Below are 68736 nucleotides of genomic sequence, written 5' to 3'. Positions count from 1 at the left end.
GAAGGCGCAGAAAAAGGAAACCACATGCTGGTCTCTGATCGGCACGCCGCGGCGATGTCTCCGAAAGGCACACCTCAATAAAACTCTTCTTTTTTGGCGGGGAGCCCAAAGCTGGTGCTTGCTGACGTGTCCCACATCTCTCTTTGCTCCAGGATGTTTAAACATTCAGCTGTGAATTGCACCTGCGCTGTGGAGTGCGAGCGAGACCCGCGCATCCATCATCTCCCAGGCCTCATCGCCGAGGCCGGCTCGCTCCGAGACGTAGTTAAGTGAGTGAGACGCGGAACGAAGATGTCAGAGGGTCACAGAGAGAGAGAGAGAGAGAGAGAGAGACGGTGTGTGTGTGTGTGTCTCTTCTGGTCTCTGCTGTGTATGACCCCCCCCCCCGCCAGTAACGGGACATGATGATAGAGACGGTGTGTGTGTGTGTGTGTGTGTCTCTTCTGGTCTCTGCTGTGTATGACCCCCCCACCCCCCCCCACCGCCCCCCCGCCAGTAACGGGACATGATGGATGCGGGTTCCGGAGTCTCTGGTGTGCGGAGAGAAAGATGGTTCCCCACGCGCTCGTACATCACGACGTGACCCAGCTTCTCCAGCGCCGGCCCCCTCCCGCCAGGAAAGACAAGCTGGCCTGCTACGTGTGGCAGAACCTGCCCCCCCCCTCCCCCAACCCCACCCCACAACCCCACCCCCCCACCCCCCCCCGGGGCCCATCGTCCGGGTTACCAAGGGGCTGCCAAACACTTCCACGCCAAACCCCTTTGGTGCCAGTGCCAAACTCTAAAATGAAATGTTTGCGCTCCACTTTTTTGGCGTGGAGGTAGATTCCGATTGGGTAATCGGCGATGTAGGGTTGATCCCAACATCGCAACACCAAAGCGCCGAACGGACCGCGAAAATCGCGCGCTGAACACTTTCTCAGAATAGCAGGCAAATATTTGCCCTTTCTCCCCGCACACACCGCAGGGTCTGACTAAGACGTTCTCCTGCCTGCGCCACAAGCAGCCTCTTCTAAATATCAGACAGACGGTGGGGACAGTGACAGGAAAAAATAACACGCCGCTTCTAGGGAAAAGAAGAGGTATGAAAATGTGGTTCAGTCAAACACAGCTTTGTTTTCCCTCTCTGGAAAAAGAGCGTAATGAGTAATGAGCAGCACTTCGACTGTACACAAATACCTTTAACGTTATCCTCCGGTTATAGTTTGAATTACTGACCGGATCGAATTCTTAATTTTACACTGCCATAGATACATAGGGACTAAATTATGCACACAGTACATTACCATAAAATACAATACTTTATACAAATGTGTAAAAGTGTAAAAAGCTGAACCAATGTTTTTTATTTTATTTTTATTTTTTTAAACAATATGATTACTTTCACAAAGAATCAGCAGTTTTTTTGTTTCTTTTTTAAGATCAGTGTTTTGAAAAAGAATTAAGGCTTAAAAATAGCCTTTCCATGTCCCTTCACACTAATCCTCAAAAAACGGCTCCACCTCTGAACGTCTTCTCTGGACCGTCCACGCATACCTCTATTCCCACCATGTTCCAACAAACACCATTACCGCTCGAGTGTGAAGGAAAGATGCGTCTCATGTTCTATATTTACTTTTTCTTGGAAAAAAATGGAGAGTGTCCTTCTGTGACATTTCTGTTGAGCACAGTGCACTGTTTGTTTGTGCAACAGGCCCACCGGTGGACAACCCTGGCATGGCCGTTCCAAAAAAGCAGCCTTTTCTGGCACCTCCCTCCCCAAAAAAATCCAGCACACCGGCCGTTGTGTCACAGTTTCTGTGTACATGGTTCATCGTTCCCACAACACTCTGAGAAGTTCCAGAACTTTCTTCCAGGCCAGCCACGCCTGACCTCATCCTACCCTTGCGGGATTGCTAAGCAACCCCTGGCACCATCTGCTCGTCTCTTTTTCGCAGCCAGATTAATGGCAGCTACGGACCCATAACTCTCAGGTTTTTTGCCACCCCTCCACAGGAGAGCCAGCTGTTTGCATATCCTGTTGGCACAGAGGACGTTGGGTCAACACAGTCCATGCAAACACGCCGGAGAGTGGAAAGTGTATGACCCAACGGAATGGACAGACACGAGTAATGAGACCAAGGGAAAGTCAGGTTTGGTTTTTTTTTAAATTTAAAATGTTGCTCTGACCTGTGGAAGGATCCAGTCTCTGAAAACGCTTTCGGTCTTTCTGAAATTACCATCTAAATTTGTTTTCTTTGGACACAAAAATAAGTTCCCTGCATTATTACCAGACAGAGAAAAATCTATATACATAACATCTAGCATATGCCAAATTATTATTATTATTACTGTTAATAATAATAATAATAATAATCAGAAATAGCAATGGGTATACTGTACAGGGTGCGTAGGTGGAGTGCTGGAATCGTTCAAATCTGTGAGCATTCATTTGGGGTCGCATCAGAAAATTTTTTGGGAGCTCCTGGGTTACATTACATTACATTACATTACATTACAGGCATTTGGCAGACGCTCTTATCCAGAGCGATGTACAACAAAGTGTATAACCATAACCAGGAACAAGTATGATGAAAACCCTAGAGAGAAGTACCGGTCCAAGTGCAGGGAACAACCGCATAGTTCAACTTGGACCCTGAAGGTTAAACTGATTAACACTAGCACAGCAGGCCTCAGAAATGCAGGGGGGGCAAATCGTAGATGCGTTCCAAATTTCACCGTTGAGCCCGAGGTGGAAACAGCAACTAGCAGCCCCCTCTGAAAACAGAGTCATGAAAATATTTGGTTTTCAGGTCCAATCGTTTCCCCCCCCCCCCAAAATAATGTCATATGATTTGACAGAGCTAACAGGTTGAGCAGTACTGGCACGAATGGAATAATGTATACTCTCTTAAGAAACAGCCATGTTAGTTTCCACAGTGTTGTCTTTTTTTATTTTTCCCTATTCTTTCTCATCAATTTGCGATCATTTTGGTTTCTCTCAGGTCAACTCTGTGCCACTATGCAAGAAGCACTGTAGTCAATGACTAGGCCTACGTAGCACTACAGGTGAGCTAGCACCATCCCGAGGAAAGCATGATCTCTCAATGAAACACTAGTCATTTTTACATTACTGTCACTGTATTATCTCATAATTTAATAGCAGCGGTCTGTACCCGCTTAGGGACGGAGTGTAGCACAGTGGGTAAAGAACTGGGCTTGTAACCAAAAGGTCGCAGGTTCGATTCCCGGGTAGGACACTGCCGTTGTACCCTTGAGCAAGGTACTTAACCGAAATTGCTTCAGTATATATCCAGCTGTATAAATGGATACAATGTAAAAATGCTATGTAAAAGTTGTGTAAGTCGCTCTGGATAAGAGCGTCTGCTAAATGCCTGTAATGTAATGTAATGTAATGTACCCTCGACGTGACTGCTTAAGGATTATTTGGGGACTTATACTGCATAAATGTTTCAGCTGATGCTAATAATTGCGATGCGAATAAGTTTAATGTCCAGGGTCTCCGCAATATTTTCATCTCATGGTCATACTTCATATATCTGTCAGTAATTTGTCAGATTATCTCTGGCCTCTGTAGGAAAACACCAAAATCCTCTCGAAAGCCCACCTCGGAGATCCACTCTCATACACAGAAAAAAAAATGCTATTCCTTTCCACAGCTTAGCTTTCTTTCCTTTTTAGGAACAATGGGAGGATTTTATGTTCAGTTTTAAGAAACAACCAGAAAAACAAGGCTTCTATTGTGCAACCTTTTCAGACAATGGCATTTGATGAACTGGCAGGCATATGTCTGGCTTAGGCAAAGATCCTGAATTTTTAATGTGTTACTTTATCGGATGCATTGCATTTAGTAACTCAATATGACACCTGACATGAAATAGCATAATTTCCATACCCACATGAATTCACTAGTGTGACACAGCCACTTCAGACAGACAATTCCATTGTCCACAAATCAGGGCAAGGGCTACGTACTCAATGCACTTCCACCACACGCCAGAAGGAAATGGAATAACTAATGCGTTGTTCTTCGCATGCATTTTTATCGCACAGCAAAAATATAATATCAATCAGAATAAGAAAACATCCTTCTTCACAAAAAGTATATACAATTACACATCTACCTTCAATTGCTTCATACATTCGACAAAGCACATGTATTATAACTTGCTGACACGTGTTTGGAGAAGTCAGCACATTTTCACATTAAAATCAATACGCTGGTTGCAGACCTGAATGCCTTTTTGGTAAAAACGCATTTTAAAGCTAGCCACGAAGCACTGTACATCAGTGGGGTTGCAAAAGATGGTTTGTGGGGTCTTCCTACTTGGCACAGTCAAGACCTACAGCCCACCAGACAGTGGTAGTCAGAGGCAGCCGCTATATCATTACCCGACTGTGACTGGCAGTCTGTAGCAACTGAACATAGCTGGCCCCATTCCACAAATTAGGATGGGCTCAAGTCTAGCCTTGGTTTTTTGGGGTTCCCATGACATCGGCGTGCCCCCCGCACAGCCCCTTCAGAATGTGCAAGATTTAGAGGTTTACTGATGTTGCAGAACTAAAAACAACAAGTGCAGTTCCATTACTGGTGATATTATTGATGAAAACAAACAGGCGATACTGTAACACCCAAAGATCGCAGTGTTTTTCAAATCTGCACCGACACAATGCGCACCTCGCCATGTTGCTAAATCCGCGGTGTTTGTCATAGAAGGAAATGGTGCGCCATCTGTGTACATGAGGGTTATGTAAGCATGACTCACGCCGCTGCTTCGATCATAAATTTCGCTCTGGAAAAATACGGGTTGCAAATCAGACCATCACTCTCCTATCTACACTACACTGTGCTATGACAGACACATTCTGGTTTTTCACTCTCCTTCAATTTATTAACCCATATTTTTTAAAAATGGGAAGCGCTACGCTGATATTGATACATTAGGGGCTCCTGAATGGGGTTCCCAGCTGAGGAACTCGTGCGTCATTGTGGTGCGTTTTTACAGGTTCTACAGCTCGGCTCCACAATCCGGATTGAGCCAGACAACGCCAGTTATTAGCAGTCCTGGGGTGCGTTCAAGTTCAGCGAACAGAGGCGAATGTTCGTGGCGAACATGTTTTCTTTGAACAGTTCAATTTGAACGGCTTTTTAAGAACATTCCAAATTGTTTGCATTAAACATAAACAGACATGGCGACGAGAGCGTTTGTACTCACAGCCACTTCCGTGATCATCGATGATAAAAAAAAACAATAGCTAGCTAGCGAAAAATAATAACATTGGCTAGCGTTAGCAATAACATTATTGAAAAAACTGATCACACTTAACGGCATCTTCAATTGAAATACCCATCTGGGAACATTTCCCTCAGTCCAGCGTCCATTTTTGTTCGCCGCAAACCACCTTTTCAGACCGTTCGTTTATGTTTGCAAATGTTCGCGGCGAACACAAAGCTAACAGAAAAAAGTTTGAAATAGTTTGCAAACATTCGTCTTGTTCGCTGAACTTGAACGCGCCTCTGTTGAGTGACACATCTGCCATAACGTTAGTCACTGCACAACGGTTCGCAATCGCGACCGACCGGTCGAGCTGCCGTCGAGAGAAGGAGGCAGTCTTCCAGCGGTAACTTCCCGCCAGTGACTGTCGCGGTCTCAGATGGGATCGCGGAGTGAAAAGAAGCAGCTGGTGTTTGGAGGCCTGCTCTCGAGAGTCCTAACTTAGATTTGAACTCGAGATAACATTCCAGCGATATGCCCAGTGTAATGGCTGGCCGTCATGGGCAACATAAAACAGCAGCGACATATTCAAACGTGCACGACCACCTACAAAAAGCGGTCAAGCAGAATATGGAGTCAACGTCCTTTCTTTGGCTAAGAAACAGCTTATATAAGTAGACAACTAAACAAAAATGAATCCTTTCTACAGATCTCTCAGGTGGCCACCTGAAATGTACGTCTTTTTTTTTTTTGCAGAATAATCCTGTTGTAATGAAATCAAGTATGACTCCACAGGTAATGTTCTTGTATTTCCCTTTTGATTGCTCAGATCCTCCAAAGCTTCACTCTCCAGGCCTTGACCACCCACGCTGACATTAATTTCCCACGATAGAGCAATCTTTCCATGCGATAGACGTGGAGAGCTGTTTAAAAAAAGACTCATTGCGCACCCCTGGGTGTGTACTTGTGTGGTACGGTGAGGATTCCGCCCCTATGGTCTCCCGATTCTGGGCATCTAAGACTGACCCACAAATTGACGTCCTCATGGGTTGATCGCCATTTCCCCTCATTCTCTTTTGACAGGCACATGATGTGAAAGAAGACTCAGTATAGCCCAATACAATGCTCCACGGGGCCCTTGGCTCTTTCGCTGTTATAAATCGTAGCTCCATCACAAAAAGGCTCACAGATACGCGGTTTATGTGCCGTCTTCGACAAATCTTCAGCCAGACTGTCAAAACTAATGGAAGACAATTTAATGGCAAATACCAGGCCCTTGTGAAGTGGCTTCGTGGTTATTTGCTGGTGGAAAAAAAGGGGGTCGTCTCTATCCTGTTTTGACAGAAGTGAACAATCTGAATGGAATCTGTGGGACACTTGTCTTCTTTCTGATTTTGGGATTGCAAAAGAGTTATTTAAGATCATAATGCGCAGAGACACAGGACCAGGAACAGCCCTGGAGCAGCCCTGGTCCTGTCTGCGTTCATCAGAACGCCATTGTCTTCCACCAAAAAATGGCGAAATACCAACTTTTACAACAATATTCTGGCTAAAGCCAGTAATTATTCTTTCGCAAATTTCACATTTGCATTTGCCTCGGTAGTGATGGTGGGAAATTACACAAAGATGCTTTTGGGGCAGTTCTAATCTATTTTTTATCTATCTATTGTTCCTTTTTGCATGTTTAAAAATACTTTCTGAAAGATCGATTTTACTGCGTGAGATTTACAGTATAACGGATAATTGTCAAGAATTAGTGGTGGCAAATTCGGTTACAATTGCCACATTCTTCCGCAGAGTCAGCCTAGGAAGAGTCAGCCTGCTTCTAAAGCCACACTGCTGCTCCTCCCTTTACCTTCTGAGAACATCCCAGCTAACACAAGATGTCCTCACAGTGTCACTATAATGCTTTGTCAATCATATAACATCGCCACCACGTGGCAGAAACATTGTGAGAAAAACTTTGTGGTAGCTGGGATATTTAACCTCTTGCAGTTTGATGACAAAAATAAATTCAGTAAAAAAAAAAAAGGCCTGTACTCCATATAAGGAGGCAAGGGACACATGCCTCAAGCAAGGGTTTTCTGTACAAGAATGTAGTTGTGTTGCATATGGATACATTCACTGAGATATTATAGTATAGTATATAATAGTATAGTATATCTCTGGAATTGGTCTGCAGGGCATTTCAAGATATAATTCCACTCGCGGGTTAGCTTTTATGATGCATGTATGATTTTGGCCTGTGAAAATATGGAGTGTTGAAACAGTGTTATTTGCTTTTCACGTCTTGTCGTTTTGAAAACAACAATTAGAAAGGTACTATTTCTTTTCACTTCTTATTTTTGGCGGAATCACTTCAGTCTCGCTGCTTTGAAACTGGAGCACGTTGTGCTGCAATAAATATGTTGGATGAAAAAAAATAAAATTTAGCAGCTTGAGACTCTGTTTTGACTGTTTTGAGGAACAAGGGAATTACGGTCGGACCAAGAAGGAAAAACCAGGAAATGAAGCCAGAAGAGCGCCTGAGCTCCTTGGGAAACCTGCGATGCGCCGCTGAAGCAAAAGAATCAACTTTATTAAAGCCAACGCAAGCGTCACCCGCCGTACTATTGCTAATGAGAAATCCCAGCGGGGGAGCGAAGTGGCTGGGGAACCTTCCGGAAAAGGGGATTTCCGGGACCACCCAAGATATATATTTATTTATTTAACTGGATGGGGTCTATCATAATGCAGTTTATATTGTTCCTTTCTAAGCTAAAACAAAGCTGAAATTATCCACCTGAGTAGGTAGATAATAATCCTCATCCTATTTGGACACGCTGCTTTACACGGGATAAAACAGCAAGGTGAAAACGGCAATTATAATTTTAAAACTTCTGCTTCTCTGGCTTCTTATCGTAACACTTCCTACGTAGCTCTGCGCACTGTAAATATCCAAGGAAATGTGTGTGTGGCACACCCATATTATTACACATGATGGGGTAGCCTCACAACACTGCAAATGACTGAAGCCGACTGTGATTCAATCAGCGTGGCGTTGTAAATTAATCTATGTACCAACTTCACATTGACGTCGCCCGTTCAACCATTTCTGCTTTCCAAAATGCAGTTTTTAAGTTTTGGTTTCTCGTTGTTTCCTTCTTCAGTTTCCTCTCCTCTTAACCAAATCGTTGCTGTTCATGAGCGTCTCCGTGACCGAGCAGTTAATTCAGCTTTTGGTCGCACGAGAATTCATGACCTTTGACCTTCCCCCTCAGATACAGAGCTCTTATGAAGTTAACATTGCGCCTGCACGGGTGTATCGTGAAGCCAACATCACACCCGCGCAGGTTAATCATGATGCTGACGGCACACCTGTGCAGGTGAATGACACATAATGGCAGCACTCTAAACTTCACCAAGTTTCAGGTGTAATAGATGGGTCCGTTTTTTTACAACCAGAGCCACAGTGACTGATTTTCAAAATGAACTAGAAAACCTTCAGCAGACACACACCTGTGTTCCCCTCATTCTGAATGACCCAATTCTTAATCTGTGACATCTGCCACACTGCCATTTTAATCTAACGATGAAATGAACAATCAAATTATAATTTATAGTCTTGTGCTTGTTGGCATATTCACAAAAGAATAAGGGGTATTGTTCCGTAAAAGGCAATATAATTTAACCTTTCCATTTAGGCACTCATTTATAGTACAGTGCAAACACTAATGTGCAAACACACTAACATATGCACACATACACGTACAAATGCATGCAGCTGATACACATACGCACGCATGCACGCACACACTCACACACACTCACATACAAACACACATGCACACACACACATACACACACACACTTTAGTTCCTCATCCACAAATGTTGGTCACAACTGTTTTTAATGTCAGAGATTTCATAGACCTTGTAAAGCAGTCAGCTCAATGAACACACACACACACACACACACACACACACTCTCACACACACACACACACATAATAACCTATTCTTTCCATTTTTTATCCTTCCACTATCTCTTCTCTTCTCTCTTTTCCATATATATCATCCCCTCTGCCCCCACCTTTTCGTTTTTTCTGTCACGATCAGGAGGAAATTCTCCCCGAGGTCTCCCAGCAGATTGACAGGCGCTGAGAGCTCACGTCAGAAAGTCTGAGAGATGTACAGAACGGGGTTGCCGGGAGACAGCCAGACGCTGTAGAAATGTCCGCGGCGGTGCTGCTGCTGCTAGCTCCCATCTGGCCTGCACGAGGCTTCCCTTTGTTATGCACCAGGCAATAAACCAACAAATCAAACATTCGCCCTTTGGTGTCCTGAGGACAGGAGGTAGATGTCACCTGAGGTCCAGGTGGCCTAAAAAGTATACTCTAATAATAGGCAAGCAGCTTTGTTATTCCTCTTATATGATTTCACTGCTTTTCACTGACACGGTTAGTCTTTTCAGGATTCAACATGTTACATTCAGATTTTATGCAGACCCTTTTTTTAGTAAGAAACTGTGTTTAATTATTATTATAATTGTTATTGTCATTATTTTGTCGAGTTCTGAAGAGTGTGGGGGGGGGGCATTCTTTCAAGACCATCTATCTACAACCCCAACCCCTTATAGCACTATGATGAATGAATGAATGAATGAATGAATGAATAAATTAATAAATAAATAAATTCATTAATTTGCGTTGAAACACACTAAAACACGTGATTTATTGTGTGTTATGCCGCTTCACTTGCTGCCAACTCATTTTAGTCATTTTAGACCAACCGAACATGCAATTATATAACTCAAGGAGAAGCGTATTTCCAGTTTTTAAAGAAAGCGTGGTCTGAGTAATCGTAACGTTACCGTAGCGTCCAGCAGTTGCTGAGCCAGCTAACCAACGCTGAATGGAGATTTCAGCTATGATTGTGAATTAGCCTTGAATCTTCAAGTGTCCGCCACCAGCTTTTACTCAAACCGGGACGGCCAACAACAATTACTGTTGAACGCAGGTCACGAATTCTGTTTGCACTCACCTGCACGGCTAGACGAGGATGTAGCTATGGGCAGCTAGTATTTGCTGTATCCTCCTCCAGTCTTAAAGCCAGATTGGTGTGGTTCGGAGTGGGTAAAGCCATGGTTATAGCTAATGACAGCAAATAAAATAATGTAGCAAATAAATAATGTGAATGTTATAATATTTTTATGCATGAGTTTGACAAGATCATACTATAACAGTAAACACAAAATAACCGTAAAGTTCATAAGATAAACGTGTTTGCTTTTTGAATATATACCTGTAATGTAATTTTGCCAATCCAAGCTCACTTATGGACCTAGTAGCCTACTGTGGCACTGACTGTCCCACCTAGTTCTGTGCTACTGACTGGAACACCCTCTCGCAAATTATGCATCACCTATGTGACGTTGATTTGAGGCTGAAGCTATCTAAGTTAACTAGATTCCAAACACAATGAAGATACATTCTGTACTGTTGAGTTTTCCCTATGTTTGGAGTGGTACCAATTCAGAATTTTTGCCAATCCTCCCTCGTGCACAACGTGACTCATTGTCACAATCGCTGTGGAGACTGCACACCTTGTGCAAGCATGTTGGGTCAGACTACCAGCACACCCTTTGTACACCTGAGGGGACAGGTGAGCACAACAACGGGTTCAGGCCCCTCCCTGCACCTATTGATCCTCTACTTAGTATTCACAGAAGCACTACACCCAGAGAGCGATTTGTTAAAACCACCTTTGCCACTTTGGCATGTAAGTAATTTAATTTATCTTAGAGAGGAAAGCGACGTTGCTGCCTTTTAGTCTGGCAGCTCCAAATGCTTGTCTTGGCTTGTGTCCAGGCATCGTGCAGATCCCGGGAGTTTCTGAAGTGTAGAACCTTTTTTAAAATATGAAATATTGGATATTTAAGGTGTCGATTTCTGGCTAAATGCAGTTTTTTGTTATGTCAAATCAAACAGTTTGTGACCAGCTTCATAACAGTAATCATGGAACTGAAGGCTACCAAACCAATGACCAATCACTAGAACTGCACACCATAGGTTACTGTCTTGGTTTAACCTAAGTACTCATACATAGTACCCAATACGTTCAAGACACTTTACGTATATTGTATCTCTAGAACAATACGCGTACTTAGCTGGTATTAAGAAATATTTAATATATACTTAGGCGTTACATTGACTTTTAATGACAATTTTTGGGTAATGTTTTAATAAGGATCTATCTCTTCTCCTGGAAAATGATTGGGTGCTCTCTTCTGTTACATTCTGTTATTGGATTGATGCCATGACAGTCATTACATTTGTGTCTGATTGGGGAAGGGAAGCCTGTGTCTGATTGGGTAAGAGAAGCATGCGTCTGATTGGGTAAGAGAAGCATGTGTCTGATCGGGTAAGAGAAGCATGTGTCTGATTTGGTAAAGGAAACCCATGTCTGATTGGGTAAGAGAAGCATGCGTCTGATTGGGTAAGAGAAGCATGTGTCTGATCGGGTAAGAGAAGCATGTGTCTGATTTGGTAAAGGAAACCCATGTCTGATTGGGTAAGAGAAGCATGCATCTGATTGGGTAAGAGAAGCATGCGTCTGATTGGGTAAGAGAAGCATGTGTCTGATTTGGTGAAGGAAACCCATGTCTGATTGGGTAAGACAAGCATGTCACTCTTTTTCCGAGCAAGGCCTTGTTTCTAATTCCTTTTGGTCATTTCCAAATGACTTTCCAGCCCCATCCCCCCCCCCCCCCCACATACCTGATGAGTTGACAATCCTATATTTCACCATATAATCTGGTTGATGATGAAGGCCCCCCCACCATTGTGCTGCCCAGACCACAAACCGTCTCGAGAAAGAAGTATTCATTATCGCAGATGTCCAGGGCAGTAGACGTGGCTTTTAGCGAGCAAGCTTTTATAATGCAGCACAGCACAGTAATTAGGAAATCACACAGAGAATGGGGTCAGGGCAGTAAAATAAACAGCGGTGGTAACAGCCCACTGCAGAGTAGGGCACAGTACACGTAGAATGTATGCTGTTTTTTTTTTTGTGTGTGTTTTTTTTTTTTGCCTTTCAGACGATTAATTCGGAAAAAAAATAACAGCTTGCGGTAGACTCTATGAAAATCTCAGAAAAACATGGTGTTGCGGTGTCTGGCTGAGGCTTGTGATGTCTAGCCAAGGAGGAGCCCGGCGGTCTTTCTGAGGGCTGTGAATGATTTCTTCACAGGAAGCCGGCTCGGTCACATCAGCCAGGGTGGTTTTGTTGCCTGAATTTCGGCAGACGGATGTTGTGGTTAAGCAGTGAAATTTTTTTTTTTCTTTATTTTTTTTTTTTGGTTCCCAGGCACACAAAAAAAAATGAGGTTCTGGTCCTGTGATGCGTTTACCAAGAAGCGTCCCCTCAGCAAGTCCCATAAGAGGTAACCGCCAAATAAGAGCGCGGGTGAGATAGAAGCACAAGCCAGCCTCGGTGGGGCGTTTGAGAGGTACAACGCTCACAGAACACAACCTCGTACCACGTACTGAGAGGATTCCCACGACTGTACATAAGCCCGCTCGAGGAGCTCTCTATATATAAATACTGGACGTGCCCCTTGTGACTGTGCAAAATGTATCATTAAAAAATTTTAATGATGAATTTTGTGCTTCTGTGTAAAAGCTTCGTCATGGCGTGATTTTTAACGACCATGGAAAGTGGGCAGCGAATAAGTGTTAAAACAGGATAGGCTGTATCCACTCAGACTATTTTCCAGTGTCTCGTTAAAGCCAGTACACTTTGGCAAACTGAACAGGGCAGAGGTTTCAGGATTTAGGACTGGTAGCAAGGGCTTTGCAGTCACACGTCTGAGCAACTGAATAAATAAATGGACTTAAGACGAGCACCACATCACTGTTTTCATGCAAGTTACGAAGCTAGAAAAAGAAATCATGCCACTTTCGGGTGGTGCTGCACTGAGCATCGGAGCCAAGGTGGGTTCCTCGCTCACCAAAGACAGAACGAGAGTTCTCGCTCTCAGTATGAAACTACGAACCAAAATGGCTGAACCGCAAAGTCTAATTCGCCGTTTACGAGCCTCGTCACAAATTGCCCCCCTCCATCGCAAAAAGCTCTACAGAAGGCCAGACGTTCCCCGATTGTACAGTTTCAAAACCCGTACGCCATCGTCGTCTTGCTTTCTGTGGGCGAATAAACCTGACGCAGAAACTTCCACTTCCCCTGTCTGGGCCGCAAGAACATCCCCTAAGCCACTGACTGCGCCACTGACTGCGCCATCGTCTGGCACGTCTATTTCGTCTGTGCTTTCACATCCTGGGGTACGGAGACAATCATCCCAGCAGCGGCCTCTCCACTTTAATTTGATAACGTACGACTGGCTAATTTAAACAGGGTGCTTAAAACAAACTGCTTCTGCAGTCGTCACAGCCTTTGCGCCCTCGTCCGCTTTTTGAAGTGGTTTCTGGCAGCCAGGCGTGGTAACTGCGCCCCGGTACATGACCACGGTCGGCCATTACGTGCCGCATAACTTGTTTTTTTTAATATTCTACTTCTTCTTCCTTGCGCTTTTGCCTGGGTGGCATTCTGGCAGTGCCCCCCTCCCCCCCCCCCCCCCCCAGAATTGGGCAAGAACATGTGGTAACAGACAGAGTTATTGCTCACATTTCAGCACACCGTTGAAGGGCTAAATTGCGCGTGCAGGACATTATCGGTCTGTTCCATCTCCAGTGCCTGCAGTATGTCTCTCTCACTGTGGATGAAAGCAAATAAATGACCAAAACAGGAAACTCACCAGTCTGGACGTGAGAGAAACAGTTGACTTTGTACTGGTAACGCAGATAGCATCTATTCACCTTTCTTTTTTTTTTCCTTTTTGCAACCTTTGAAAATGCAACTCGAAAACTTGCTTTGTTGTGGCAAATGCAGCGCTTGCTAAGGACCGAACGCATAAAGTGTGTGGTTCACAGAAGTATTTATGAAAAATTTTAGCCAAATATTTTGATGTTGGATGAAGAGGGGGGGCTGGGGGGAGTGGGCGGTCAGGATAATTGTGCACCAGAAAATTGTGCAGTAATTGTGCAGTGAAGGGGTGGCCTTGGGTGGTGGGGCCCTATGTGAGCTCTTTCGATGGGGCCCAAAATCCCTGGTGGCACCCCTGTACATGCTACTGTAACCCGCCGAGAACCAGTACATTTTATAATCCGGTATAATGGAGAAAAAAATCTGTTAAATTTAAAAAGGTACATGCACTGTTATACTGAGGAAGGCTCGGGCCTCATATTAAGGCTCCACCATTACTTCCACATTCTAAAAGTTTAAAATGACCTTGGGGCTAGCGAAAATGTTCCTTCCTAATTCCCTGAGGTTTTCTTTTCCTCCTCTCTACAAAATGCTCGCTAATGAAAGCAGCGCCAGAGAGCATGATGGGAAGGAGTCTGGGCTCCGGTGCAGCCAAATAAGAGTACATCCCATAATACCCGTGGAGAGCGAAGAGTTTAAGTGTGTACCTGAGGATGCTCAAATTGATATGGCCAATAACTGTGAGTGGGCTTTTCAGGTAAAGCAGGCAGCGTTCTACTTTAATGTGGATATCTTTCCGTGTTGTGCGGTTTCTTGCCTAATTTGACTTGACCGAGGATTTTTAAGGTTAGTTCCAGAACACATCTCCTTCATTGATGCAGTCAAGTTATTTTTTTCTAGTTGAGTCACTTTTTTTGGCTGCAAAGTCATTAGACATAATTTTAGCTACAACCAAAGGATTCGCCGTTTGAAAATAAATACACCCAAGGAAACAATGCTTGTAATCCGCATGTATCAAGAAACTTTTTTTTTCTGTTTTTTTTTTTTGTCTGGTCCTGATTTGATACACAACTAATTGGCTCTTGTCAAAACCCACACCGTTCAGAATACTGATGCTGTATCCTCAGCTTAATCATGATCATTACTGTGTAGATCTCACCCTCCTGACCTCATTAACTCATAGGGTCTCATCGCCGCCCCTGGCATTTACATTTAAATGGAGGATAATGGCTGTGAATAATCCTTGAACTTAAATGGATGAGAGGTTAAAAATTTAACAGCCCGCTATCATTTCATTCCCCTCGAAACAACGCTGCGCGGTAAATTGGGTTATCCGTAATTGCCCCAGGTAACGTCCTCTTTTCTGAGTGTATTCTCTCACATAACTGTCATCACCGGCATTTCCCGGGGCCCCTGTTAACTTTAGCGTTCTCACATAGCGTGCATTTATATTATAGTTTGAATTTTTTTTTTAAAAACTGGCAGTTGGAAATAACTGAATATACACTGAAAATCGCAGAATGAACATGTGCTGATCCTTGCAGCACTTTCATTTCCCTCATGACCACACACTGTAAAAAGAAAAAAGATTGCGTGCAGGCTTAAATTATTTGTATGCTCGTAAGCATTTTATGTGTAAAAACCACACACACATACACACACACACACACAAACACATACACGCAAAAACGAGCACACACACACACACATACACACACACACACACACAAACACATACACGCAAACGAGCACACACACACACACATCTAATCAAAGACTGCTGCAGTCTGGCCACTTTCATTCTGTAAAGCGCAGGCAGACATAAATAAGATGCTTTTAAAACACTTTCAGGGTCGGACAGCTTCTTGGCATCGCCTCTCACCCAACCGAGCGCCGGGCTTCAGTCGAACACGTGCGCCCAACCTGACGAAACGCGCCGTCTAGACGCAGCGAAGCTCTCATAATAATCTAATACCAAATACAGTCAGACTCGGTTTCAGACGGTCTATCCCCCCTCCCCCCCCCCCCCCCCCCCCCCCCCCCCCCCTCGGGGGGCCAAGAAACTGCTGGTGATAAATCCTAAAGGTGAACAAATTCCTCCCGGCTCTTCGCCCGCGCCGTGTGAGGTTGGCGATCTCGGTTGTGTAAACGTGGGAGCCGCTGATGGAGAACAGCGTCGCCGTGGCCGGGAGGAAACCTGCAGACACAAACACAGACTCGCAGGAATCTGCCTACCTCTCATCGCTGCTGGGGTCTGCGCCGCACATGCTGTGTGCCTTTTGTTTTCATGTTAATACTAAATATCTCTCTTTTTTTTTTTTTTTTTTTTTTTTAAATAGGGTGGCTGAGTGGTTTATGCAATAGACGCACTGCAGCCTAAACATTTGCAGGTTCAGGCGTGGGCTACATTGTTAGTTAGCCATCCGTGACCAGGAGGCCACATTGGTGGGACTCAACAGGGGCAAGCCTCCTTGGTTTTATCACTGCATTAGTTCCTCGTAATGGTGTTCCAGGAACCTGCGGGCCCCCGTCGTCAGTGAAATGTATGCCTAGGGTTGGGTGCCGAAACCTGGTACCGCTATGGCACCGGTTCCCTCATGACCGGTACCTACTGGGCCGAATCGGAATGCAGGTTTTGGTGCCACACGGCTTCACTAGCTAACGTTACACCATGTCACCCGTAAACACGAGCAAAAAATGAATAAATGATCATCAAGACACTAAATTTTTAGGAATCACCGGTCCATAGTTTTATTGCCTGCCACGATCAATCACCGCAGCAATCTACCATATATGCAAGTTCAAGGGCATTGTAGAGACAGCTACTTCTTCAGTGATCTATGGATGGTAAATGGACTGCATTTATATAGCGCTTTTATCCAAAGCGCTTTACAATTGATGCCTCTCATTCACCAGAGCAGTTAGGGGTTAGGTGTCTTGCTCAGGGACACTTCGACACGCCCAGGGCGGGGTTCGAACTGGCAACCCTCCGACTGCCAGACGACTGCTCTCACCTCCTGAGCTGTGTCGCCCCTGATCTGTCTTCTGTTGCATGCTAAGCGGTAATACCAAAGAGGTGGCAGGGTGGGCTTAACATCGCCCTCTAAATCTGACAATAATGATTCTTTGTCAGGGGGCAGCTTCTGGGGCCTCAGGTAGAGGTTCACTGTTGTGCTCCGTTAGGCTTTCCAGAGAGTTAAGCCTGTTCTGGAGGCAAAAAACCCTTCTAAGGAGCTTATTGGCAGGGCTACTGGGATCCAGCCTGCCAAGATACCAGCTTGAGTCCAAATCCCTTCCCAGCTACCATGGCTACTGGCTTTCACTCGGAGCAGGAAACGCTGGCAGCCGGCGCAAAACGAGCCTGGGCTCGTGACCGCGGTGGGAATGCTGGGACCTGGCGAGACCTGAGATACATACGCGCACAGATACGCACTCTCAGGCAGATAACAGGAACGGTGCGTGTGTGTGTGTGCGTGTGTGTGTGTGCATGTGTGTGCGTGCGTGTGTGTGAGCGTGTGCATGAGCGTGTGTGTGTGTGTGCGTGCGTATGCGTGTTTGTGTGTGTGCGTGTGTGTGTGCGTGTTTGTGTGTGTGCGTGTGTGTGTGCGTGCGTGTGTGTGTGCGTATGTGTGTGTGTGTGTGTTCGTGTATGTGCGTGTTTGTGTGTGCGTGTGTGTGTGCGTGCGTGTGTGTGTGCGTATGTGTGTGTGTTCGTGTGTGTGCATGTGTGTGTGCGTGTGCGTGTGTGTGTGTGCGTGTGTGTGCGTGTGTGTGTGTTCGTGTGTGCGTGTGTGTGCGCGTGCATGTGTTCGTGTGTGCGTGTGTGTTTGTGTGTGTGCGTGTGTGTACGTGTGTGTGCGTGTGTGTGTGTGTGTGTGTGTGCGCGTGTGTGTGTGTGTTCGTGTGTGTGCGTGGGTGTGTGTTGGTGCCTCGCCTGTTCACCACACACTTGGAGATGCACCAGACAGCCCTAATGAAAGCCTTGAGGGCACTGCCTCCTCCCTGCCCTCTCACAGGAGGCAGGGAACGGGAGTAAACCGTTGAATGGCTGTGCCTTTCTGATCCTCCAACACATTCATTAAAGTACTACAGGTAAGTGTCTTTCAGGCCCATTCACACCGGGAGGTTGATTTCTAGGTGACCTCTCCCTGATTTATCCAAAAATTTCGAACAAGGTGTGTGTGTGTGTATGTGTGTGTGCGTGTGTGTGTGTGTGTGTGTGTGCAGGTATGGCAGATTTGTTTTTACTCCACGTTAGGTTAAAGGATTATTCTTGTACCACCTGATAAATAAGTGAGATTGCTCTGATATCGATTGCAGTTCACATGTAAACATGCTGGCCACATCATTACATTTTTTTTTTTTTTTTTCTTTGTGATGGATGCAGTTGGCTCATTTATGGCAGATATTAGCATATTAAGTATGTATTAGCTTGTTCAGAATAAGGGTTTGTGTGGCTGGGCTTGCGTGATACTGCTTGGGGAAATGACAGCTCGCATTCTCACACTGAGTGAAAACGCAGTGCAGTTGATTAATCTGGGCTGACATGAGAGAAGTTATGGATGTCGGAAAATTAAAGAGCATAAATCACCAATTTAAAGGCCTACCAATTTAAAGTTAAAACCTCAAGCTGTACTCTTCAGGTTTTAGCATATGGAATTCAATTTCGGCAAGGACACTTTGCATGTAAATTTTATACTTACACATTGGAAGGCTGCCTAGATTCACTGTGCTGTGGTGCTCATGAATATTGAACATAGAATCATTTTAGTGTATACCGAAATGTGAAAGGACAGGCTGCAGGCATAGAATAGTTTTTACAGTCAAAAAATGGCCGAAATATGTAGACGCTTTAATATCTCTCTGTACATGCCTAAATCAAATCACACAAGACGGCTGGAGGGCAGTGAAGTCGCTTGTTTGAAGTAGAGGAGAGATCAGCTGGGTAGAGGAGAACACTAGCTGAAGTGGGGGTGGGTTGGGGGAAGAGGGCCATGGACCTGTGGAGATGGACCTGGAGACCTGGAAGTGTGCTTCCTAAAAGCTGACCAGGAAACGGATAAACACGTTTTATTTCCTACCTGCTGAGTCATTGGGCCTTCCTACACTCATCGTGATCAAACAGATCTCCTTGTCACAATTTTTACTTTTTTTTTGGCCTGTAGAGTAAACATACTCCATATAAGTTTTTCATAATTTCTTCCACGTTTTTAAGGTTTAATTATAACAGTGAAATACGCCACACAAAAATGCAAAATAGAAGTAATGCCAAGGAATGTTATGAATGGCAAAACAAGACCTTTCCAGTGGGGCTGTAACTCTCTCTCGAAATCAAACAGATTCTGTCACACAAAACAGCATTTTTTTTTTTTTTTATTAAATTTGAATATGTGACAAAAGTCCTGTTAACACAGGTGGGCCAATGCTTAGCTTATTAATTAGACAACCTGGAAGCATTAGCCTGGATGAGGGACTTGAGATACCAACGACTGTACTACTTCACCAGATGTTAAGACTTGATTATTTTACAAAAACGCCTTAGTCTACATGTCACATGACATTTTTTAAAATTTATTTTTATTTATTTCACCAGGCAAGTCATTAAGAACAAATTCTTATTTACAATGGCAGCCTGAATGGGTGGTTTGCATAATGCATTAGTTAATTAAGTGTCCTTGTAAATATGGTAATAATTACAGCCCTGTTTTCCATGCAAAACGGACAATTATTCAAAATCAGCTTAATGCAACAGGTGTGGTTTCAAGGTTAGGAATAATGAACAGCAATTTAGCATTTAACCTTTGGGCCAAAGGCTGGGATTATGATCACAAACAGCTGGAAAAATAGCTATGGGAACAACATGGAATCTACCCATTCATTATCAAAAGGATATGTGAAACAATAACAACTTCATCATTAACATAAGTAATATTACCAAACAACTGAGCAGCATTCTCTTACCGTGAGTCACTCAGTTAGCATACTACATGGATAGCATTCTACATGGATATAGAGGGCTCCATTTCCTAAAGGGGGGGGGGGGGGGGTGGGGGGGTGGCTGAATCTGTGGGGCCACAGGGGCTGTTTAAATTAAGGCCATTAATCCGGCTACCTTCTGATAATATAGAACCATTGTTTAGACTGCTGTTAAAATTTACTGTCCAGCTTTGGAATATCACAGCATTTGGGCGCACTTAACAGGTTGAAGATGATGAATTGCATCTCAGTCTGATGTTATGTGTTTTCCCAGTGGGGGGATGGGGGCTATCCAGTGATTTAGTACTATGATTTGTTTTTCAGAGCGCTTGCACAGACGAATTCACGTCTAATGTTCTGTGACGTTCCAATAAACAAGGCAGCCATGGAATGGGTAGAAAGACAAAAATGTGAGACAGATGTACAACATGGGAGGGAAGACTTGATTATGAGCAGAAAGAGACTGAAGACAATTTTCACTTATGTTTATTTGCCTCGTACTTCCATAGATCACTGTCACTGAATATGTGTTATGATATAAAGTCCTAAGGTGACGATCCGCTGTTTGCTTCCATTTACTGTACCCTTCAGTAAAACGGATTTTAAATGTCAGAGTTAAAATATTACAGTCCCACAATGCACGTTATACATTTCTATTAAACAATATATAACGTATCAAGCATATATTGTTTATGTATAACGGAAGAGTGAAATAACATGGATGCTGTGTTATTTCATCGTCTCCTGATGAGATACATTCCTGCTGTCTGACTTCTTCCTTTTGATAGAAGCCTTTTTTTTTTTTTTGTTCAGGTCGTTGGGGGATCATTTTCCTGGCATGTCTGTACGTATAGTGGCTGACCTGTTTCCTTGGTATCTGCCTGCTCAGTTTTAAAATATTCAGAAGAGTTATTCATAAAATGTTCCTTTCACATTCATTTCGAAACAACAAAGAGTGGAAGCATTTTTCTTCTGATTGTTTCCAGGTACGCGGGAAGGAATGAAGGAAGAAACGAAGAAAAGGAAAGAAAGAGAGGGATAGATAGCAATAGCCATGCCATAAATGTCAATTAAAGCTTTCTTTCAGGCAAGAGTGTGGCTGGATGAGAGGATACTAAACCACTGTTGGTCACAGTGCAGCATGAGCACGGATTGGCACTCACTTGGAGGTATAATGGGTACGGAACTGGTCTTGTGACCTAAAGGTCACAGGTTCGATTCCCGGGTGAGACACTGTCGTTGTGCCCTTGAGCAAGGTGCTTAACCTCTATTGGAGGTCTTGATCTGGGTCTCACTCTTTCATTCCACATCATGTTTGTCAGAGTGTTATCTACCATTATGATAAATATGCAGCGACTTAAATTTCCCTGTCGGGTAAGCACAAACAAACCAATGGATTTCTCTGCAAAAATCAGGGGGCTGTACCAATTTAAATTGGTTATTTAAAAAGGACAAGAATTTTCTGTTGGATTTAAAATGTGTAACTGAAGAAATGTGTTACCAGTGGTTGCGGAATGTGATTTGAAACCAAATGAATGTCGGTGCCTTTGGGGTGTCCTCGATATGTTCCCTTTTGCAATTGTCTCCATCCCCCAGGTGTACGGCAATTATATGAATTTGTTATACTGTCTGAAGCCTCTCCAGAGGCTCTTTTTATTTGGCTTTGACAAAATAATAGGAAGAAACAGCTTTTCTGTTGCTCTTGAGCTGGTAGGCTCTGGCTGAATTAAGATACCATGCAGGCACTAAATAAAAGGCTTCATAAAATTTCATGAACATAATTTCTCAGAGCATGCCCCAGGTAGCCCCCATTAATAAGCATTCATAAATACACACATCACCAAAAAAAGTAGATGTGCACTCCTTCATTGGCTGAACAAGTTACTATTGTCTCAATCTGCAATGTTTAGTTTTGTTTAGGGAAATGATGTGATTTATGAGTATCATTGAATTAAAATTCTTAAATCTCCACGGTCAAACAAATATATCTTGACTGCAATTCTACCCATGTGAAAAAATAGCATACTTGACATAAAATTGCATGTAATACTGGAAATTTATATACTTATATATTAGTTTATATGCATATATAAATTAAGTGTATATACTTACATATATATGAAGTTCATATACTTCCAGTATATACTTCAAGTTTTCTTAAGTATAAAATAGCATACTTCAGATATACTTCAGCATAGTATTTTTGGCTGGACCGCAACAGCGGGGCCAGCCCTACAAACGCAAATGTTTGTGAGTGACTGAATGAGTCATGAAGTCACACCATTGGTCGGCCGAGTTATGAAGTTACACCATTGGTCGACCGGAGAGGTCCAGCCATATACTAGGTTTTGACCAGGTCTTGTTTCACATTCGTAGACTAGTATGATTAAAAGAGATAGAAGGTAGTTGAAGCACAAAAATAACATTTCAAAATCAAATGCAAGTTTTAAAAAAAACATAATGTAAACATCAGAATTTCTGCTGCAAAAACTATTCCAAAATCCAGAAATATCTTTTTCAAATGAAAAGATTTTACTTCAGCTGAACAATATTTATTTTGCACCGGGAATTCATCTTCAGAACGGTTTATGGAAACATTCGTAAGACCTGACTCCCTGCCCAAGAGAGAAGTACGCAGATTTCTTATTCCACTGTAAGCCCAAGGTACACAGACTCAAATAATTGTAGCTGATATTGGACTTTGTGCTCCAGACAGTTTTTTTTTTTTCCATATTGCGTTCATATCAGGAAAATAAAATTATTCTTGCAATAGGAAGGTTATGAAAAATGTCTGTGGATACTTGAAGAGATGTCAGAATGATCATACAATAGTTCCAAAGGGAAAAATATTTCTAACAGACATCAAAGCATAAAATAGCTTGCAGACTCTCTCATCTAAAAAAAATTAGATATGACTATTTTTATTATTATAACATAGGACAATAATCTTTTGAGGACTCATCATTTCATATGTTATTCATGTTATATTGAATATTATAGTCTCTGAAGTTCAGTGGACAATTTCCATATTATTGTGACAGTTTTTCGACATGTTCATCCCATAGTCTCTGCTCCAATAATAGCTTATACTAGGGCTATTATGCAAAAAAAAAAGGCTCTTGGGGGCTTGCCCTGCTAAAGAACTGGGTTTCGGTGTAATGGCATATTTGAATTTATTCCATTTGCTATTTTGACAAAAAAAATTTAAAAAATGTGTATATATTTTTGCATCAAATGGAATGAATACTGCTAGTTTTTTCACACAGAAAGCAATTTTCACCAAGTTGACATGTTTGTACACAATGATTTTTTTTCCCCTTTATTTTGCATTTGCATTTACGTTTAGTCATTTAGCAGAAGCTGTCAGCCACATCGGCCCACACAACTTGCATTCATACAGTTTGTTTTAAACACGTTTACACAGAGAGGTGTTTACTCGAGCAGTTCAGGTCAGGCAAGCAGCTCAAGGGTGAAGCACCAGCGCCCCACCTGCAAATCAAACCTTGGCGTCGGACGCCCAGCACCTCAACCATTAGGCTGCACCGTAACGAACGCTGACTGTGCCAGTGCCGACAGGCTGGCGGCTCAACAGGTGCGGAACTGGCTGTACCGGTGTCCCGGCCGGGGGGGGGGGGGGGGGGGTTGGGGGGTGGTTCATTTGGCAAGCGCCTGTCTCCTCTTGCCACGGTTTCCCTCATCGGGTAGCTAATGCGGGCAGGCTGCGGGCATCTGAGTGTGAAATGCGCTCCTCTGGCGCAGCGAACGCACAGAGCTCGTGCGAATCAAAGCAGCACCTGGACGCATGCACCGAAGGAGAGGCACGTTCCCGAAATTACAGGGAACGTTGTCTTGAAAAGTAACGAAGAGTTCTGCAAATGAAATTGGGACATTCCGAATTGTGATGTTCCAAAGGAAATGTAATGTAAGGGCCTGCATACGGTTCATGTAGAATGTACATTTATTTTTTATATTGGAAAATGGATGACAGATGGTCAACGGCATTATATTTGATTGCATAAGGAATAAAAAGTGAATGCTATTCCAAGGGAACAATAAGGTGTAGAACGTATGTTTATTTTTGGAATTGCAAATGCAGGACGGCTAATGAACTGCATTTTATTTGATTGCACAAGGAATCAAGGAACTACTTTTGATTTCTGTGAAGGGTGAGAAGTGACTGAATGTCACTGTGACAAGAACAAACAAAAAAAATACTGTCCCTTGGCTGCTTGCTTCAAAGCTGTATAATCTCAACAAGCTGTGTGTTAAAGTATTTTGAATGTCTTCGCATGGTAATACCGGAGTCTAGACAGAGACAGGCAAAGGTACACTGTCATAAATAACACCAGAGACTGCACTCTGCTTCAGCCAAGTGTTAAACCACTTAAAGTCTATGGGAGCACACGAGTTATGAATAAAACATATGACAGGAGTGAAAAGCACTAACAAGGAAGACGTGCTCCACAATAAACTATTTTGGAAATGCAGAACATCAACATTGTGTACTGCGGCACAGTAAAATTCCAGTGAGCAAAAGCTGGAATCTAGAGGGGTGCAAGTCTAGGTTGAGAAACGTTTTGAATGGATTAGGTTAACACCAACATAGTTCAGGTTTTACCCGGATGTAGCCTGGCTATGTCCTAATCAGCTAGAAAATGTTCACTTCTCAACCAAATGTAGCCGGGTTTCCACCTGAAAGCCTAGACAGTGTTTCATAGACATTTTCATCACGAAAATGTTCACCGGGATGCAAAAAAAACATATTTTTCCTTTCATTCAATAGACATGACGACCCTTGTGCTCCTTAGAGAGCAACCTGAACCACAAGCAGTAGACATTTTAATCTGTTTTTTGTAGGTGTGTTTTTACAGGAAACTTGGAAACATTTTCGAACGGTATATGCTATGTGAAAAACAGACACGTTAGAGTACATGTATATCTTTTCAAAACTTTAGCAGTTATTCTAGTGGTCCGCAGCAGCAGATTTCCACATGCTGTAGACCTGTAGAAGACTGAGCGATGGTAAATTAATCTGATCCTTCTGATACTGCTGCCAAAACAGGGTCAAGGCCAATGAATCACTGTCAAATACACTACTGTGGGTAGAGAACTGCAAAAAATATTTCAGAAGTCTGATTCACAGAAATGATTGTATTCACCATTTCCCCGAAAATAAACAAACAGCTGTTATCAGTGCAGCATAGCAGCAGAGGGCATTTGGGGTCGCAGGGTGGCAGCAGGATGGTCAGAACCAAAACAACACGAGGCAGTGATGATAAAGCTCAAATGTTTAAAAAAAAAAAAAACACACAAAAGTCATTTCAGTACAGCAGACATTCTGATGGTAATTCCTCCCGCTCTGTTCCTCTGCCGGCTGTTACAGAAGGGGCCGGAGAGATCAGAGGACTGGACCACCAAATCCCTCCTCCATTCAGTGGGGGAAATGGATCGTGAATGTACTTCAGTCCGGTCTATACTACATCCCCCCCCCCCCCCCCCCCCCCCCAACCCCAACCCCCAGTCGTTTCAGGTCAGCTAGAGACCATTGTGTCTGCAGCTGGGGCAAATTTTGCCCCAACGCCGCACTCAAACACAACAGTCAAAAATGTGCTCTCTTTGAATGTATTTGTTTTCCTATGGTTTTTTTTTTTTTTTTTTCTCCTCTCCAGACTTTTCTAATCGGTGCATATCGTCATTAACCTGCAATGAGGGAAAACTAGAAAAGGGTACTGCCAGCCACCGTGAAGACATTTCCCCCTGCCCCCCCACCCCCCCACCCCTCTCTTTTTTTTTTGTTTTGTTTGCCTGTGACTGATTTCCCTCACCGGCCTCCTGTTTCACCACTTAAAGCTAACAGATGGTAACGATTTTTTTTTTTTTTTTTTTTTTTTTTTTAATGCAGCTGGTTTGATCCGGTGACCTTGGTGGTTCTGACTGGAATCGGTCTAGTCTAAACCAGACGTTTATCCCGGTGATTAAGCGCTCGAGAGCAGCATATGGGCTCACCATCATTACTCCCAGCACTGAGAACAGGAGCATGCGAGCACAGCCTTTTTATGGTGCTCAGACCTTCCCAAAAAATGTTAAGTAGCTCTAAAGGGGCAGAAGTTTTAGTTTAATGTTGGCCTCCAAGTCTTTAAAAAGGGCGGGGGGGGGGGGGAAGGGGGGCAATTCCTGTCCTGAAGGGCTGGTGTGCAAGCAGGGTTTTTGTTTCCATCAATTACCTACAGCCAAATGAGCTAATTGGCTGTACACTCCACACACCGGTTCGCACGGAGATTCGATCGCAGTAAAACGTTTCACATCGAGACACAAAACTTGAGGGACAATATACATGTAAAAGCACTACAAGATCTAGGGGAGACGGTTTCTTGTCTTTCTTCCAAGGTCCTATAATGTGAGAAATATGTCCTCAGAATGTTGAGTCCTCAGACTCAGACTTATGAAAACTTTTAATATGAAAGCTGACTTTCTGGAAATTTCTGCAAAACATTTTTCAAAAATTCTCTGAAAGTCCAAATGTTACAAATAAATCAGGAAGATAATTACGCAGCAGTTCTTCTCAATATGCATATGCAACTAGCATATGCATGAGCTGCAATATCAAGATAATGATACAAGTGTCATACAAGTGCTGTATGGAGATACAAGTGTAACATGAAGAGCTACAGGAATATATTCAAAAGATTCAAGTGATAAGTGATAAGAGCCATCCGAGATTGGGAGTGCCCTGCAGAGTAGTGATAGTTAGTCCAGACACAGTCTGAAGAGACGCATCTTCAGACCACTTTATGCAACTAAGCGTAAAGAAGATGGGAAAAAAAACATGATTCAGCAAAGAGTGGCATAACAGAGAGGAAAATAAGGCTCATATTAGGCATATAATTCTGGATTTAATTCAGAACTAAGGGTTTATGCAACATTAACGATACCTGATGTAGTGTTGAGCAAGTCTTCCAAGAGTTGCAAATTCAGGGCAATTTAATGAGGTCCCTTGGACCAAAATACCTGAACCTACTGATACCTCTTCATTAAAGTGATCTCTCCAACCCACCAGATCCTTGACAACATGTAACTATAGATATTATTTTAGTCTTGAGGCCCCTGTCAAATCTGTAGAGGCAGAGATTGCCACCACTACCTAAAACACAGGCCAGCTGGCCTTAATTTAAAATAAAGAAAAGATAAAGATCAATGAAATGTTCTCACCTGTAGGTTTGTGATTTTCTAGGTTTGTAGCCTGTCCACTGGGGGGAGGATCAACAGGCCTTAAAGGACTAGTGGAACGATGTTTTTGTTGAGGTGCACTACCATGCAAGAGGCATTCTGTGGATTTTCCCTAAATTTCCCCTGGCTTAGTCCAATTTCCTCTGCTGATTCATCCAGCCATGGTAGAGGCAACAGGCATTGTTACGCGAGGCAATGTCACATTATGCTAGACTAAGGGCACTATCACTATCACTATCCATCTGCCCAGGTCACACTTCCTCAGGTATCCATTACATCAGGGCTGCCCAACCCTGCTTCTGGAGATCTACCTGCAGCTCCTGGAGGTTTTCATTTCAAGCCTAATTTGGCAGAACCCGATTCTACCGATCAGCAGCTCAACAGGATCTCTTTGCTGTTGAACGAGTTGTGCATTGGGTTTGGATTGGCCAGCTTTGCACTGCATGGATCTGTGCAATAGCCTAGCAACGAGATCACGGGAAGTCCAGGCGTGTCACACGCTGTGTATGTGTAAGAGAAATGGGGTTTTGTGTGCCTTAAGCAAAATGCAACACGGTGCTGTTCCATATTATCTATTTCCCAGAAGGCAATGAAGTCTCGAATCCATTAGTACGACATTCCACTTAATTTAAGTGATAATTAGTTTTATAATCTCATTATCATTTAAAGTGTAGGGTAGACAGGAGAGGCCGACAGGGGAAACGATGTTATAAGTGATGGGGAGAAGCGTTAGCTTCAAGCTTTTGAACAGAAACAGGTGACAGCTGTTGACTTTGCGCCATTACATCATACGTTTTCAGACAAATTTTTTTTGGCAGTTTTACAAGAGACGCTGGGGACACTTCATGCGGTTGACGTGTAACTGCATTTGCTCTTGGAAGGCAAAATGGAGGTTCTGAGGCATGGGTACAAGTCATGTAACGATGTCCTCCATCCTTTAGAAAACACACACTTCCCACTGCTTACAAAAGCTATCTGTCCGATCTGGGTAAACGCAGCAGCTGCACAGCAGCATATAGCGGGCCTTTATGAGTCACCACAATCACCAGACCGAATCTCTCCGTGAAACCACAATCTAATCGCGCGCATTCTCCGAAAACAACCAGAACGCTGGCAGCTTCACCCTTGCGCACGACTACCTCAGTGAACGTTAAGAATGCAGCTATGCACTCACGCGTTATGTATTCAGGACCTAACGGCATTGCTGTTATAATCCAAATTTTTTTTTTTTAACCAAATGAAAACAAGGCCAAGATAGCTGTGTGGCGCATCAAGCAGGACAGAAAAGCGCAGGTGTTGTGTTACTTCAGGTTGATTGCTCATGACCCCCAAGGGATTTGCTGCTGAAATCGGTGAATCCCGTTTTGCTTTTCTATGCGACCATCGCAGAGAAGCTGCGTGCAATTCTGAGGTGGGCCGGGGGGGTGGTCTGAGGCTAGTCTGTCTGTCTGGTGCTACCCTGTACCGGATTCCAACTCACATTCCAAACAAAGTAAGATCATAACACCCCAGCAGCTTAATAGGAGTTGCACAAGGGAAAACACTCACAAAGGAAAAAGTGGAGCGTCAGCAGTATGGAGTAGTTTAAACCTTATTTAAACCAGAAAACTATCCATTGGTGATGAGAGCATGCAAGGTGCTATTTTATGGACAGTGTAAGCAGCTGCATGTTCTTTTTTTATTATTATTTTCCAACATCTCCAACAGGGGAAAATATTCAATATAAGCCCGTATATCTTAGAGGAAGTTTAATGGAGTGGTTCTCAGCTGCTCGGCCAACGATGACAAAAATAACAGAGGAAACCACAACTTAACTCTGCAGGAACTGTCATGAAACGAAAATGAGAGAATAGCAAAGGTTGACTCTCTCCAGACTCATTCACAGGGTCAAGATTACACTGCAAAATGAAGTCTGCCTTAACAAGTGTTTCAGGCTACATTTACACCGCAGGTCTTGATGCCCAGTTCCGATTTTTTGCCAATATTCTTTTTTTTTTTTACCGCCTTTTTACATCTACTTTTACAAGTGACCCATATTATCCAATATCTGTGTTTACACAGTTTATACTTGAAACAACCCACATGTGTACACACGGGTTTGGCTACCGATACAAATGTAAACAGCCGTGACGCGACAGCGATATGACCATCTGAGAAGATAAGACAGAAATAATATTGCTTTTTGAAGCATCTTAGGTCTCACATTGGGCCCCACCATCCCAGAAAATCCTGTGTCCCATATTTTTTGAGGGCCCCTGTAAGCCAGGGCCCTTGGAATAGTCCTAACTGCCCCACTCACCGCCCACCCCCCCTCCCCCACCAACCCCTACCCCTACCCCCTTTCGGCGTCCCTACATGTGTGCATCAACAGCCATGATTCTCCCAAAGACTAGGCCCACACACACACACACACACACACATCCAGCAGCCGGCTCGGAGGGAAACTTTGAGCCACCTCTGGAGGCAGGTTACGTAACGACAGCAGACCCTGTACCCCGAGTACCGTGTCACGCCGTGTGCTGCCATGGCAGCCAAAAAAAAAAAGAAAAAAAAAACTGTTTCACTTGCAGCCCATAACCATACCAGCTTTGAAGTAATGACTTGGCCATTTGTGCTGGACATGAAGAGAGGAGGGAAAACTAAAATCACCCCAAACTGTCAAGGATCCACTGGCAGACACATAAGTTTTGAGGAGAGCAGAGTTACCACAATCCCGTATGCACCAGAGCCATTTGTATACACAGTGGACTTAAAGTCACTGGACTTCAACCAGCACAGTACTGTACCTGCTGACTGTGTTACCCAGGACTGAACCCTGTGTGCCTTAGCATTTACATACAGCACGTGGACACATCGGGAAATTGTACATTTACTAAACATAAAGCACATTCTTTCCAAAGTAAGGTCATTTGTCACATTTTATAAATAAATTTACAAGTACGATGTACAAATCAATAAGGAATACAGCATTTCAAATTAAAGGGAGATACAGAAATATGTTATTAGTGAACTGAAGAACAGATTTCATTGGAACATTTTTTTCTGTTTCTGTTCACCTCTTCTGCAAGGTTTCAGGCTTTCAGCCTGCTCAGATTTGGTTTTTTTTAAGAATGATGGTTTTTCCTGTTGAATAGCATTATTGACTAAATCTATATTCTTATACAATTTTTGCCTGCCTGTGCAATAATGTGCATTATTGATGTAGCTAATGTTACATGTAAAGTAATTCATGATTTTAAACACATTTTGCTTGCATGAAGTAGAAAGACTTCCCAGCTGAAATATAGTGATGAAATAATAAATCCTGGATAAGGGATAAGGACAGAAGCATGCTGCTTGCCACAGCTCGTTAGCATTTCTGTGGTTATTTGTGTGGATGATAACAGCAGTAATTGCTTGTTCTCAAGTCCCTTCCATCATATGATGTTTTTGTGTCACAGGGCACTGCAGTGAAAATAACCTCTAAATTCTTCCAGTTCACAAAAAAAAAAAAACAAGAAAAAAAAAACAAGATTGTTTAAGATGATTAAGTCTTTTTTATGGTTGTTGCAGCAAATACATTATGTGATTTCTTGTGTCTTCCAGGAATGAACTACTGAGAAACTGTTGTAGTTTTCCTTGGAGTTAAACGTACCTCATTCTGTTTGCAGAGTTGGTCCTCCAGGAAAGTAGGGGATGACACCGATTTTCATTGGCTAGGGTCCTGGATTGAAAGAAACAACAGGGTGACTGCCAAGCAAAAATACTTTGGTTATGGGATAAACTAATCCAGATTACTAGCCTCTCCTCATTATTGTTTCACCATATGTCTCTATCATCCTTTGCTTTTGTATGGTTCTGAAGACTGCAAAGACAAGCTAGTTTATGTCCATGATGGCTCACTCCCATCTGAAAAGAGAGTACAGATTGATGAGAAAGTTGTATATACACACACACACACACCCCAACCCTCTGGGTGTTTTATTGACAAATCTATACATCTATTTGATGAGTGCACTGAACAAGTGCTATTCCAGAATGTGGGATTTAGTGGACTTGGAGTAATGACTCATTCTGACAGATTTCTGCTACTGTTTTCTCTGATATTACTACTGCTTGTGCATGTGCACATGACTGCACCAAGAAGTAACCAAGAAGAAGAAAAAAGAAACGGTCCATTTCTGCTGTTGCTCAAAACAATAAACATGGTTATTACAACCGAGGCCAACACATTACATTTCAAAGCTTGGATGTAATTGCTTGCAATATAAAGGAAGGGGAAAAATGTGTTCTTCAGACAGCGGAACAATTCTGAGTAATTGGTACACACGGATTCTCACGTCCAGATGTCAGCAACGAACTCCTATTTTTATACATTTTTTCCCCCTGAATTTGGAATTCCCAGTTATATCTGTGAGACCTGCCTCAGCTCAACAGCATCCATTGCCAAGGCACAGCAGCTGTGGCCTTATCAAGGTACTGGAATCTGAACTGCTATAAATGGATGGTCTACAAGTCATGCAATTCGAGAGCACCCCGGATTTAAGCCAAATGGATATGCAGAGTAAAAAGTTCAGTATTAATTTAAATGAGAGTTTATGTGAGTCAAAGAGGGGTTAAATGGACCATATGACATCAGAGTTTATTTAAACATCTGAGCCAATTTAATTAAAAGGGGATTTTATGCAGCTGTATCTCAAAAACAAAATGAAAACACTGGGAATTATATAAATTAAAGCATAATTTTTAAAAAAAGTACATGAAAATGTTTTAATTCATAGAACTACACGCTACCCAACTTTCGTAGTTTTAAATGCCTGAGCCAATTTTGGACTGATCACTGATGTGCAAAGAGAAATGCATGGGAAAGTTTCATAAATTATTTAGGTCATTTAAACTCATTTTATATCAACTTATGTTAAATTATGCTAAAAGCATTGAATTATTCATTACCCTAATTCATTTTGGTCACATTTTCCAGGCTGGATGAATCCAGATTTTGGCCTGACATTTTTAATATGTATAAAACATATGAGCTCCAGCACAGATCCTAATTTCTTTATTCAAACCAGGCAAACATAATTAGTATATGAATCGGAAACAATACAATAAAAAATTTAATAAGATTCAAGATTATATTTCAGGTTACAGTGACAAAAAAAGTGTATTGGCCATCCTTGATCACTCACTACGGTTTATTACAGTAAGACATCAGGTACACTTTGAGACAATGGATATCAGCGAATACATGTGTTCCCTGCGTAAACTCAGATGAAGCAGTGTGAAGCTATGTGACAGAATGGCATTGCGTCATGTGACTTATGACTGGGTGAATGAGAAGAAGCTTAATAACTCCTGTGACTTTCCCCACACCAGGGAACCTTGGTGAGGGAGGAGAAAGTACAAAGTTTCAGACACCCAAACACTGTTCTGTTCCAACCTCACGGCAGTGAATGACCTCATCACTGTGTATGCAAATACAGCACCATGGCAACGAGGCAGAGCCAGGAACTGTTCCGTTCCATTGGGGCAACCGTTGTCCGATTTCCACAAAAATCTTCGCGGCGATACTAAAATTAAATTGACCATGTCACGCAATTGAATCTCACTTGAATTGAATTAACTGCGACTTGTTTGAGGGACAATGCTGCACTCACCATCAAATATTTTAGACGTGAGACAGACTTTCCGATAAGAACCTGAGACCGTACGTAAATGCATGTGCACAAATGCAATGGATAACTCATTCTCTTCTTTGAATGTAGGCTATTCTTAGGTTGTTAAACTTTCCTGAACATGCATTTTAAGTTATTTTGGTGTTTATTTTAATGGTAACGGAAAATTACTGACGAAACCAACAGTGACCACAGGATAACATGCTAATGGAAAAAGTGCTTTCCAAAGAGGCTACTTTTCTTAATTAGATTACAGACTGACAGGTGAATCAGTGGGGTTCTAATTATAGAAACTGGGAACACCTGGTCCCTCACGCCAAGCCATCTGTGGAAAATGAAGAGTTCAAAAACAACCAAAGCCGTCTGTGTTAAAGTACATTTAAGGAGAAAATTATGGAAGAACGTAAACGTATGTTTGCAATGACCTGAACAGATCAAAAGATTGGCCGCAACATTAAATGAAAATATAAATCTAAATATATAGCTAGTTAATACAGTAACTCTAGCCATTCATATGTGCTGCTATTATATAACCACACAACAGCTTGCATATTGCTGCTAGTTAGTTCAATAACTGGTTACCCATCACTTGTAGAATATAGATAGATGGCTAAAGCTAAAAATTAGGCAGGACATGTGATGACAGTTTACCTTACATCGACGGTAAACTCCGAACACCGCTATAACAGGAAGGCAATGGGACTCAGTGAATCTCAAGATATGGCCCTTTAACCTCGTTTTAAATCACGGCTGAAAGGTGAATTTAGGGTCACAGAGAGGCGACGCAAACGCATTCTAAACATTCTGCGTATTACAGCCTACCTTTATGTGTTTATGAAGTACCTTTGTCATTGACATACATAAAAGTTTTGTGAGAGGAGTGGTGTGTCACTTATAAACCACAGCATGAAAGAATGTTACCTTGGATGACAGGATGTTTGGTCCATAAAGTGAGGCTGTCCCTGCACACTCTCCGTTTCTCAGAAACCTTTTCCTCGATTTCCAAGCAGCAATGTTGACAGGCTTATTTATTTATTTTTTTTACTGCACCAACCAGAGATGAAACTGAATATTTGCACCACCAAATTATCCATTCCTCCACATTCAGTATGCACTGCATGTTTTTTTAATGTCAAACCCATACTTCCCAACGCATCAATCAATCAAACGATTTACGTGACACGTTTTACAAAAAATGTTTGTGACAATATATATGCATCACAGTATACTCTGGCCTAAACTCCTACAAACCAAGCCAGAGGTGATGGTGACAAGGAAAAGCTCGCTGGGTGGCATGTAATAAGAACTATTGGGCGGAAGCAGATTCAGTGTCCATTTAGGTTGAAATCCTCACTTTAGATTTTTTTGCTCAGGGAACCGAAAAATTTCAGGCCAAAAGCAACTTCACATTTTTCTCGGGTTGCTTCCATCTTCCAAGATGAAAGCAACCCAACTATCCTTTCTGGTAAAGACACTATCTTCTGCACACTCCCACAGGCAGCCATTTTAAATGATTACCTGGAAAAAGGTTGTTTCCTGAAGGCTATTTTAGGTTAACAGCTATGAAAACAACCCAAGGGCCATTACGGAATCCGTCATCACACAACACTATGTTTACAGGATGACGCACACAACTGTTAAGCCTTTCAGAATCAGAAGTGTTTTTTGAAAACATTATTAAACAGCATTTTGAAGAGCTAGAACTGGAATTGGGGCATATGTAATTGTACCATAAGATAAAAAAATAATACATGTATTACTATTATATTAAATCACATTCATAATGTAGATCACCAGAAATGGAAATTTACCACAAGAAAAAAACAAAAAACTTCAGTTTCATAAATCACAGGCAGTGTAAGACTCAACCGCACGGCACAGGAAAATGCACAACTTCCTGCGTCAGGTCATGACATTTCTAATTAGTATTGAGTCACGCAGGACTCAGCTGGACAGGATGGCCGACTTTCACTGAAGACGCTGCCCATTGCCTTTCATGGTGGTTCATTTAACCTAGAACCTAATACAGTTCTAGTCGGTGTTCCGGTGAATGGTTTTTGCTGACTCGGGTGTTGCGCCAATTCAGAAGGTCCTACAGCATCTAAATCAATGATCTCAAATTTAAATCCAGTGTGCCATTTTTTCTTAAGTGCCTTCACACACTTAAGCGCTTAATACAAGTCACTGATTAGCCAAGAGTCTCCACACCTCACCCAAGCTCTACACAGGCTGCTGACTATAAGGAAAAAACCTGTAGACACGGCAGCCCTCCAGGACTGGAGTTAAACCTGCAGACACTGCGGCCCTCCAGGACTGGAGTTAAACCAGCAGACACTGCAGCCCTCCAGGACTGGAGTTAAACCTGCAGACACTGCGGCCCTCCAGGACTGGAGTTAAACCTGCAGACACTACGGCCCTCCAGGACTGGCGTTAAACCTGCAGACACTGCAGCCCTCCAGGACTGGAGTTAAACCTGCAGACACTGCGGCCCTCTAGGACTGGAGTTAAACCTGCAGACGCTGCGGCCCTCCAGGACTGGAGTTAAACCAGCAACCCTTCAGGACTGGAGTTAAACCTGCAGGCACTGCGGCCCTCCAGGACTGGAGACTGAGATCCCTGATCCGAATCAAAGTCTGTTGCTTGCATTTGAAAGACTGTAATAAATACATTTTTCATTTTCATTTAATAAATTTAAAAAACCATACAAAACAATAATTTATAATAAACTTTATTAGGTAGTTACCGACATTATCTACAGCACTGGATACAAAGAAAATGATACTGTGCAGGCCTGAAAGGAAGGAAGAGCAGCACTCCGCATCCATGCATAACAGAAATGAACGCCAGATGACTACAATCGCACAAATCTAAAAACAAATTTGTTAAGAGAAAGTCTACGAAGAAAAAAAAAAAAACACCACATCTCGGCAAGTCTCAGCCTCTCTGTGTTAAGTCAAAAAGGGCTGCACATCATTTTCCTTGCATTGTCACCATTACCCAGCATCGTCTCCCAACGAGAAATTACAATGGATGATTCATGAACAAGGCACCACACAGCAGCATCACCACATATACAGTTTAAAATTTTAGCGCCATGAACCCAGTTTCCAACTCCCTCTCAGCCTCCGTTAAAATAATCTTCATAGATCATGTACAAACACAAACCCGCCCCGCCCCCGCCCCCCCACACACACACACACACACACACATTTTTGGACAATCTGATCAGATCAATGTACAGACATTTTTTTTCAAATTTAAAATAAAAAGGAGTTTAAAGAAAATAAGCTGTAAGACTTCCTGATGGGTAAAACGGTACAGAGCCCATCACAGTGACGTGATCATTTAAAGAATACACTTTAAAACATGAAACTTTTCTCCCCATAAAAACTCAGTTTTAACCAGTACTCTGTGAAACAGGCACTTGAGATATTGCAGTAAGAAACCTGATGTGTTGGTGCGGTGTGCGCATAGAGCACCCCACGCTTTGAAAGTAAAAACACGAGCGTCGACGCTTTTTGAAGTGAAGAGGGGGACCAGCTCCTCAACAGCATTGAAGCCACAGCAATCTGCGTGTGAATGTGTGCATAGGTTAGAGTGTGTGTGTGTGTGTGTATGTGGGTTTGGTGTGTGTGTATGTATGTATGTGGGTGTGGGTTTGGGGGGTGTGTGTGTGTATGTATGTGGGTGTGGGTTTGGTGTGTGTGTGTGTGTATGTATGTGGGTGTGGGTTTGGGGTGTGTGTGTGAGTATGTGGGTGTGGGTTTGGTGTGTGTGTGTGTATGTATGTATGTGGGTTTGGGGTGTGTGTGTGTGTGTATGTATGTGGGTGTGGGTTTGGGGGGGTGTGTGTGTGTATGTATGTGGGTGTGGGTTTGGGGTGTGTGTGTGTATGTATGTGGGTGTGGGTTTGGGGTGTGTGTGTGTATGTATGTGGGTGTGGGTTTGGGGTGTGTGTGTGAGTATGTGGGTGTGGGTTTGGTGTGTGTGTGTGTGTGTGTGTGTGTGTATGTATGTGGGTGTGGGTTTGGGGTGCGTGTGTGTGTGGGTCTCCTGGCTGCACATGGCTCCCATGCAAAAACCTTGGAGCAGCGCTTTAAAAAAAAAAAAAAAAAAGAATTAAATACAGGAAGTCTCTCTGTTCTCTGCCAGAGTGACTGCAAGGAACAGAGGGTCGTTTTTTTTTTTTTTCAACAGCCTATTTACCGATGCCTTGTTCTTCTTTCTTTCCAATTCATAAAGACGCACAGCCTGGGATTTACTAGTTTATGGAGTTCATACTGAATCATAACGGCATGACAGTGTAGGTGTTTCTGCACCCAGGACACACAACAGCATTCATAAAACGGAATATTTCAATGGTCATGTACCAACGTGAACATTAAAATATCGAATCATCAGGTCTGGAATCATCATCCGTCATAGAATGACAGCACCAAAGTCGTCAATGGCAGTCATCACAAAGGGGGGTCGTAGAGATCGATATAAACCAGATCTGATGACGGTGATGTGAGGAAGGCCGGGATAGCTGGGTGATGAGGGCACCCCGTCCCGCCGCGGTCTACGCGCGCACGCTCCTCCCATCGTCATTGGTACAGCAGGTAGTTCTTGAGGGAGGCGGGCAGGGGGAGTCCGTGAATCTCGCTCAGTCGCTCCCTTCCCAGCGCCATTCTGACTGAGCGCCGGCACAGGTCCATCAGGGGGAGGGGTTCAGCTGCGTGGGGGGGGGGGGGGCACACAACAGACAGCGCTTAAGATCAGAGATCAACAAGGAGCACAACATCAGCTGAGCAAGCACTTGCCAAGTCGCGAGTCAACTGACAAAAGGAGAAAGTTCTCAAGCTTGGGACTCGTCGTAATGCTGGTCTCTCTTTCATAATAACCACAATTGCAACCTCTCCTCAGTTGCTAACGAGTTGTTAATTGGGGGCTTAATTTCAAATGCCAACCAGGACTCACTCTCTTAAAGCCACGCTGTCAGAAATGGCCATGCATGTCAAGAGTAGCTACATATTCCCACATCAGAAGGTGCAGAAATGAATGTTTTTAAGGGCTGAGAGTCTGTGGTCAGTGTGGTTATTTCTGAAATAAAGCCCTGAAAAGGGGCAAACTCTCGGTGCTGTACAGGTATGGGGCACGCCGCCCCCCTCAAGCCATTACTCAGCGGGATGGCATACCGTACTTGCCGTCCCACTATCCACATCTGAGGGGCAGTCACATCAACCAAATCTTTCACTTTGTGTCCTGTTGCATATCAGCAAAGGATTCCGTAGTACAGCATTTAACATTTTTATCTGACTGAATTATAGTCTGCAGTGAAGCAAGCAGTAGGCTAAGTGCTGAAAAATATGGACACCTGGGTCACTGAAATCTACAGACAATGAAGTTCAAACAAAGTACACGGTAATAAGCCAAATTCTGAATTGCCAAAATGCGTTTAAAATCATCAAGAATGGCAGAATGTGAGCAGATGTTTGAACACAGGAATCAGCGAGGCACAGTTATAAGGTTCATTTCAACTCAAAAACACAGCCAAGTTTTTTCTTTCAGTGACAGAGAGAGTCATCCATGCATTTGACTCCCCTAGACTACTGTTATGCTCTGTGTGCAGTTATAAATCATCACGTTTTATTGAGGTTAAGTTGTCAAGTTTCAGCAGCTAGGTTTTCAACAATCTGAAAAGATGTATACCAGTACATGGGTTTGTCCAACCAGTACCCCATGGACTCTATAGGCTTCCATTAGTACTTATAACTGATTGCAATGATCACTCTTAGTAAAGTAGTACTTGGATTTGCCCTCAACTAAAACCCTGTAGTAAAATTGTAGTAGCCAATATGCCAGAGAAACAGCTCAGATCAGCTGAGAAAAAGAAATGTTTTAATGTTTCATCAACAACGATAAAAAAGGAGACCAAAACCTTCACTGTAGTTTTCTAAACCATCTAAGCCCATACTCAATAGCCAAAATGCAGAAACACTTGGATGTTTATAATCTTTTAAAAACAATTTAAAGATTCCTTTTCATTTTACTTAAAAACAAAATCATTTAAAATTAAAAAAAAATTCATATCACTTCACTATCTTTCACTTCACTCACTGCCTTTTTAATTGCACCTTTGTGGAAAAGCTCTGTATGCATAAACAAATATTATTTCTGCAACCACTCACTGCTTTCTGCAAGTTTTATTAATCGAGAAATTGGCCGTAGCAAATAACAAATACAAAAAAAACAATGAGTTCCCAAGACAACGACTGACTGTCGGCTGGAAAAAGAGAACGCTCCATTCATTCATGTCCTGATGCAAACCTTTAGTGTCTGGATGGAATCTTCCTAAGCAGGTGTTTTTTTTTTGGAGGGGGGGGGGGGGGGGGGGGGGGGGAATGTCACTTCAATAAACGCAATAAGAATCTGAGCGGTAAGACTCCCTCTCAGAAACCCAGGGATGAATATGCAAGTTGACAGGGAGGGGGAAGAGCACTTCCATAACATCTTTTAAAGTCAGGTTCAGAAAAAAACTGCTTTCGCCCCTTCGTTTACAAAGTATAAATTTTCCATTATAAACGTCTGCTTTTTTGTTTATTTGAAGATGGACATCTTGTGAAGCAAACTGTCAACAGTAAAATGTGAAAACGGGGATAAACTGAATGCAGCCTGCTGTCTCCTGTCTACCCAGTTCTAAGAAGAGGTAGGCTAATGGATGAGATAATGGATGAGGTAATGGATGAGGTAAAGCATGGTCATGCAAACCTTCTACACCAGCACAACCTTATACACAAGAACGGTGTGAAATTCCCCAGAATTTCCTTACATCCTGGGTGTGTGTTTCACAACTGTCAAAATTACCAACCCACCGTCCTCCATCATCCCACACCTGTTCCTCACTGAGAAAAAGAGTCTGCATTTCCCTGATCTGGATGAGAACGACTAGCAGAACATCAGTTATCCAAAAGTTTGTCATATGACTGAACATCCATTCTCCCCGTACAGAAACAGACCAACAGGTCCCTGAAGAGTCTGATATAAGCAATCCGGTTTTCCCTTTGCAATACAATAAGTAAAGCAACTTTTATACACACCACTGCTGAATATCTACACTAGGCAGTGCCACTGTACACAGTAGTATAAATGGAGGGACTCTGTGTTTCCAGCACAGGTTTTAACCTATAGAGGAAGCACATGAAACCAAGTGGTATCCTATACATACACAGCACAGAATTACACCTTTTCCCCTCTCATTTGCCAGTATGAAAAAAACAGGCTACACACAAGAAATACGTTGTTTTTTTTTAAGTTTCAAAATGTCACTTATTTATACAGAACACATCAGTCATGCGAAGAGTTTAAGACAACGGCAAGTAAATTAAGACTCTGGTCTTCCATCTTGCTATTCTAAAGTGCGCTGTCAATGAATTCCGAGAGGTGGCGGGTGATTTATCAAGACGGAACGCTTGTCCTTGTGTAAGCGAATAGCAGCCCGCGTTGCCACGGCAGCAGAGTGTCCCGTGTACCCATAAGTCCCCAGGGCACACGCTCTGGCCGTCCAACAGGTACAGGAAATGCAAATGTGATTGATAGTGGAGGGACCGGATGGTGAAGGTGAGGAGTGAGATGATCGAAGCGGAGGCGTCGGAAATGTACGCTTGCTGCTTCAGACTTCCATCCGAACCTGCAAATAATTATTTTGCAGATCTAAACCTGAATTATTAGTCGAGTGTCATATTTGTATAAACTGCTTTCCATCCTTTTAATTTTTGATAAATTATTATATATTTTTTGTCTGTGGTGAAGTTACAGTAATACAAAAATATATTGCATAACCAAAGTATTTTAAGATTCTAGACTTTGCGGAGGAGTGACTTGCTTTTCCTAAAGCCAAATACTCCCTGCAGCGGGAATTAAAAACAGCATGCAAATGGCCTCCCAGGTGAAGTGCAAAGGTACACAATGACATCAGAGGCCCTTATCAGCGCTAGTGCATTACACTCTCGCTCGCACAGGACCTCTGTACCGGTAGCTCGGAGGACGAAAGAGCAGCACAGTGTGTGTGTGTGCGTGTGTGTGTGTGTGTGTCTGTCTGTGTGTGTGTGTGTGTGTGTGTGTCTGTGTGTGTCTGTCTGTGTGTGTGTGCGTGCGTGCGTGCGTGCGTGCGTGCGTGCGTGCGTGTCTGTGTGTGTGTGTGCGTGTGTGTGTGTGTGTGTGTGTGTGTGTGTCTGTGTGTCTGTGTGTGTGTGTGTGTGTGTGTCGTGTGTGTGTGTGTGTGTGTGTGTGTGTGTGTGTCTGTGTGTGTGTGTGTGTGTGTGTGTGTGTGTGTGACTGTGTGTGTGTGTCTGTGTGTGTGTCTGTGTGTGTGTCTGTGTGTGTGTCTGTGTGTGTGTGTGTGTCTGTGTGTGTCACAGCCAGCCAAAGTCACTCATTTAAAATCCTGCAGCTGACTGCAGCCCATTCAGCACCGCGAGTGAAGATCTACAGCCCAAATGTGCTGCGCTACCTCTGAGGTGTGGACAGAAAGCTTTCGCTTTAATAGAAACGGCATGAGGGGGAGCAGTGCTGTACTGGACCACGAGTCTATGAATTCTGCACTGCACTGCAGAGAAAACATTTTTAAAGACCGCTTTTAATTAGCATATTCATTCTGTCATGAATTTTACAAAAGGTTTTTTTGAAATTTATTTAGTAATTAATTTTACGCACATTTTTACGTTCCTCTCATTGTGTGCTGCCTTTTAATTTCATTTCTGGGGTTTTTTTTTTTACGTTTCGCTTTATTTAGGTCGTATCGTTTTCAATAATTTTACACGACGCACAAAAAAGTCGCACGAAGGGCGTTATATAAACAGAGTGATTATTTATTTACCACACGCAGGGCCGCGGCGTGCCTGCAGCCCCGGTCCGCGCCCGCACATCCAGTCACACGCCTGGCGCATGACCGCACGCGGTCCCCCACGACACATGACACCGCCGTGGGGGGGGTTCTCTCAGCGTGTGCGGCGCTGGCAGGGCACCTACACGCAAAGGTTTTAGGGCAGGGGCGCACAACTCCGGATCCCGGAGGGCCGATCCGCGCGCTGGTTTTTGTTCCAGCCGATCACCGTTTCTCACAGCTCTACAAACTCTATGCTGCTTCACTCCTGTGCTTGAGCACAGTGAAATCTCTAGGATAAAACTGGCAGACTGTGACTCTAGCTGGCGCTTATACACACAGATCAAGATGTCAGATCAAGATATGATTGGGCCAATTCAATAAACGTTGGGAAATGCTGGCACAAAATCCTGAAATTGCTGTGCACCCTTGCTTTAGGGCCTTTGAATGAATCAACGCACGACAGTAACGATACTTTAAAAAAAAAAAAGATACTTACGGTCAAGTCCGTTAATGTAGCGGATCCTGATCTCACAGTGTCCCCACACCGCGCTGACTACGGGGTACAGTTTCTTGCCCTTAAGTCCCCTGAAGGCGACCCCCAAATACTGTCCGTCCACAATGAAACTCAGGGTGCCCTCGTCCATGTCCAAAACCACCAGGAAAGAGTCGGGCACGATGAAGGTCTCGTCGGGCTCTAGGAAGGCGGGGTAGGTTTTGCCGGGCTGGTTCTTGCCGTCGTGGTAGAGCTTGTTCCTGCCCAGGTCCCAGCCCCAGGACTCGTGGTTGTTGCCCACCAGCGCCGTGTAGCCCACGGAGTGGAGCGGGGCGTCGCCCGTGGCCACGCCCACCACGGCGTGGGTGCCCCGCTGGCGCATGGCCCAGCTGATCTCCCACACGTGCAGCCCGCGGGTGTAGCCCACGCGGCCCCGGATGGCGTCCGTGCTCTGCGCCACGGGGTGCCGGTGGAAGACCAGCTTGTTGTCCTCCTTGACGAAGATGTTGAGCGAGCGGTCGTCGTTGTTCCACGAGTGCTGCACCTGGACCTCGGGGGCGGCGGGGGGCATGTCCAGCAGCATGTCCAGCCGGGCCGGCTTGGTGCAGTCCAGGGCCTGCAGCTCCAGCTTCAGCGGCCGAAACGCAGGGTCCCGCATGTCCACAGTCTTGATTCCTCCGGGAACCTTCTGCCCCATGCTCCGGGTGGATTTCAGCGCAACCTTTCCCCCCGCCTCAAAAAAAAAAAAAAAGGAAAAAAAAAATCCTACGCTGTGGACCCTCCCCCCACAGCAGCCTCTCTCTGGCCAATCAGGTGACTGCCCCCGTCCTCACGGCGCCGCTGTTGCTAGGCGACTAGGTCAACACGTGTTGGTCAAGCCCACCTGCGGAGAACAGAGGGAAGAGAGAAAAGCAAAGGGAAGCTCCAGTTAATCATTAACAATGAGAAAAAAGAAAAAAAAAACGCTTCGCTGACCTTTCCCCCAAAGTCTGGCTACAGAGAGCGGCAACCGGTTTTCTGCATGATTAAAAACATGCAATTCCCCACACGCTTGTTCCTCCTGCATTCTTGACCACTGTCATTACGTTCAGAGGCAAGTCACGTGACTTCCACCTTGGCAAGAGACGACGCTAAATGCTTCATAAATATGTTGATGGAACACCTGGGATGGCTCTCTTTACTGGTTCAAACTGCACGGTAGGAGGAATAAACGCGCATATACAAGGAGGCCGGTCAGCAACAGGCAGAAGAAACACCGTTAAAAGCAGCACCCAAGAAACATTTTACTGGCCACAGAGGACAGAAAGGGATGATTGCATTTTAACACAAAAGCATTTTGGTGTAACTGCCCACCATGACTATGCTGCCGTCCTCCAAATTCTCTCACATTTTGAGGACACTACTGTAATTTCATTAATATGGACCACTGTCATACTTTTGAGAAGAACTCAAGTATCCCCACCAACCAAGAGGCAACTTGACCTAGAAACTTCAGGGAGGTGGTGTTAACATTTCAGGAATATGCTGCTGCCCTCCAAATTCTCTCACACATTTTTGAGGTGATGATGTCACTTCCGGCAAAGCAAAGACAAGACTTCAAGATGTTTAAACTGAAGATCCTGGATTTCTGTGCTGGTCACAAACGCGGTTTCCGCAAGTCATGGGACATGCTCTACAGTGGCGTAAGTGCCTGGGCCAATGGCAGTGGAAGGATCTTGACTTAGCATAGGTTAGGTCAGAGTAATGCTTACTGTGTGAACTGGACTTAATGTGTTCATAACTATGAATAACTGTTACAAAATGAGTACTGTACCTTATCAGACCTGTGTTCAGTAGTTGTTCTAATGACCTTCGGTATGCACTTATTGTACGTTGCTTTGGATAAAAGCATATGCCAAATAAATAATGTGACGGATCTACACGTTTTTGTGGTGGCATTTTATGAAGGAACATACACGCACAAAAAAATGAAACAAAAATCCAAGTATGTATATAACATACCTACAAAAACAAAATGACAGGAAGTAAGCAGTTACTACTTATCTACTGTAGGCATCACTGTCCCTGGGAAATGACCTCAATCTACATCTAGTCCGGTAATGACAGCTTGCTGGTCAAGTCGGACCATAGTTAAGTTTTATTTATATACATTTACTTAGACAGTCTGTCCCAAACAGGCCAAATATACATTATAGCCGCAGCGTTACGGAAACATCCCACAGTAGGCTATCTTCTGAGAAAACCTGCCGTAAACCGAAACCTTCACAAGTTCGGAGATTTGCATAGGAGTGCATTTGATTAAAAATGACTTCCTCCAATAATTCCCTCAAGTAAATGTTTTTTATGCTTTGTCCCTCATCTTCTATCATACTAAACTTTTCCTGCCGGTGCACACACAGTCAGAAAACGTGACTTGGTTGAAAAATCCAGGTTCAGAAAGTAAAAGCTCTATTTTTCTATTTTGCTCCAAACACCAGGATTTGCTAATCAGCAACAATTCTTCAGCCAGTAGACAGTCACAGAACTAATCAATGAAATCAGCTCAGGCTGATTTCATGGGTGAAAGAAACATACGGCAGGACTTCTACTTTCAGACCTCTGGACTTTCCACCTCTGCAAAGTGTGAACAGCATTGCATGAGATTACCTGCACACACAATTACTTCATTCTCAATTTACTTCAGGTAATCTCACAATGCAGCAACCTGGGGCTGGAGGGGTCACCTACATAAAGTGCAATGACTATCATAATAAAGTCAACCACCTTCCTGCATGGCTGCCAAATACCACTAACGAATACTACTGCTTAATCACTACTGTAATTTCATTAATGGACCACAGTCATACATTGAGAAGAACTCCAGTATCTCTACCAACTAAGAGCCAACTTCATCTAGAGACTCAGTGGCGGTGGTGTTAACATATCAGTTGCAACATTTTAACTCCTGAGGCTGGGGACCTGTCCTCTTTTACAAAAAAAAAAAAAGCATACAGTCAGTCAGTGTTATGCCCCCCGTAAATTTAAATTAAACAAATAATTCTACAAGTCACGCTGCTTATTCCAAGAAGGCACTGAGCAAGGGGGGGGGGAAAAACTGCAGGCTAAGGCATGTAAAATGTAAACAAACATATTTCACAATCAGCATATGCCTCAGATATGTTTTTAAACAACAGTCGCCGAACACACTCTCACCAGGGCAAAGTTCAGCACGCATGAGCAGCGAAAGCGTAAAGCTCATAAAACTGCCGGCAATTTATTTCTGTGGCGGATTCCCCGCTGTACTAATCAACTGACCCTTTACAGTTAATTGCATAATGGAGTGGAACCAACACCCGGGGAATTCAAAATTACCTTGGGAGAGGATATACTTATGTGGTTAACTCAGATAATGTGCACAGACAGTGTGCTGAATAAACTCGGGCTGAATAAACTGTGATTGATAGTGGATATTGCACTCAATATTTCAGATGCAGGCCTACAAACAGCGAATCTGCATTGGCGTCTGCCATTCTAACCATCCTGATGATTTTGTCATTTCTGATAACTCTGCTTTCGACTTCTCATAATGAGTTTGCTAGATCACTTGCTATTAAGTTACTTGGGTTTAGGCTCCAGCAAATTATTTTGGAGAAATAGCACAGGTTGAAACAGGTAGTCAATAACTATACCAATTCCTCTTTAGGAACACCTGTGGCAGATCTGAGGCAGGATTTTCATAGAGAGGACTACAGTGTGGGTTCAGGGCCTGCACACTGGCTGCTCGGTGAGACTCCGCAAATAGCAACCTGCGCTCGCACTGCAACCTGCGCTTGCACTACAACCTGCGCTCGTACCGCACCCTGCGTTTGCACTACAGCCTGCGCTTGTACCGCACCCTGCGCTTGCACTACAGCCTGCGCTTGTACCGCACCCTGCGCTTGCACTACAACCTGCGCTCGTACTGCACCCTGCGCTTGCACTACAACCTGCGCTCGTACCGCACCCTGCGCTTGCACTACAACCTGCGCTCGTACTGCACCCTGCGCTTGCACTACAACCTGCGCTTGCACTACAACCTGTGCTCGTACTGCAACCTGCGCTTGTATATGTAATGGAGTCCTTTATGTCTTCAGGATGGGTAGCTTTTTTGTGTCACAGTCACAAGAATTACGGATGTTTGTCTTTGCCCTCTCACTGTTTGCCCAACTGGGTTGAGGTTATTACGGAGGTGGCTTAGCCTAGTGTTTGTCAATTACCACACACCCGGTTATTGTGAGACAGGTGGATTGTGGGATGCAGCACTGTGCTTGATAAATGGCTAACCAGCACAAACCCACTTATTACGCTCTGGTTATTGGTGGAATACTGATCTAATCAATGAACATGCTCCACATTGCAACATTTGGAGTGGAACATTAACGGAACCTACTCAGTAAAAAAATAAATAAAAGCTTCATGAATATAAATGTCACAGTCAATAAGTACTCATACGAATTCCACTATTCCTCCAGCTAGTAATTAATACAGGTAGCCAACTCTTAAATAATATCTACCTTCTTTAAAACAAGACCAAGTTAAAACCTAGTATATGGCTGGACCGAACCGGCCGACGTCACAGACATTTATCAGTCAGTCAGTCAGTCACAGACATTTGCATTTGTAGGGCTGGCCCCGCTGTTGCAGTCCAGCCAAAAAGTAGTCTGCTTTCCTGATCCCAGACCTTAGAATAACAGGGTTCTGTCTGCAGATTGTATAGTTCTGACAATGTCAAGCTTTGGAACATTTAAGTCCAATATCAAATACAGTATACTATGATATAGCCTAATATAGGGGAATTGTATTACCTAGTTTTAACATTAGTTTTAACATCTGAGAGAAGCAATTTCAGGTGTTTAAACTGTTGTGCAGGAAAAAAAAAACACAAAACCAAGAGCGTTCCTGGGTTAACAACAGATTTTTTTGACAAAAAATGTCAGGTAGTGCCAAGGCACTTGTTCACACAGCAGTGAGCTCTATAGCACAGAGCGCTGACTGAACAGGAGTCTCATAAATATAGGCCATCAGGGCCACGTTAGCATCTGATGGAGAACATGCATAATTCAGGAGGGTGTTCTCGCTGCTCAACAGCAAAGACAGGTCGTTCAGGTGCCTGCGATCTACCTGGGTCGACTCTGCGGCTTCCTGCAGTACAACAAGCAGTCGGGGCAGAGCTGCTGTGAGAGTGTAACCGGGGAAACAAGAGGCTGACTGAATTTACACATTATGGAGATCATGCAAATCTAGTCTGAGCCCTTCGAACGTGACTGCGAATACCACAGCAGTGGAACAGGCCAACCAAGATGACTGGGAAGTGAGGAGGAGTTGGGTAAAAATGTTCAGAACTTAACGTTATGTTAAACTACGATTCATACCAGCACACCTTTGTCAAGAGTGAGCAGGAGCCCTTCAAATGTGACTGCGAATACCACAGCAATGGAACAGGCCCACTGAAATGATTGGGAAGTGAGGAGGAGGGGGTAAAAAATGTTCAGAACTTAACGTTATGTTAAACTACGATTCATACCAGCACACCTTTGTCAAGAGTCAGCAGTTACTACTGTAAATTAGCTTCAGTAGCTTTTCACAAAGAATCATGATAACACATTTTATATGTAACTTTTTTTTTTTTTTTTTTAAATATCACTTAACTTTTGCAAATAATGAAAACCTGTAGAAATTTTGCAGGAAGTTGACATTTACAGAGAACTGAAAAGTTACCGTCTACTTTGCAAAAAAGCAATTAAAAGCAGCTCCACTCACTCACGAGTCTAGAACTCATCACTTGCCTGTCCCTCATTCTTTCAAAACTCCTCGATACCTCACAGGGAAGGCACAAACAAAGCCTCTAAACTCGGAGCTGAACTTGTACATTAAGTCTAACCCTCTGCATATCAAGTTGCTTTGCGTTGTACGGTGTGGAATGTGCATGAACAGCTGTTTATCACTGCGCTAAGACGTATTCACGCAGGAATGCGAGAGGGAGCTTTCCGACAGGGCATTCCGAGAACTGGAAGAATTAAATGGCTTAAATGGCCAGGACTGCATTATATACATTTATGCCTCACATGAAGCTTGAGGAAGTAAGAATAAGGATTCTGAATTGGTGTCCATTTATCTATTAATCACCGACATCACAGCCTGACATTCTGGTGGAACATTACTAGAGAATTCTCCACTGAACTGCAAGATAAAGAACCGTATATTCAAATGCAGTATTTTTCATGGAGATTAGCATTTTAGTTGTGGGGGATATCCTCTTGCTCCTCTTTCATAAATTTTATGCATGCAATGACTAAGTTCCTCCAGCTTCACAATTCCATTTCAGGTAATAACCAACCGCCATACCATTTAAACACAAACAACCTCCAAGCAACAGTAGGAAATAAGAAAGAAAAAGGAAGAAAAAAAAATAGAATGTTCAGCCATTTCCTTTTATGAGCTCGTCTAGCCAGAAGATAACAGGAAAGCCAATATTAAAACGTCTGGCTTTAAAAATACAAAACTATGCATCAGAGTCTCTCCGACGGAAACCACAACTGGCAAAGCTCGGCCAGCAGACGCATTGGCAGGAAGACGGCCGCTGGGACAGAACGCTTCGCGCTCGGCGCGCTGTTTTCGCAGACAACAACGCGACACTGTTGCCAGGGATACCGAGACCATGACGCGTGGCTCCTCAGCCAATACCTCCCAACAGGTTGCGTTGGACGAACCAGCGCTTTACAGTACCTTGGATCACTAACACACTTCACACTGAGACCAACCTATCAGAACGACCGTATTATTACCACTTACACATACGCAACAGGAGAACTACAACGACACCCAAAATCAGACTCGGGTTCAGCCGATTTTTGCAACCACTGCCCTGGCAACATACGCAACTCAACATACATAATTCACAAAATTATACACTGCACTCCCCCTCTCTCACTGCGAAAAGTATGTTTTGAGCGGAAAGCCCTTGGCAGAAAAGGAAAACGTTGGTTTCGGTCACCCCTATCTGCAACACCCGCCCCCCTGCCCCCCACCAGCCCCCACCCCACCATAAATCTATATGCAGCAAAGGTACACTGCTTCAGCCATACGAAATCCGTGACAAGAATCTTAGATTTCCTCGCTTCAAAAATCTTAAGCACTCGGTTAATTCTTTTTATTTTTTTTATTTTTTAAAAGCTGCAATATCTAAAAGCAGAAGAGAGTCCAACGTCATAAATGTATGAAGGTGCGATCTGTACGGCGTCCCCCCCGATTTGCACGTACGGCCCGGTCAAACGGAGAACTCGTACGGCGGTACCGCGGTACGGCCCAGGCATAATGGGCCTCTTTTCAGGGCCGCCCTAATTGAATTGTAGCCCGGCCCGTTAACAGAGGAACCGTTTCTGGCCCCCTTTCTCTAATGCGGCTAAAGAGCCGTCTAAATGGGTCATGTCTCCCCGCTGATGGCCAAACACAGGGGAAGGAACAGCAAGCAGTGGGAGGCCAGTTTGTGAATGTAAACAATATCCTTTTTTTTCTCTTTTTTTTTTTTTTTTTTTCTTTCAATGGCTGTCCGGCCTCGAGGGAAAACGAGACATGTTAATTTGCACACTCCCTGTGCTGGATTAACCATTTCCCCTCTCGTAATTTGCACACTCCCTGTGCTGGATTAACCATTTCCCCTCTCCTACAGCACATGGTAATTTGCACACTCCCTGTGCTGGATTAACCATTTCCCCTCTCGTAATTTGCACACTCCCTGTGCTGGATTAACCATTTCCCCTCTCGTAATTTGCACACTCCCTGTGCTGGATTAACCATTTCCCCTCTCCTACAGCACATGGTAATTTGCACACTCCCTGTGCTGGATTAACCATTTCCCCTCTCGTAATTTGCACACTCCCTGTGCTGGATTAACCATTTCCCCTCTCGTAATTTGCACACTCCCTGTGCTGGATTAACCATTTCCCCTCTCGTAATTTGCACAATCTCTGTGCTGGATTAACCATTTCCCCTCTCCTACAGCACATGTTAATTTGCACACTCCCTGTGCTGGATTAACCATTTCCCCTCTCCTACAGCACATGGTAATTTGCACACTCTCTGTGCTAGATTAACCATTTCCCCTCTCCTACAGCACTAAAGCACTGCTCACTAGTGAAAACATAATTTTTCATTTGGCATTTATACACGAGACGCCTCGTTTCGAAAGGAACTCTACGCGCGTAAGGAGAGATCGACGGCGGCGGTGAGGTCAGCCTGTGGGAGTGTGCGGCCGTCTGCGGCTGCTGAACACTTGCAGATTAATAACGGCAGGACTGAGAGGGCACTCCTGGGAGGCGGGAAGGAAACCCACGCTGGCACTGCCCGTACCCGTGCCCGAGTCTGTGCACAACCAGCACCGTGCCACCACCCACCCGTCTCTCAGTGCCACACTGTTCACCCATCAATGCAAATCAGCGAAATGTGCCATCAACTGGCATCCAATTGCTAGAGTTACTGTACACATTTTATTTATTTATCTTTTTTTTAGATGCGATACTGGCATCCCTCTATCTTTCCCTTCCATCAGAAAGCGAGCTGCTTGTCTCGGGGGCACTTTGTATCTTTAACAGGATTTCATTCAGGCGGCTGCGGCCCGCGATGCTGCAGCTGGTGGACAGAGAGAGAGTGAGTGGCGGGGCCACCGTTCGAGGAGCCAATTGAAATGCAGGACGGGTTCTGCGGGCGTGTGGAACCCGGGGGGTGGGGGGGGGGTGGGGGGTGGGGGGGAAACACTGGTTCCTTTTGTGCGGAGCGGCAAGTCCGCACTTAGTCCCCGTGCAGAAGAGTGCCCTGCACGGAGGGCTCTGCAGATTTACCGAGCGCACGCTCTCCCGCTCCGCACTGCAGTCAGCCACTCCCAATACAGTGCAGCGTGCTCATCAAATACTACTGCTGGGTCAGGAGAAGGGCTGAGGAGCCAGAGAGACAGAGAGAGAAACAGAGAGAGAGAAAGGGAGAGAGAGAGAGAGAGAGAGGGAGGGAGGGAGAGACAGAGAGAGAGAGAGAGAGCGAGGGAGAGAGAGAGGGGGGGGAGAGAGACAGAGGGAGAGAGAGAGAGGGAGCGAGGAAGAGAGAGGGAGAGAGAGACAGACAGAGAGAGGGAGACAGAGAATTTCCAAATTTCCGCACGTATGCTTTAGCAACATTTACAAACATATTTCATGCCAATAAAGCATTTCGAGTTTGAATGAGACAGAGAACTTCACTGTACATCACACAATCTGCATTGCCACTCACAACAGTCAAAATCAACACTGCAAGAGTGTTTTTTTTTAAAAACATTACTAATACAAGCATTTGAATTCCACATCTGAACTTAGTAGAATTAGAATTAGTCTACATTTTGGCTTCAACGCACGTCCATGTTCCACAGTGACTGCGAGAGAGAGCACCCTCGCTGGCCGTGAGCTCGATATGAAAAGATGGCAGATTATTTTTCATCTCACCCCCCCCCCCGGTATGCAGAAGAGACCCAATAAAACGACAGGACAACAAATCAGCTGCCCGACAGCCTGGTCTAAGCTGGACAGGTTTCCGCCCCCCCCCCCCCCCCCTCCCTCGTGAGCCTGGAACATCTGTGGAGCAGCTGCAGGCCCAGAGTGGTGTTAAGCGGGTAAAAATGGCCACAAATCACCGTTTAAAATCGCAAAAAAAAAAAACCTGTCAGAAAAGACACCGTCCTCGTACTCCGGAGACGAGAGCGCACCACCGCAGACACTAAAAAAACGAACGCGCGGGAATGTTCCGCACCCCCCTTTCCCCCTTAATCCCGCCATCGCGATTTAATAGACTTCTCCACAGGCCCCGCGAAGCAGAGGGCCTGTGTACCGGTTCCAACCAACACATTCTGATCCGGGCTTGAATTTCCACACATAAAATACTCATTATTAGCTTAAGGGAAAAGCAGTAAAAGGGAGCACACACTCCAGAGCGGAGGACCAGGGCTTGAAGAGCTTGTGTTTTAAAGGCCGGCAGGCTGGAGGTGGGTTTGGTCAGGGGCAGCTGCAGCCCTGTCCCACCCCAGCTTCATGTCCATGCCCTGACGCAGCCTGGAGCTCCAGATGCATCACCCTGACCCTCTAAACTCCACCACTATACTGGACACAATGCAGTTTTGGACTTCTACTACTGAAGCTAGTCCATTAACTCGACTGTAACCTGCTCAACCCCCATTTCATTTGCTGTGATAGATCCCTTATTAGATTTCTGTTCCCATCCATTCTACAGCTAATTTACACCAGGCCGGCCAGCGGAGGATGGGCATCCCCCTCTATAGCCCTTTATTGGTTGGACAGCAATAGCGGGGCCAGCCCTACAAACGCGAATGTCTGTGACTGACTGACTGACTGAGTGATGAAGTCACACCATTGGTCGGCTGGATCACGTGTGTTAAGTCCAGCCATATACTAGGTTTTGACCTGGTCTTGTTTTACCTCATGTCCTTGCTATTTGGGGGTTCAGGCCTGGCTTTTGCCCTTTTCCGCCACTCTGTAAAGCGACCACTGTGGCAGTTTTCTGTAAAAAAGCGCTCTAGAAATAAAACAGATTATATTTGATTGGATTAACCCTGGGTTGCAGGGGTGGGACTGAGTGGTAAACGAGACAGACTCCATCGCTCCGTCTGCTACGAAAATAATCTGCTGCCCTGCTGAATAGACAGCTTAAACTAGCCCGCGGTTCTCAGGTGGACTGCCATGGAGAGACAGGTACCACTGTGGCTGGGATATGCCACTGTTTTTTTTATCTTCCTTTTAAAATGTATGACAGCAATATGTACACAAACCAAACGCAGACCTGCAACTCAAACTATTAAGTCATTAAGACAGATTTAAACTTCCATCTTATCTTCAAAAGCTCAAGGTATAAGGTATATTTAGGTATATTAGGTATATTTACATAAAAGAAAACCTCTCTGTAAACTTTCCAACCAGTTGTCTATGATGAAAGCATGACTGAAATGGCCTACAATACACAAGACAGTACGAGCTATACGAAAACTAACATAAAATTTTGAAATTTAGCTTTCTGGTGAAAACAATCTTTATGTGGCCCATCATATCAAACACCATCAAAATGAGTTCCATGAAGCCGGTGGTTTTAAAAAAAAAGAAAGAAAAGAAGAAGCCAGCTGGCACCAGTGAACACGGAGGATCATTTCAGAAGAAATGAAAGCGCGGCGCACACACACACACACACACACACACACACACGAGACGTCTGAAGCTTTTACGTCACGCAAGAAACAGCCGTCTTAAGTCTTTCCCCACATCTTCAGGAATGTCTGCTATTTTCTGGTGGCTTCAGGTGCAGTGGTTTCACTTAACCAGTTAACTGCAGACAGTACACACGCGCATCCATAATCTCAGGCGGGTGCCGAACTCATAAACAGCCTGATTTTTTAAACAGGACCAGGTTAAAACCTAGTATATGGCTGGACCTAACACACGTGATCCGGCCGACCAATGGTGTAACTTCATAACGCGGTCGACCAATGGTGTAACTTCATCACTCACTCAGTCAGTCAGTGAGAGACATTCGCGTTTGTCGGGCTGGTCCCTGCTGTTGCGGTCCAGCCGAAAAGCAGAGTCCTCACGCCATATTCTTACTAACGCCAGAAAGTGACGTTTAAGGCCTTACAGCTCTTCATCACACTACCATCGCTCTGATGAAGAGCCATTGGGCTCGAAACAACACATACAAATGTTGCCAAAATAACTTTCATGTATACTGTACACAACACTAGTGCTTTATTGCTGTACACAACACTAGTGCCACTGCACTGAAGAAGCGAGAACAGAAGAGTAACCCTGAACTTGAAAAACAGGTACTTTGCCCGCAGGAAGGGCAAACCTTTGTTTTAAATGTCAGTGCGAGGACTTTATTTTTTTTGGGAGAACTCATCCACGCACAGACGCACAGATCTACCCCCTTTTGTGTCAGCAGGCAGGCAGACAGCCAGCCTGGCCCATATAGCCGGAGAACAGCAGTGCAGCCTGCACCCCCCCCCCCCCCAACCCCCCAACCCCCCAACCAGGATGTTACACTACATTACAGACCACTCGCAACAGAGATTTTTGAAGAAATAAAACATAGAGGACAGCGTTCGCCGGGTCACGCAAAAGGAATGCCTGTCGATTTCTGTCTGAAAGGAGCTTAAAAAAAATTTTTTTTTTTTTAAGTCCTGTACAATATCCTTGGCTGGGTCACGCAGGCTATTTCTTGGCAGCGGAACATATAAAATGTACTTGGATGTAACTTTAAACCAACCAGGTGCATTCGAAAGGGTGAGGGCAGGGAGGGGAGGGTGGGGGGTGGTGGTGGTGGGGAGGGGGGGATGTGGGAAAGCTTCTCAATGAGATATCAGACGTGCTTTGGGTTCATGTTTGCACACAGGACGACGGGGCAGGTTGCCCCCCGTCACCCCCCGGGCCAGGTTTCGAATGAAAACACTGAGCCATCTGCTAAAGGCAAAGCGCAAACGCTGGGCTGGGCTGGGCTGGGATGCTAATCTGCGCGTGGGCACCGGCCACACAGATATCACAGGCCGGGCTCAACCATTCCCTGAAAGAAAACACTGATCTGCGAAGGAAAAAAATAAAAATAAATACATTTAAACAAACAGCATGTGCAGCTGCAGCGGGGGGGGGGGGGGGAGAAAGCAGTGAAGGGGTAGAGACGCACTCACGCGCACACACACACCGACGCACAGGGTTTTCTAACACCTTAATCTCTTTCCCCTAGATAAAAGAAGGCCGGTGTGAAATTCCTTTGACACCTCCAGAAGGTATCAGATAATGAACATGCAGGCTGTGAAGGAGGCATGAAATGAGGTGTGTGGGGGGAGGGGGGGGGGGGAAATTTCATCAACTCATCCTGTCTTCACAGCTGGGAGGGACAAATACAAACTGAAGGATAATTAAAAACCTATGGAAAGGGCCATATAAAAAAAGTCATGCTTTCATACATACAATACCAGCTGTTTCACAATTCCACTGATGCACAGATCCACAGACTCTTAACCCTTTAAAGTGTGAGATCACAAACATGTGATTAGAATGTTCTCAACTGAACGTTCTAATGATGATGTAACAATCACTGTTGGTAACTGAAAGCAAGGGAGTTCTAGAACAATGGCTTAGCATTGTGTAGGTCATAACTGTAAAAAAAAAACCTGCTTTTCAAAGGGTTAATGCTGCTTGGGTGACTTCACAACCAACTCAGTTAACCTGCCCAGGTGCACAAATACAGCATGGGAATCAAGGGCGGGGCACTCTGCAGCGACAACCCAAAATAGAACACAAGTCAACAAGGAGTGGCAGTTTGAAGCGTATGACATACAAGCACATGCCAAAGATGAGGAAACCTCCTCTTACAAGACGCACATGAAAGAGAGAATACAGGCCTATTCAGTTTCTCCATCACAGATTGTGCCCTGTAGTCGAGCACTGTGCACACAGACTTTGCTGGAGCTGGCACACGTACCAATGCTGACGCAGACATGCGATAGCTGACGTCACATAAGAGTCTCCAATCGCGTCATCTATACAAATATACCTGCGTAGTCATAGCTACAATAGCTGCCCTAAAAGAAGCAAACTCAAGAGGTCCATGTAAATTCTAGAACCTGCATTTTGCTGATGAAACCAATGTGCACTTGTAACAACAAGTATTCTACATGAGAACAGTGGCCTATTAATAACCTTGGAAGAACGTACATGTCTAAGGCTTGCCAGTCAAGGCATTGTTAACGTAAAAAAAAACAATAATAAAAATAACTATTTTGTGAAAGCAAAAATGACATTTACGATGTATGAAAACTGGAAGGAAACACGATCACGCACATTACTCAGCTGTGAGACTCGGCAGAACTGCTGAGGGAGCAGACTGAATAATGGCTTTCCTGGCACAGGCTGGTTCCCACGCACTGCACCGCTGCAGGTGCAACGCTGCAATGCATCCCCCCCACCCATCCCTGCACTGGCGCAGAGGGTGAAGAATGAACCAGTCGGTGGCGTTCATCCGTTTCCATTGTTGGTACGTGAACTCCTGCCCACGTGGTTTTTGTTCCAACTCAGCCACGGAAAAACGGTTCCTTTTCGACAAGTGCTTCGGGCGCTAAGATACTCCACGCCTTTCCAACCACGTTTTCAGTCTGGAGGGTGGTACGGTAGCAAAAAAAAAAAAAAGCCATTGTCAGCAACATTATCCCGATACCAAATATCACTGTGAACCTGTTCCAGCCATGAATGCAATTCACAGGACCACCCTATAAGCGATCAGCCAATAGATTCAAAAACATGAGCAAGATGATTCAAGCCATGCTGCCCAGTTTCCAAACGGGTCGAATGAATCACGGCATTATTTACCAATACTGTGTGAGCGAGCCCAGCTAAACACTCACTGTTCCTTAGCAAAACAATTTAAAAAACAGGCAAAAAAATCTACCAGGCGAGGGCCACAGCCGAGTTCACAAACTGCACGTCAATTGTTTCCGAATTGGAGTCACCAGATTTTATGAACAAATGGGGGGGGGGGGGCAATAGAATCACAAACTAAACAAACCAGTATAGACTCCTCACAGCAAGAGGTCACAGAGTTTTCCCGGAACAAGGAAAGCACAAGGAAAGCACTAAGAAGTGAGGCCTGGTTCACAGCCTACTTCATAAAAACAAATAAAAACCAGCAAGAGGGGAAACGCACGATGCAAACAACTTGCTCAGGGCCGATATCCAGTTTAGGTAAACAATAAACATGAATATCGACAGGGAGAATATCTTGGAAGTTCCTTTTAGTAAACCCAAAAAAAAAAAAAAAAACCTGGCAGTCCACATTAACCTACTTTTCTGCTGAATTTCATTGGGTAGCACCATTCCATCTTTGATCTTTCAGCTTCAAGGTGATCCATGACATCTACATATCATCATCCTCTTGCTTGGAACTCACCACCCCACGAATAAAGCAGGAAACGGATTCATCCATAAATTTACTCCATTAAAATGCTGCAACACACCCCATTGCAGCCCCTCAGCCTGTTGTATATGAAACAAAGTCAAACACTCCCGATACCCTCTAAAACAGTTAACAGCAGTTGTAGATGCATGCCTCCAAACCGTTCAAACGCATGATAAAGTTTACAGATTACGTTCTGGCTTTACAGGGTTTGGGTTTGTGTAAGGGCTGAAGAGGCGCAAGCTTGCCAGCCAGGTACTACTTCGAAGCAAATATTTGGACATGGAGATATTTCCAAACACCAGTGGCACTCCCTCACCAGCATCCACAACTCCTGGACCCAAAAGCCCTAGGAGCCCCCAGGCCCATGTCCTTGCACCCACTTCAGGAAGAAAAAAAAAACAAACCAAAATAACCCCCCCCCCTGTGGTTAAACCATCGACTCATCTGTAGTTAGAGGCCCAGATGCAGCGCAAAACAAAAAAAAAAAAAAAAACCCAGACAGTGGTCACAGCCCAATCAAACCACTGACACTGAGGGGGAGGTGATTAAACACCGTCCCAACCTCTCACCTCAATCTAGGCTATCGTCCTCCGCTCAACTAGCTAGTCAATTCCCATCACAAGCAAGTGTCAAACGAGAAATCACGCCACGGAAACTGGAAAAAAAAAAAAAAAAAAAAAAGCAACAAGCTTGAAAGCAGAAAGCAGGCTGAAAACAAAGTGAACAATAAAGATTTGTGTGAGAGAAGTTTAATGTTAAGTCACGGCAAAGTCATTCAACCCTGGTCTTGGAGGATCACAGCTCAGCAGGTTCTTCAGCAGTTCCCTCTGTATTGGGAAACACCCTGAGAAATGAGGAGGGAGGCCAGACTGGTTCAATAAAAAAACATTCTTCCGTTGAATCAGGTGATTAACTGGGGTCAGGGTGAAAGCCTGTAGACCCTGAAGACCTCTGGAATAAGGTGGAGTACACCTGAATTTTATAATTGAATGTTTTTTTTAAAAAGCATCTAATCAAGCACCATTTTGTATTTCTGCCTGGTCTCTGTCAGTGTAGCAACTCGGCAATCTTGGGTTATTCTATGAAGAGAAACTCTGGGAAAGTGGTATACACACAACGTTATTAATAGGCCTACTTATTAATATCATGAAATAATTTATAAAAACCATTAGGTTTGTCCGTACTTGGTGTACTTGCACATGGATTCAATTTCAGTAAATTTGACCAGCTTAATTTCAAATTCAGATCAATAGAGCACTAATTTTAGGCCAAATTTAATGAAAATTGTCACAAATTGTTGTCAGTGAAAGCAATAAACCACAGGGAGTGCCCCCACCCCCCCTTTAAACAATTCACACAGAAGACAAGTAGCATCAACATGATCTAGTGAACTGCTCGAGGAACACCGCGTTGCCATGGAAACCCTTTCCAAACTGATCTCGGCACGGCGGATTCTTTCGGGGAAGACCGCAGCGTCCGTCGCGCTGACACTGAGGCTTAGGGTGTCCACATTCAGCGTCACTCGAGACCCAACGTCTAGCGTTGTTGTTTTCCGAGAAATCAACATTAGGCCACATTTCATCACCTTCATAGCTCTGGGTAGAAGTGGAGGTGAGGGGGGGGGGGGGGGGGAGGGGGGCTTGTTTTCAAAAACCAATACCACCACAGGAAACAAGCTCGCAGGGAAAACGGCATTAACGTAAGCGTGAACCCTCCAGCGGAAATCGTTTCTAGGAAATCGCTTGCAGACCCAAGTCTGACAGCTGCTGCATGTCAGACTTGGGTCTGCAAGCTCCACTGGTAGCAGTGGGTGGTTTTCGAAAAACCAATTCTGCCACAGAAAACAAGCTCGCAGGGCTAGCGGCGCTAACATTAGCATGAACCTTCTGACTGAAATCGTTTCTAGACCTAATGGGCAAACGGTGTTAATATTAGCATGAACCTTTCGACTGAAATCGTTTCTAGACCTAATGGGCAAACGGTGTTAATATTAGCATGAACCTTTCGACTGAAATCGTTTCTAGACCTAATGGGCAAACGGTGTTAATATTAACATGAAATAGTTTCTAGACCTAACGGGCAAATGGTGTTAACATTAGCATGAACCTTTCGACTGAAACCGTTTCTAGACCTAACGGGCAAACGGCGTTAACGTTAGCCTGAACCTTCCCGGCTAAAATGGTTTCTAGACCCTAGCAGGCTGTCGCGAGTCAGACTCGGGCCTGCGAGCTCCAGGAGCGCGCCGAGGGAAGGGAGGGGCAGCGGAGCTCCCTCCACCACACCCCCCCGCCACCCAGGGGCGAACGAGGAGGCGAGTCCCCTTCCACCACGGCATAATTCATCCGCCTCAGGGGCGTCTACAATCCCCATCCAAATCAGAGGGCGTTTCGTAAAGCAAAAAATAAAAAATAAAAAATAAATAAATAAAACTCTGCAATGCTTGAACAAAAAAAGGTTGATTAATTTAAATAAAAACAGACAGGACAGGTTCTGAAGTTCTGGCCCCTTGAATTAAGCATGCCTCTGCCTTAGTTCTGCTGACTGGGCACCCAACGTCAGGGACTGCATTGGGATCTGCATCGTCTGTGCAACCGAACAGATGGTCAAAGCTGTTCTACCAGGGAACTAATCCATCACGGGGAGCACGAGCAAGCTTGGAAAATACCCCCACAAGAAAAAGAACCCACCCCCCCCCCACCCCCACCCCCACAATCCCTTCAAATTAAGTGAACTTTAATCAGTGCAGCCCTTCGTTTTGTACTAAACTTTTCTGAAACCAAGCAACATTTTTGAATTTATCTCTTCCAACATATCAAAAATTTCAGTAATCACCAAACCCACAAACCCCCCCCCCCCCCCCCCCCCATGAAACACGTGCAAGACTTAATAGATTCCAGTTTCTGCAATCAGCAAACACCGACAAGCAGGCAATGTTTTCCCAGCTGTGGAAGGGGCTTCCAGACAAAAGGCGGTCTTACCCTTCAGGCGTCGCACGCAAGCACGCGCGTCCGAGTAGCAGACAGACAGACAGGCAGACAGAACACCCTTCCTCTCACGGCACAATCACGGGAAGAACAACCGGAGGAAGAGAGAAAACCGGAGGAAGAGAGGTGAGCTGGCCTGTCTGCCCAGACCAGACGCCACAAAAAGGAGACAAAAGCAGTTCTGAGCCAGGAGACGGGAGGCTCATCCAGACAACCCATTCTGTCTACGCTGACTCCCCCCCCACCCCCCCACTTTTGTATGATAAACACTGCAAGTTACAACATTGGGTAATCAGGCAAGGTGAACAGGTGATTGCAGCTTGAATTTCAGAACGCTGCATACTCCCCTGCCCACACCCAAAAACAAGATGCTTCACTCCTTTGGATTCAACCTACGGACATGTTCAAAACAACTGCTTTTAAGCTCATGGTGGGGGTGAAGGGGGGGGGCAGGGGGGTACCGCTCCCAAATAAAGACTAAAGGCAGTGAAATGCTACAGGATGAAGCATCCAGGCAGAACTATACTGATAGGAAATAGAATGTAGTCCCAAGATACCACGCAGTAATCTATCCATCCATCCATCCATTTTCTTAAACCGCTAATTCCTGGTCAGGTAAATGGGGGGGGGGGCTATCCCAGCATGCAGAGGGTGAAAGACAGGGATATACATGGGAAAAGATCGCAAATCCATCACACCATTCACTCAATCACTCACACATTCACACCAACGGCCAATTTAGAGTTTGGAAATTAGCCTGACCTTCTAATGTCTTTGGACTGCGAGGAACCAAGAGTAGCCTACCCCACACGAACACGAAAACCAAATTCAAACTCAGTAACTTCGTGCTGCGAGGCGACAGTGCCATTCACTGCACCACTGTGCTGCCCCACACAGTAATCCACAGCTCTCTGCAAAACAGGGACTGCAATGGAGCAGGGAAACAGGAAACAACGCACTATGAAGTAAGCAACATTTTTAAGTATTGAAATAGTCACAGGCGTGCAATTCTGGTTTTGTTTTTATCTTTGTTTGCTTTTAAAATTTGTCAAACACAGATCTAAAGCACAAGGATAAAACCATTACACGACATGATTTACAATAATCCGTTCAGTTAGTCACCAAAGATTCTTGATGAAGTTCCCTTACCCATGCCCAACAGAGAGTTTCCCAATGGAGGGGGAATTCACACAGAATCCACAGCAAAAACATTTCTGCCATTCTACAGAGGACAGAAACTGTGTCCTGGACCAAGCAGGTGAGCGTTGACAAAGCTGTAGCCCAAGAAAATATATATTTTTCCCCCGGAAACTTAAGACAACTTAATTTCCTGTTTATGCAAATCCTTGAAAGGTACAGGAGAGAACAAACACAAACGGCAGGCAAGACTCACAAAGAGCAAACAAAACAGATGGTTCACAAATCCACATGAAACGCTATGGAAAACCTCTTCTCAGAAGCCAGCCGTTGTGTGATCTTCACTGAATTCTTTAAAGTTGTTGAGACACTCGGTGTTCTGCTGGGTAGGAGCTCAACATCCACCAGGTTATTTGGAATTTTTAACACAATGTATTGAATCCTGCTCCTCCACACTCCAGAGAGAACAGCCCCCTTTACACATTGTTTGGGGCAAGAGAGGTTTGAACTGCAACCCCCCCCCCCCCCCCCCCCCCCCCCCCCCCCCCCCCCCCCCCCAACCCTCCACCCAAAAAATAAATAATAAAAAAGCTTAACAGAATCTACACACGATAGGCTAACTCCAAGCCTTTGATTTTCTGACAGCAAACCGTTAAAATGTAGCATGCACTCTATATCCCAGCGTACTATGCTCCCCTAGCTTAGCCTCACCCTTAAAACGTTACGGTGCCGTGTCAGCTAACGCGAGGCGCCACTGCATTAGGACGGCCCGTCCGCACTCGGGTGCTGGCCAGGTACGTTACCACGGTGATGACGTGGCACTTCCATGGCATACTCGGTCAAGGGTCTACTGTAACGGCCTCTCTGTTCACACAAACGCAAACTCAAGATTCTGCGGTAGCTTAGCAGGGGCAAACAGAGGTCTGAACAAACAAACTGAACGGTGAAGGCGCGCCAATCGTCACTTGCCTAGCGCGACTGAGCATCCTTGCTTGTCCAACGTGTTTCCCCACAGAAGTACACTGGGTCCTCCTGCACCTTCATGCCAAAATGTTGTTTCAAACCCGATTAAGTGGAGGACTGGCTCAATTTGTTCCCATCAGGCTGATTAATATAATTTAGTGGATGCAGACTAAAGCGATTCAGGTCATGTCATACCGTGTTCTCTCCGAACCCGATCCACTATGGAACACTTTAATTGTGATTGTGAGCACTTGGGTCAACGAATAAGATGCAATCTGAACTGCACACTCATTAATGAACTTTGCGGGTTGCGAGACCAGCACAAGTTAATACAACAATTTTGGTATTTTTGGCAAAATTTCAAACATAAAATGTTTCAGTGCGAAGAGGTCCTAACCATAAGGGTAGCATAGTGACAACTCCAACTGCAGGAACTCCATACTACAGCTGGATCTGCAGTCAAATTCACCCCGTGATCTAGTGCGCAATACACACCCTCAGTCAAAGCACACTGGAAATCTCCCACTGTGTGAAGTTCTTTAAAAGGTTAAAACAAAAGCAATATGCACTCAAAAAACACGATAATGGCCATAAGGGCGCAGCAGAACAAGCGGATACGCAGGAGCAGTAGAATTACCTGCTTATCAAAGCTTACAATAAATACACAACATCGATCACATTTCATGTTCTGTCCATTACACAGCCGTTATTGGATCAAAAGCAGGAGTAATCGTGTAATACTCAAACCTCGGGGGGAAAAAAACTGGTCCTCAAAAGGAAAATAAACTGCTCTGTGTTATTTGTACATTCTGGGCTGGGTATTTTTCGATATCCAGCAAGGAATTTGTAATCATTTTCAACATCAATATTTGATGGCTCCGCGAAAAATGGCAGTTCCCAAATAGGTCCTTCGTCCGATAATTTTCAACATGCAGTCACAAATTTATTTTAAAAACCATACCGAACAGGGCCAACACGCAGTTCGTTTCTGGATTTGACTATAATTTCCCTTACATCCGGGAGCAGATGATGCTGCATGCGAAGTAGGAACTTTCCTAATGCAGATTTTTCCAAGTCAAGCATGAACAGTGGTCACCGCGCCTTGCTAGGACTGGTGCAAAAGACAGTCAATTCTGTGTGCAGCAACCTGAACCGAGGCTTATCAAGCTACCAAAACCATCATCCCCGGCACTACACTTAATTACCCAAAATTACAATGAACACAAAGTGAGAAATTTTAAATGTTACATGTAATATGATCTTGAAAATGTTAGAAAAGTGAAGACTAGGAACAATATAAATGAAGTCAACGGGTCAATATACGCTATTCGTCCAAGCAACCTGCATGTTTTTCTCAAAATACCACCAAGCAGGCTAACAAATTCGACACTGGCTTAATGAGCTTATTAGGAAATGTACACTTGTGTGTGTGCATCATCCACAGAACCGACGCAAAACCATGAGCTCATTCAGTTCTGCAGTCTAGACTTTTGAGTGTCACAGTTCCTCATTTCCAGGTATTATAGGAGTCATATCCCAGTTACCCCCACAAAACACCACAAGTCAGCTGTGTAAGTCAGGGAACGTGAGGGGGGGGGGGGGGTCTCAAAAACTTCCCCTTTGCTTTCCCGTGCCAACAGCAGCTGCCCTCCATCCAGCCAAAGCACCAGACTCACACATTCCAGTCTTCAGTTTAACTAGGGGCTGAGTACCAAGGCTTGATTTACCTCCATGGAAAAAAAAAAAAAAGAAAAGAAAAAAAAAGACTACGTACAGCACAGAAGGCCAGCTGATATTAAGCAGCCATGAGACATCACAGAAACGTCCCCAATTATAAACACTTGCAGTAGACCCGAGCACACCGTTATGGTTTACAGACTCCGGTGTTCGTTAAAGGTCGAATTTTACGAGCCAAAAAGGTTGGTACTTACCACGGGTTGTAAAACAGCCGATTGTTGATGAAAACATCAAACGCAATTAGTCACAGCAAACCTAAACCAAGGCCCTTGATCTATAGATTGACCAGAGTTAATGGGTTACTTTACAACACAAGTGCACAAGACACCTTCATATAAGGTTTAAAACAAATCCAAAGAAACAGTAGCCAGCAGTTATTAACATCAGCATATTCTATATGTGGGACAGGCAGAACACAGGTGAACTGCTAACACAAAAGTGACAGAAAGATCGGCTCAGCCTCCAGAAATTACGCCTTTGATTAAATGTTTTGGGGGAAGAGGATGAACATCTCATTTTAAGTTGTCTGACATTTGAATAATACGGTTTGGCAACAACTCTAGTTCCGAAAAGACATTTGTAAATTATGACCTTACCGAACAATGAGGACACGTTTGTCACAACTTGATACGTTTTTTTAAACGTATTAAGGGTAAACTATAGGCTATGGCTTTAATTTTTTAAGAGGCTGTTTCTTGAGCAGGTCAAGACGAGATGTAGGCTACAATGAACCCTTGGATTCCATTCTGAATTGGTTTACAAGCTGATCTACATAACATCAATCTATATAAATGACACGTCTAAATGTCTGATATTTCAGTCTTGGCAGATGACTCTTGCACACTAAATTGTGCTAATATAATCAGCTGCTGGTATAGGCTAATCTATACATATACACCGATCAGCCACAACATTAAAACCACCTGCATTTTTCTGCTTTTTTATTATTTAATATTTTATTTTCTCTGTTTCTCCTGAATATTTTTTCCATTGAGTTCAACAGGAAAAACAATCAGGAGAAACAATGCTTGTAGTATCTACTGCATATCTGGCAGCAGCATGGTGGTTTGAGGCTCATTTGATACCTTGGACCCTTGATGAATTAAAGCCAGTTAGCCAACAAATGTGTACCATATTGTATCAGCATAATTTACAGCTGAATCTAGACCCACCCCCCAAATCCCATAGAGATCCATTCAAATGCAAAGAGTTTTTGTATCGCTTGTAGGACAACCTGACAATAAGACATCTAGACTCCGATGATATTGATCGGTCACAGACATCAGGAAGTCATGGCATACAAAGGATATGCAACCAAATACAAAATATGACTCTTTTATTTGACATTATATTCATTTGTCTAAAACGTGCTGTAATTACTACATGGTGAAACCAAAATGTATAAAAATACCCCGAGTCTGCACTTTGACCACGTGTGAATCAAAATTTTAAAAAAAATTTTTAATTAAATCAGAAAAATGGTGGTTTTAATGTTGCTGATCGGTATAATTTTTTTTAAATAAGTCAAGGAGTCCAAGATTTTGGGAACAATGTAGTTCTCGCTATGCCAAGCATAAAGCCTTGATACTATAATGTCAACTCCTCATCCACCTAAGACAAGTCCAATCTACACCAAAAAAAATAAAAAGTGGTCGATGTTTTGAACTGTAGTAAGCATCGGTAATGGGACATTCAGTCGCTGCGACACAACCGATTCTGTCAAAAATTAGCGGTCAATAAACGTGTTTATCGTTTACCATAAAGAGCCTTGTGTGTTCACCACCGTGAAATACTTGACATCGAGACTCGTGGCCACAATACCCTGCCATTGTAAAGAGTTCGAAAATAAACCACATAATGTGAATGATTTTCTTACCAAATAACACCAGATTGTGCAGAATTGAATCCTGCTAATTCAACAGAGCTGTGTTCGACGAGAAACTCGCTTACAAGATCATTACACACTTAAGAACACAAATCAGCCATTTAAGGCTAGCCAACAAACCGGCTATACAAGGTACCCATTCTTTAAATACAAAACAAGACGAAAGCGTTAAAACGAAAGCGTTACTTTTTGAAACGTATACCCAGCATGAAAAGCAACATGTACAAAGCATTGACGAGTGCTTTTCAAAAATGCAATCTGATACATCTGCTTTGCCGAACCGAAAGTAAGTTGGCTGAATGCGCTCTTCACTGAATCAGGCGTTTAAAACAGAAGAAAATGAAGTTCACACAAATCGTCAATAAGTTTTTGGTTGGAGGAGAATTCTAGTCGATAATGTTTACTGTCCCAAGATGCGATGAGACTACCCACCGTGCATTCAAGGGAACATGTAACCTTACCTCTTAACCTCGTCTTATTTTACTTTTGCCGAACCTAAACATATTCTACTGAGCGTAGACTTGGGAGATTGTAAAATCCCATCCACTGCAATTCAGTGGGTTTAAACTATTGTAGCCGTGCACATGACAATTATATCCGTGTTCAAATCATTACAATAAACACAGAATATCGTCCTTAAAACGATTGTAAACGCATTTAGCTAAATACCTAGCGCTATATATATTTAGGCTACATGAGTGCGGAAACAGAATGCATTAACAAATTACAAAGTTGAAAACTGCAACCCTTTCCTTCCTTTCCCCTCATCAGATTTTAACATTTAAATGCATGTTTTCCTTAAAGGGGCTATCTTAAAGTAATCCGTTTCGTTGAATAAAACATATCAGTCTGAAACAGCTACAAACCCATCTAGCTGAACGGGTATATACATAAATAAAAATGCAATTACCTGTAAAAATTTAAAAGATGGTAAATAAAATCAAAGAGGCAAAGGGTGTAGAAGGAAACCACTCCAAGATAATTCCTCTGCTAGTCCATGACTTTTCGTTTTTATCTCCGCGCTTCTTTCTTTATTTAGGGTGGATTTGTGTTGAGTAAAATGATGGCTGCTACCGCGAGAGAAACATCTCTCTTGTCACGTGGTACAAATAGCTCTCAGCTGCCTGCTACGCTAAACCTAACTGAAGAAGTCAGACGGTTACCACATTTCGCCGGGAGTTGCGGTCCTTAAAGATGCAGTTAATCAGGTTCACTCGACTATTGATCTCTGCTTAAACAAGATATTGCACAATTTTATACTTTAACAACAGTATGGCTTACAATATGACGCTCGGGCTTATGTTTATATAAATTTAAGATTTTCTTGGAGTTAAACACTCGTGCATATTCATTATTTTAAACTTGCATTTTAAATAAAGCGCGTGTGACTGAAATAGCATGAAAGAAATGAGTAGGCCTACTCCAGGTCAAGTTATTTGACTAAAATTCAGTTTTTCGAGGAGCAAGTAAATTTTTAGATCATGGTAATTGATTCTTAATGTGCTACAGAAAATGCCCTCTAGGCGGCGCCTACGAGATTTGAGCATGCATCGAAAACCCGTTGAGTTGGGCCAGTGCCAAGTGAACCGTAATCGAATTCGGATCATTCCCCACTTCTGGAAAGAAGGATCTCTCTACTCTTTTGATTTACATTCTGATCAGTGTTTCTAAAATGTATTTTAAAGTTAACCGTGCATCACACGTTTGACCACATTTTAACATTTGTAACACAGTTGCGTCATATTTTAACATTAACCATTCCAATGACCTGAGATGATATATACTCTTAGTAGACTACACGAAACGAGTACGTGTTTTAGTGCTGTTTGCATAGCAACAAAATTAGTGGTCAGCTATGTTTTTCTCAGAACTACAGAATTCTCAGACTGTGAATTTCTCAAAACATCACTGTGGGACACAAAATGGTAGGCCATAGAGATGGTGCTATAAGTGGTTGAGGTGCGTGTTCCACACATAAATGGCCAAACACAGGAAGAAAGCAGAGGGTTCTGCATTGTTTGGCGAAAGAATGTGTGCTTTGTCCACAATACAAAACCAAAACCGGCACAACTGTGATAAACATAAGGTCAGTCTGGACTGCAGTGAGTCCAGTCAGCTCATTTCTGGTATATTTGTGTGTCTGTAGTAAGCATATATACATTACAACAGCTTTATCCGAATATCAATAATCTGCAAACAATAAAATGGCATAACTTTTAAGACTAAGATCAGAAAATGTAGTACCTTTAAACATTAATATACTTGAGGAAAAGTAATGTTTAAATGTACTACATTTTCTTATCTTAGTCTTAAAGTTATGCTGTTTTCTTAATGTTATGCTGTTTTATCAATATGACCCCTAACAATGAGTTAGGTCAATGTCTATGTAATAATATGCCCCATTTTGTAATGAAGGATAAGTAATGTCAATAGGAACTGTATTCAGAGATAAAGTATGCTCAATTGCTGCAAACTTTAAAAAAAGTTTATTAAGATAAATCAGTATGATAAGGATTTAAAGAAAAATATAGCCACTGCTTGTATTCTACTAAGTAGACATAAATATTGCACACTATCAGTCATTGAACATTCTGCACAAAGGCTTTCAGATTACACAATGACCTCAGTGTAAAACTGCACTAAACAACAATGATAAGATGTTCTTTTTCCTAATATTAGAACATCTTGCTGAAAAATATTTGCATATCCGGGTTAGCATGGAGATAGTGTGTAAAGATGGTAGGTACATGTTGTGAGAAGATGATGATCACAATTCCAAGGCACACAATTTGGTTAGCATGTAGATCAT

The 68736-nt window shown here is 43.8% G+C and overlaps 1 protein-coding gene across 1 annotated transcript; it reads right to left on the bottom strand.

The window, feature by feature from the left end:
• Positions 1–37406: 37406 nt before the first annotated feature.
• Positions 37407–67031, bottom strand: LOC118207270 (SPRY domain-containing SOCS box protein 1). The gene is made up of 3 exons (XM_035380654.1): positions 66838–67031; positions 42234–43113; positions 37407–37585 (listed from the first exon to the last, which is right to left on the bottom strand). The coding sequence occupies exons 2-3, from the start codon at positions 42925–42927 to the stop codon at positions 37458–37460; spliced, it is 822 nt and encodes a 273-aa protein (XP_035236545.1). The 5' UTR covers positions 42928–43113; positions 66838–67031; the 3' UTR covers positions 37407–37457.
• Between the last annotated feature and the right edge of the window lie 1705 nt (positions 67032–68736).

The sequence above is a fragment of the Anguilla anguilla genome, chromosome 11, assembly GCF_013347855.1.
Source record: "Anguilla anguilla isolate fAngAng1 chromosome 11, fAngAng1.pri, whole genome shotgun sequence".
Lineage (NCBI taxonomy): Eukaryota > Metazoa > Chordata > Actinopteri > Anguilliformes > Anguillidae > Anguilla > Anguilla anguilla.
This window is presented reverse-complemented; position numbering and strand designations above follow the sequence as displayed.

Bases quoted from the DNA above. Each gene is read 5' to 3' on its own strand.
- LOC118207270 (XM_035380654.1), bottom strand. From the start codon at position 42,927: ATGGGGCAGAAGGTTCCCGGAGGAATCAAGACTGTGGACATGCGGGAC. The intron at 37,586-42,233 runs GTAAGTATCTTT...CCCCCCACGCAG, and splicing joins CTACATTAACGGACTTGACC to CTGAACCCCTCCCCCTGATG.